The sequence below is a fragment of the Convolutriloba macropyga genome, chromosome 1 (genome assembly GCF_964194025.1).
Source record: "Convolutriloba macropyga chromosome 1, txConMacr16.3, whole genome shotgun sequence".
Lineage (NCBI taxonomy): Eukaryota > Metazoa > Xenacoelomorpha > Acoela > Convolutidae > Convolutriloba > Convolutriloba macropyga.
Window position 1 is genome coordinate 19,338,085 of NC_134468.1, and position 72,089 is coordinate 19,410,173.

Consider the following 72,089-nt stretch of genomic DNA (forward strand, 5'->3'; position numbering starts at 1 on the left):
GGAATTTTCTTAAAAGAAAATTGATTCAACAAACAATAAGCAAGTAAAAAATATAATTTTTAATTTGCTAAAATGCAAACAACTTCGCAAATAAAGTTAGCTATAATTTTATGAAGAATATTCAAAACCAATTTTTATGTTGTGCTACAAAGCAACACACAAAACTTAGAAGTTCAAACACCTATAGATGTTCCGACCCTCCAAATTTATATGGGGTCGGAAAACTTTTTACCAGCCCAAATCTCTTTATTATCTCAGTTCTGACCAATCAATATCTTTTGCTTAGAGGAGATACTAAAAATGTTTGATCAACCAGCTCGCCGAAAGACTGATTCAATCCTTGAAGAAACTTTCAGTTTTTTGTTCTTCTCACCTAATTTTTTTCACAATTTCAAAACTATTTTCAAACGCGAATTTTGCTTCTCAAAATGTATATAAGATGCAGATGATTCACTTGAATATATAACACAATTAAATAATCAAAAAAATTTCTAATCAGCTTGGTTTTCCACCAATTTCCACCGCTGTGAATTTTTGCATCTGTGTTTCAGGGATCTTATCAACCTACTGTCTGTTTGAATTGAAGGAATTACAGTTCTGATGAAATTATTCCAAACAGTAGGAAAAAATTATTAGCGGAGTTTGCTTTTTCAATTTTTCTACTCTGAGATAATTTTTAGCTCCAAGTTCTTAATTAAAGTTTTGCTCCAAGCTTTTAATTAAAGTTTTATCAGTTTTGAAACATTTTTTTCATGAAAATAGAAAAAATACGTTTTGGTAAGTATTAAACTAATTGAGTGAAATTTTAGAAACGATCTGTTCATAATTCTTTTTTCTCACATTAAGTACAAGATGCAGCTGATTATGATTATAATTCGTAGAGAAACTGGGGCTAAAAAATATATTTTGGTGCCAGAAGTTTTCTTAAAGGAAAATTGATTCAACAAACAATAAGCAACTAAAAATATAATTTTTATTTTGCTAAAATGCAAACAATTTCGCAAATTAAGTTAGCTTTAATTTTATGAAGAATATTCAAAACCAATTTTTATGTTGTGCTACAAAGCAACACACAAAACTTAGAAGTTCAAACACCTATAGATGTTCCGACCCTCCAAATTTATAGGGGGTCGGAAAACTTTTTACCAGCCCAAATCTCTTTATTATCTCAGTTCTGACCAATCAATATCTTTTGCTTAGAGGAGATACTAATAATGTTTGATCAACCAGCTCGCCGAAAAACTGATTCAATCCTTGAAGAAACTTTCAGTTTTTTGTTCTTCTAACCTAAGATTTTTTCACAATTTCAAAATTATTTTCAAACGCGAATTTTGCTTCTCAAAATATATATAAGAAAATTTTAAATGCTTTTAGAAACAGTAAAATTTACTTTGAGAAAATTTAATGCAACAGCAAAAAAAATTCTTCAAATTAAAGATCTAATTGCTCTTCAATGGCATGCTTTTATATAACCAATTGTGCGTAAACAGGGCTAAAAATTTTGGGCTAAATAACATGCTTTATTCATAGTCAAGGCGCTCATGAAACAATTGAATACTTTAATTGCGAGTAAAAATTGTTTGATCTGAATCCAACATGTTGACAATAATGAAACGCTTGAAAACAATTCTTTTTAGGTAATTTGGGTTGTCAATTAATATAACTAACTTTTACTGGTATTCAAAAAATCAAAAAGGTAATCAAATTTAATCTTCCTAAGAATAGGTAATCTGCCATAAGCAAATTTAATCTTCCTAAGAATTCACAAAAATATCTTTCTCGATTTTTTTTATAATCGTTAGAAATCACCGTGCGAATTTTTTAAATTTACGTTGACTAAAAAAGCTGTAGAATAAGCTCTGACACGAGGGTTAATTTTAGGTTTGCTCTTAGAAAAACGGAGCTAAAATTGATTAAAGGCGTTTATGAATGGATGAAAAGGCAGAATATATTTACAGCAACAAATTAGAGTGAAGCAGAATGGTCAAAAATAACCCAGAGCAGCTGAAATATGGACTGTTATACCGTTTCCATTTTGAATTTTAATAATAAGAACAGAGATAATAGTATAAGAAAGACGATTGAAATAGTATTAGTGGTAACAATAATAATGGTACCAATAATAATAATAATATTAATGCTTCTTCAGTGAGTATATAATACGGGCTACTACTGTTACTTTTCAAGAGGAGGAAGGCATAAATCAGATAAAGCGAAGAAGTGAAAGAACATTCTATTCTCTCTTTGTGATTCTTTTTTCCAATACAAAAAGGAACGTTTCCCAACAATAATAAAAACAACAACATACGTACATCCGTGTTGAAACATGCGCATATTATTGTAACTACATGGTTGTAAAGTAATACGCTTTAATAATAATAACCTGTTTAGTTATTGAACCACCACTACCACCACATAACCCCCCACTGTAGCCGCCAGACTCCTATAAGACAAATTTATAATTGTATAAAAAATATGAAAAGTGAAAAGGTATGTAACAACATAGCTGTTTAAAATTGCACACAGTAAAAGTGTGTCGTCTCCTTTTTCGCTGGGGGTTCAAAACAATGTTGCGAAAATTGAGGCAATTTACATTTTTCACTTTTGAAGCGACAATGCCCCCCGAATTCCTTTCCTCATTTTATCTTGGAGCGGCCCATGGGTTCAAAGGGCAATGAAGGATCCTAACTAATGGCATACAAATATGCGAATGGGCCCTCGTATCGATTTTGTACAAATTAGACGATCGGAGAAAAAGTATTTGTTCTATTTCAGACCTTCAAGCGGAGCGAAAGCCTCACATCATAAAGCTATTTGATCACGTGGGGTATAATTTATCTTACCCCTCCCCATTTTTATCTTATTCATGCACGGTTGTGCGTGTGTGATGGAGCAGAATAGTGACTGGATGAATTTTTTATTTGAAAGTATAATGTCAAAAAAGTGTCATTTCCGCTGAGAGTGGTTGAAGAACAAACAACACAGGAGGGATTGTGGGATAAGAATACTACAATACAATAGCGGTACAGCATCTGAGGGGATAGTGTGTGTTTGTGTCACTCTTATACATTCACAGGTACACTCGCACACGCAAATACACACACACACAACACACACATGCACACCACACACACACACACACACACACACAAACACACACACACACACACACACACACACACACACACACACACACACACACACACACACACACACACACACACACACACACACACACACACACACACACACACACACACACACACACACACACACACACACACACACACACACACACACACACACACACACACACACACACACACACACACACACACACACACACACATACATACATACACGGCGCACATTTGGTATCGTCCTTCCACCTATTGAATGAAGTGTAAGTAAGGGGGAGGGATAACTAAAGGGGAGCTGGATTTGGGCCCGGGATTTTAAAAAAAACTTAATCAAAGTGTATAGAGTTGGATTGATAGATAGGTAGGTATATGTTAGGAGGTTGTTCAGGGGTAGGTATGACTGGGTGGGGGTTCCTGTTTGAATGTAATCAATATACACTTCAACTATATTGCTTATTTAGTTCATCCCAATGCCCTCAGTCCCTCCTCTCTCGCCTCTATTTCATACTAATATACGTATCAAGTGACTTTGTAAAATGCGCGCTCTCTTCAAAAATTCCCGTTACCTCAAAGCTCATAAAAGTGCTTTCTATCCTTTAATTAGCTACTCTAGACGCATCCCATGTGGTTGGGAGAGACGGCGAAAACTTAAAACCGCTAATATTAGAATCCAAGGCACTTCAAACAGAACTATACTCCTTCAAAGCTTGCACGATGAAACCTCAATTAAATCTTTGCTACAAGCTCATTATTTGCTACAACCTCAGCTCAAGTTGTTTCTCATGTCGAATAGTAAATTGTCTCCTTTTTTCTAAATTGGTACAGATCAATCGACTGTTAGAGCTTTTCAATGAGTTCACCCTCATCTATGAAATTTATCTATCCGTGATAGTAGAAAAGGAATAGCAAATTGGAGTATTCAACAAGGAAAACGTTTGGACGCATAATGTATTGCAAGAAATATTTTCAAAAATGAATTCAAAATGGTTCCTGAAAACATAAGAAGATGAAATGGGCTGCTGATTTTTTGGAGCCATAAATAGAAAAAAAAAGCAGTGTTATCTGTCGTTGTCAATTACAAGTAACAAGAGAGTGCTCATCGCATATTCACTCACTGGACTTAAATTTTCAAGAGCTTTTGGCAGAGGCAAGCAAATTTTTCGCCTCTCGGACTAGAAAGTCAGAAATTACCGGGTTTAAATTCTAAATGTTTTTTGTGTAGCGCGGTTTTATTTGAAAAAAAATATGCTCATTAATCTACGTGAGATTCTTACCTTGCAATCTGAGGAACAAAATGCTTACGTAAAGATCTTACCACTACAGCACTTAGAAACTAACAGGCGCTTCAATTGAATTAGCATAAAAATTATCGAATTGAGCATTGTCCGTTATTGAAAAAGTTTCTGCTCAATTACAGGTGTCGCCGAGTGGAAACTTCAGGTTGACATAATTTTACCCGATGAAAAATCAATTGCGTTATCAATTATTTCGTAATATAAAACAGAGTTTTGTCTTTTTGACTAGAAGATAACTCTATTCCACGTTTCCTATACTCACGGAATTTTGATTTTTGCACAGTTCACAGAAAAGCAAACAAGGATTTTTCTTTCTCTTTAATGTTTATGTCACAGATCAAAGAAAAATTTGGAAACTTTTATATAAAGAACGTCAATTGGGAAGAGCAGAGGAGTGTGAAAACACAACTTTTTCTTCAATTTTTAACAAATTATTTTTCGTTGTTCTTACAACGTTTCCAAGGTGATCTACCACTCTAGTTCAACTAACACTCAAATGAAACGGTTATTTTTATGGAAAACATGGTTTTTGTAATCAGTTTGCGAAAATTTTTTCACTTCAATGAAACAATTTACTTTTTGTTATTATTTGAAAAATTTTTTCCTATAGTTTCGGTGTACATCAAGAGTCTGACCGTTGTTAAATTGGATTCAATTCTCATGAATTCAAGAGCAGATTGGGTTCACGTCGTCATCATAGATTGTAGGTTGCTCACGGCTTGCGTTGTGCCGACGATTTACGAGAAGCTTCACAGCAGGGCTATCTGGTTACGGGTAAGTCACAAAATGGTCTACTCTTTACAATAAAGCATCCAGAGCTCCATTCCCATGATAATTTAAGTCTTCAACATCGCCAGTCGGTGGCGCTTGCCAGGATAAATTCTGATTATTTCTCTGTTCTCGTCCTGTAACCAAATTGAACAGGCTTTCTTTTAAAAACAAAAGACTCCAGGGACTTTAGCAACTCATGGCGTGCTTTTAACACTCCAGGTGCTCAAACTAAGTATCTCGATGAGCGTTGGCCTCACCTAAATTAGGAGTGTCGTCATTTTCCACTCCCATATCAAAAACAGCATTGAAATTTCGTTCGGATAACTGAGATTTGGCGCTCCTCGTTCAAATCAATTTCTTTCCAGAAAACAAATAAGTTCATCAAATATACAGCAGAGGGAGCCCTATTAGCGTAGCAGGGTTTGCATGGTTTGGTGTTCTCCAGAATTGGCCCTTAGCCTGGCGTAATTTGATGGTATTCACTAAACACAATAGACATGTTCAATTACGTCTTTTTTCAACACCAATGGGACCTTTCAAAATGTCATAAAAGAAAAAAATGACCAAAAGGATCAATTATCCAAAAACTGCAAAAGTTTTATGTAAATAATGGTATCAAAGCCATTAACTTTCAGCTGAAAAAGAATGGACTGTGCCTGATTGCATTGCAGCTACCCCGGGTTGAACTTTTCCGCCCAAAATGACGCAAGAGTTGGACTGAAATCGGAGGATTTTTTAGGAAAAAGCAGCCCAAAAAGATGTAAGAGTTTTGAGCTTCATTTTCCTACAAAATCCTCCCATTGCAGCCCCACTCTTACATCATTTTTTTCAGCCCCCATACCCTTAACCTCTGTACCCTCAGCTGCGTCGCCTTAACCTCCAGACCATCAATGCTTGTCCAACTCTTGACGGTCTATATATATGAATAAAACTTACCCCCTCACTCTTACATCGTTTTACCCCCTCAGAAAAAATTACCCCCTCACTCTTACATCAATTTACACCCCATAGACAAAAATACACCCCCCCACTCTTACAACAAAATGGGAGGATTTTAGGGAGGACATTCGACCCGGGACCAGATGATTTTTATGCGCCATCCACAACATTGAATAGCCGTTCACTCTTTGGCAGTTCTGGCTGACCATCGCAAGACGCAAGAATACCTAATTGTTTCGTCCAAGCTCGTCATAGTTTCAATGAGTTGATGGAGGCTTCAGCCAATTTATTCACAATTGAAGCACATCCAGGCAGTGCTCAAGGATATTTTACTCCAACAAAGAGCAGGCTCACTTTTGAGGGGAGCATCTGAGTTCGAGGTAGTGAATGTTTTAAGGAACTGTATTTAAAAAAACTGTATTATTCAAAGTCTCATTTAAAAAACCTGCCTGTTTCACGTTCAGTAGAAAATCACTGTTTTTACCAGGCCAAACGGTTCAGCTGAGCTTGGTTCACCTCGTGGATTCCGGTTTCGGAAAAAAACAGTTGAAGCCAGATCGCCTGATCTCCATTAATCTGTGGTCATTTCATTTTTTGGTAAATTGCAACATGATTAATTAATTAGAAAAAAATATATTAATTCAACTTCTTCAAAATAAAAAATATATACATAAAATATACAGATATAATGAAATACACGCGAGCCATGGCCAAGCCTTCTTTGCGGCCCGTGAGACTTGATATAAAACTCAAAACCGAAAAAATTATAAAGACCAAAATTTAAATTGGGGGTTTATTTCCGTGGGGTTTTTTACTAGACCCTGTGGATTCACCCGACGATGCTGTTGACTCACAAAGAAATCAGCTGCAAGCATCAAATTTTTACCTCCTCATTGTGCGGATTTGGTTTCAAACAGGCTTTTCAAACCAGAAGGTCTTTCGGTTTTCTGAAATTTCATCTCAAATCAAATCCACATTATGAGAGGGAAACGAAACCACATGTAGGCACGCCTCCCTTTCAAGTGTGCTGTAAATGTGTCTCTGCGATAAAGTTTCAAAGTAAGTGTCTCAAAGTCAGTCAGAGGGCTTAAAACCTGGGCTCTTAAGCGTCTATAAGGTGTTCACTCCCAACAGACACGTTCACATGGTCAAATAAGTTTTGTATGCGAGATAAGTTTTTTCGCAATCAGATATATCAACGAGGAGGCTCGGTAATGTGCGTTTGCACATAATTTTCCGAGCCCGCTCAACCCAATTTTGGCATAACTGTCAATCAAATGAGGAAGACATAAGAAACTTTTAAAGTGTATGATTTAAAATTGCTATGCAATCAAAGCACTAAATGAAATAAAAAATCCCACATTAGAGGGTAGAAGACAAGAGAACGAGCAAAACAAAAGAACAAAAACTATCAATAACGGGCAAAACTCCATAACTATTTCTTCTCGAAAAAACAATTAGCGTTAAAGCCAGCAGAATAATATCAGATAACACCGACAGTAAAAAGTCTAGTGTGTACTCCACTACGAAGCAGTTGGAACCTGTCCTTAATGAGATTAGGTAAACAGTCAACAAAAAAGAAAAACAAAGGCGGCAAAGTTCAAAATCCGTTGAACGAATCTGCCGACTTTCAAATAAAGAAAACTGGACAACATCGCATGTAGCTCCCCGAGAATTAGAAGCCAATGGGTAATTCTTTGACCTGCATGTAACTCCTTGAGTTGCCATTAGTGAGACTAACTCATAAGACAACAAAAAAAAACAAATAAATTCAGGGCAACACTCGAAAATTCACAAATAATATACAGAAACCAAACGCGTTGAACCCACTAAAGTCATGAGTGACTGCCTGAAAAAACTATTTATGTTCACTGAGGACTGATTTGAAAAACAATAAGGCCAGTTTTTAAATGGGCAATCTGAAAAGACAACAGAAAACAACAAATATTGACCATTACCAATTTTTCTGGAAACTCATATTCATACATATAAAAAATCATCGCTTAAAACCCTTGAAAATTATTACTTATTCTACAAGGTAACTGATAGGACGTGAATGAGACAAAATTACAAGTGAACAGAAAAGTGTAAAGGTCTTAATCACATTAATACTTTTGAAAAGAGTTAGAAGTCCTTACAACTGATAGCTATCAATTGCAGACAATAAAAATGCTCATGTTCGTCTTATGAGACCTGTCATTTTTCAGAAATTGACATACCACTAGAGAAGATCGGCAAAAATTAATTTTAATTTAATTTAAATTTCGGAGAAAAGTGTCCAAACCATTGAAACCTTTTTAAACAAAGCAAAGAGTGTGATACTATGACAAGAAGCTAAATAAAAACCAAATTTCAGGCCAATATCTAAAGATCGGAAAATTATAAAAGGAAATTCACAATATTAAAATTTTTAAGCAATGTTTTGAAATAGGAAACCAATGGAGAGAATTATATTTTCTTTATTGCTTTACCGGGAGTTTTATTGGAAATGCCACTAAAAGGATCAAATTGCAAGTTGGCAGAAAGAGGAAGAAGGCAAAAAATTTTGTTTTGTTTTGAAAACATATATTTTCAAAGTATCTAAAACCGTGAGCTATCAGCCAAATTCAATAAATAAATCTAAATAAACTTCAAAGTAAGGTGCCATTAAAAGATGTCATTTTTTAGAATATGGCATACGACTACTAAAAAACATATACAGGAAATGTTTTTATAAAATTCATTAGTACTTGATGGAAAACCATGTCCAAGCCGTTAAAACCACAACGTTTTTCTATAAAAAATCTTTGTATTTCTGCAATTGGTTCTTCTTTCAACTCCAATGATACTTGTGATCAACGGGAAAATGTGATCAGACACTAGAAACGAACCTCAAAAATGAGCAAAATATGTATCAAAACAAAAGCAATCAACAGTTGAAAAATAAAGCCATTAAATAGAAAAACTTCATTTTACTCGAAAGAAAATTGAACATCGTCATTGTTAAAGATAAATCTCAAATTGATCGAAATGAAAATGACTGATATCTTTAAAAAGGAAAATATTCGAAGTCTTAAGAACCATTAGATGACCAGTCGTTGATGAGACGGAGCCACAAGTTGACAGAATTAACTTTTAAAATGCGGCAAAGTTCAAAAATTCTCCCATATTTTTTGAAATAAATATCTTCAAAGACATTATTGCTATCGAGCATCCCCTGAATGCAACTGTAATTTTTTAGGTTGCTGATTGTACTGATTGATGAGACAAAAGAACAGGACTTCAAAACGTACAAAAAATGATGCAAAATTCATGAAATCATTTAAACTTTGCATAAACACCTTTTCAGCGCTATAAAAACCACAAAACTTTCTCCGAAGAATTAGAGTATGTTCACTGGGCCTCACTTGCACGCGATTTGGATCTCTTATGCATAAAACCTCTAAAAGAAAAAGACTTGCATGTAAATGACATGAAAAAATAGGGGAAACATTTTGAAAAAATCAGCCCCCCCTTAAAGAATATGGATAATTTTTTGTTGTAAAAATCCGAAGTGATACCAAAATTGGCTGTGCTATAGTTTTGCGTCTACCAAAAAGACTCAAATATTGTTCATATTGTTTGCGTACTGTTTACTTTAACAGGACAAATTTTTATTATAGCAATGAAAAAAGATTCATTTTGGTTATTTATCGATTTATATTAGCGAAAAGCCAGCAAACGTTAGATTCCAGGAGGACAGTTTTTTAAGAAGTGCTGGTAACTAGCTCTAATCTGAGACAGCAAAAATGATGTCAGCAGTTTTTGGGTCTTTGTTTGCGGTAAATTTGGACAAAAATGGCAATATAAGCATATTTGCTGTCATTTTCCTTGAAAAAAACTGATTGTTCGAAAACTTCTCTAAAGCTTTAGCGAAAAATGTCGGATCAAACATTTCAGCAACACCTCTTTGTCTTTGAAGGTAAAATCAATAGTATTATCGCTAACAATTTTAATATTTTGACAGCAAAGATAACGAAAACTTGAGCAAAAAACCGTAAATGGGAACCGAAACAACTTCTTTGATAAAACAAATTTTTTTTTTACTAATTGTTCTCCTCTGGACTGGCTTTCTAATGATAACACTCACAACTCTCTACGATGATAATATTGATCGACCAAAATTGACTGATCAAAAACATCCATTTGAGCATTTAGTTCATTCCCCACTAAGGTGGATCGGAACAATGAAAATTTGAAGTGTTTTGTTTCTGGTACAATTTACCAAACATACATACATTTTTAATGGCTTTTACCCTAACTTTTTCTTTCAAGGATATTATGTAAATACAGAAGCACATTAAAACATACACTTGATGAGTTCAGAAGTATTCATTCATATTGATTTGATAATTTTGTCTTTTCTATTTCTAATAACGTTAAATGAGATATCTTTGAGGGTATGTTTGAAGATTAATGAAACAAATCTCCTCTGCAAGACTAAGTGCACGCCTCAAATTTTGCATTTAGTTCTGGCCGAGACGTCTCCTTTATTATCAGATAGTCAATATTAACTATTTATTTCTACACATTTGCAATCACCTCACAAAAATGAGATCTTTATTTGATTAGCTTTAAGCTCTGTCATGAAGAAGTTTGCTTCGTACAACTATATTCGGTTATTACACTGTCAATCTGAAGATACAAACTGAAACTCTAATGAAACAATAGATTCAAGAACTTGATCAATAAGTTTAAGTAAGGTTGTTCTATTCCTAATAGTGCAAATTATTCAATCTTCCCAGGTTTATACCTCGACTTATGAAAAACGTGTTAAAAGTCGAGAAGGGGAGGGGGAGGGAGGGGAGGGGGCGAATAACAAATACACGGTACAGCACAAAGCAATAGTCGAGGTAAAGTTTTTCTCATGGTTCGAGCTAAAGTTCAGCAGAAAACTCGTCGGTCGCTAAAGTCGAGATGACCACTAAAATCGAATTAAAGTCTTTTCATGGACTATTTGAGTCGTGTACGGTCTTCTTATATCCATTTTGGATCGAGCTTGGCATTTTCATAAACCGAGGCCTAAACCTAGGTTATGTCGTTTACATCAATGATGATGCTAAAAACTTTGCCAAGTAGAGTTTTGATCGGAATTTATATCCTACAATGGTGCTGTCTGATGATGGTATCTGGACACGACCTGGCGCCAGTACTGACATATGAGGTGACTGTGATGCAAAATGGAATTCCAGAGGACAACTATAACTACAGGATTCCCATCAATGCCATTGGTCCTCAGAATGGCACATTGTTTGTGGTAGCTGAGCAGAGAATTGGAGGCAATGGTGATTACGACCCCAAGAATATTGTGTACAAGTACTCCGAAGATAATGGAATCACATGGTAGGTTTACAGGGATCAAGTGACCAATCTCAAATATTATAATGAGGTGTTATGTAGTTATAACAATTGATAGTTCACTTCCATCAGATTTGATCAGATTCTCAAGAAAGCGTAAATCGGCCACTTGGAATTGCAGACTTAGGACTACAGGAGGAAGTTTTCCTATGGGGGCCCCCAAGGTCATAGTTATCAGAAATTGCAGCCGTTCAATTGGCTGACATATAGATTAACCGACACGCCTTTTGGCCGTCAATTAAACAAATACTAATAGAGAAACACATTTCATAATTACTCGCGCACTAAGCGGGTAAAAGAGCGTCCTTTAGTTTTAAAACAAATATTAATTTGTTATAACTCAGTGGCATGTGGGACTTGATATCACAACCGAAGAAATTATCACGGCCGAACCTAATTAAATCGAAGGTCTAATAGCATTATTTGAATTATCCAATTCAGATTGACGATTTATGGCATTTTCACTTTGTGCTAGCTTTTGAAATCTGTCGGCCAATAGGCGTCTCCTCTAATTTGCGCTGTCTTTCATCAGAGCTGCTACAGTAATGAATCCGAGATTTTGAATCAGTGACATAACCGACCCTCACGCTCTGAACTGAACGAAGGGGAAGCAACACCAAGACTCGACAAAATTTCTTGCCACAATCAGCTTAGTAGCTACATTATCAGTTTTCGAAATGGAACCTAAATGCTGATAGTAGTTTCTGTCCTGGAGAAATCTCAGTCCAATAATGCAGACCGCAGATAATAGCGTCTTGATCTCCGATCGCCTTAAGCGGAATTTGTTTGATCCGGCGCTTACCTTTTCAAACAAACAAATTCAAAGCATCTGATGTTCTATATATACGGGAACAAGTTCTCTAGTCAAAGGATTATATTCAGTAAAGGTTTTTGTTACAGTTTTTTGGTGGTTACATATTTGCGGGTAACCGTTTTCAACTTGTTCAAGGAGTTGAGTCAAGTTTTCATGCGCTTGACCTGATTGTCACACAACAAGCTCCAAGAAGAACAAGAGGCCAGCAACACTTGGAGAGGTCGTTGAAGATAGGGTAATGCACAGGGGGCCAGCAACACTTGAAGAGGTCGTCGAAGAGAGGGTAACCCAAGTTGCCTAGAAACCGTTACGTAAAAAATGTTATAAAAAAAGTGGCTAATCAGCCAAAACGCGTGCGGAAACGGGGCGATCGAACGTACCGTGAGCCGTTTTTACCTTCACCACACAGTGTTGTCCATCTCGTCCAGGGTACACCTCCAACACACGCCTGAGAAGCCAAATTCCACGGGGAGTCATATCTTTCAGGATCCAGACAACGTCGTCAACTTTAAGTGCCGACTGGTTTTTCTCATTCCATTTGAATCTCTTAAGCAGTGTCGGCAGTTATTCTTTGACAAATCGCTTCCAGAAGTGGTTCGTCATCTGTTGCAGATTTCTCCATGTCCTGAAGCTGGCTGGAATCTGGCCGTCAATTTGTCCTGGTGGCAGAGAGTTGAATGGACGACTGATCAGGAAGTGGTTAGGTGTGAGAGGCATCTCGTTGTCGGGAAGATGAGCGACATTTGTGAGAGGTCTTGAATTCAAGATGGCTTCGCTCTCTACAAGTATTGTTTGGAATACGTCCAGTGAGAGTCTTTTTGAGCCTAGAATGATAAGCAGCGTTCTTTTCGCTGTCTGTATCAAGCGCTAGCCAAACACCGCCAAAATGGGGGCCATAGGGCGGATTGAAATTCCAAGTCGTGTTTGTAGCTGCAAGAGCTTTGTAAATTTTGTGGTTGCCCAGGCTCTTTACACTTTCCTTGAGCTCTTCTGACGCTCCGATGAATGTCTTTCCATTATCACTGTACAGCAGTTCTGGTTGACATCATCTACTAGTGAAACGTCGAAATGCATTTAGGTAAGTACTGGTATTGAGATTTGGGCAGCTATCAAGGTTGACTGATCTCGTGATCCAGCAAGATCAAACTATAGTGCTTTTCAAGATTTCGTTTTGTGTCCTCTAAAAAAATGGTCCAAAAAAGTCAACACCACTATTGGAAAACGGGAATTGTGTTGCGGCTGATGGGAAACGGAAAGCAGGAAGAGGCACCCTGATCGGTTGTATGTTCTCTGCATTATATCTTCTGCATAAAAAAGCAAAATTTTATGCTAAGTAGACGCTTTTGAAAGCAAAATACGTGGGATCGTTGCTGAAAAAACGCTCTGACAGGTTCTGTTTACTGATGAATGCATACACAATGAGCATGTTTTAGGTATAAACGTGTGATTGTGTCCTTCGTATGCTGAATAATTGGGCATTTTTCTATTTCAAGTTCATCAAGAGCAAATTGACGTCTTCCACTTGAACGGAAGATACCGTTTTGGTCGCGGATTGGGTTCAATGACCGTAGTTTGCATTTAGGGTGGGGTTTGAAGCCCCTTTTTAATGAAAAAACTGTCGAGTGAAATGAGTTCTCTTGAGAACGTCTTATCAAGTGCTTCCGCGATAGATCAATGTCATCGGTCGTGTACTGTTGTTCGTTGCCACGAAGTTTCTTTGCTCTGAACAGAAAGTTAAAGACAGTGGCTAAAGTGAGTAGCATTTTCCTCCAAGACAAAAAACTTGCTGGGTCTATGATTGGCTCTGGAACATTTGAAGCTGTAGGTGCTGTTGGTGCTACGACAGCTGGTTTCAAAGATACAGGCTGGTTATTGATTGGCAATCCTGATTTCAAATCAGGAAACAACTTTCTGTTACCTCTGAATGGTTTTGTGTTATTCGCAGGTACGCCAAAGCTGCCATCGCAGCTGCTGAGGCATCAACTATTAGGTCTAATTCTGCACAGCTTTCACAGTATTGAAGACTTGTTAGTGTTCTGGTAAGAAGTACTTCAGGCATTTCGAAGTATGAATCAACTATTTTTTGAAGTCTCCTGCTTATTTGTACGGATACTGGTCCATCCCACTTTTTCCCAAGTTTCCAAATTTTTGGAGAAGCATTGTGACGGACTGTCAAAGATGACAGTATGACAAGAGGGTCAAATATTGAGCATACAAGGCTAAAAATTTTCCTCTGAGAATACTCAATTTCGTCCATTGAAAAATCTGTTAGGGGTTTCATAATTAAGGCGTCATTTTTCAGATTCCACTTCTGTCCAAAGACTCTGACAATGTCACTATTTTCTTCAATGTCCTGTGTTGGTTTTATAGAGCATCGGGTTCATTAGAAACAAAATTTGTGAGGCGGAAATCGCCTTCCTGAAGACTCATAATGTTTTCCTGAAATACCTTTGAGGCTTTCGTTACCGTATCATGGGACTGGATGTGATCATCTATATAAAACTAATTTTTGACGGCTCTGACTGCTTCGGGATATTTATCTCCGTTTTTGTCAACGCAATGATTCAACACATAGATTGCGCAGCATGCGGAGCAGGTAGCGCCAAAAATTAGTCTTGTAAACTGCTACTGTTGGATTTCATTGTCGTTTATTCACAGGAAACGAAGGTCTGACTGGTCGGTTTGTTTGAATTAGGTTGGGGCTTGAAGCCCCTTTTTAATGAGAAAACTGTCCAGTGAAATGAGTTCTTTTGAGAACTTCTTATCAAGTGCTTCCGAGATAGATCATTGTCATCGGTCGTGTACTGTTGTTTGTTGCCACGAAGTTTATTTGCTCTGAACAGAAAGGTAAAGATAGTGGCTAAGGTGAGTAGCATTTTCCTCCAAGACGAAAAACTTGCTGGGTCTATGATTGGCTCTGGAACATTTGAAGATGTATGTGCTGTTGTTGCTACGACAGCTGGTTTCAAAGATACAGGCTGGTCATTGATTGGCTCTGACGATGACAGAAACTGTGGACGTTGCAACCACTTGAGGGATACTTCAAGTAGATCTAGGCCACGAGTGCTATGGTTGGCTGGATTGTTCAATGTGAAAATATGTCTCCATTATTTTGCTTGGGTTGTTGCTGAAGTTTCTCTGAGTCGGTTTGCAACATAAACAGGTTGTTTTTTGGAAAACGCAATCCAATCAAGGACTGCCTGACTATCACTCCAAAATACAGTTTTGTCCATTGCGAAAGAGGACTCTTTCACGATTGTAGATTGTAGCCTAACTCGAATTACTGCAGCTTTGAGTTCAACTTGGGTACGCTTGTTTGCTTCATTGGAGCAACCTTAAATTTTCCAGTCAGGAAACAACTTTCTTTTACCTCTGACTCGTTTTGTGTTATTCGCAGGTACGCCACAGCTGCCATCAAAGCTGTTGAGACATCAACAAATACGTGTAATTGTGCACTGCTTTCAGAGTATTGCAGACTTGTTAGTGCTCTGGTAAGATATACTTCAGGCATTTCGAAGTATGAATCATGTATTTTTGAAGTCTTCTGCTTATTTGTAAGGATACTGGTCCATCCCACTTTTTCCCAAGTTTCCAAATTTCGGGGAGAAGCACTGTCACGGATTGTCAAAGGTGACAGTATGCCAAAAGGGTCAGATATTGAGTATACGAGGCTGAAAATTTTTCGCTGAATATACTCAATTGCGTCCGTTGAAAAATCTGTTAGGGGTTTCATAATTAAGCTGTCATTTTTCAGATTCCACTTCTGTCCAAGGTATGTTTTCCAGAGCATCGGTTTCATTAGAAACAAATTTTGTGAGGCAGAAACCGTCTTCCTGAAGACTCTGAATGTTTTCCTGAAATGCCTTTGAGGCATTCGTTACCTTATCATGGGACTGGATGTAATCATCCATTTAAAATTGATTTTTGACGGCTCTGACTGCTTCGGGATATTTATCTCCGTTTTTATCAACGCAATGATTCAACACATAGATCGCGCATTATGGGGAGCAGGTAGCGCCAAAAATTAGTCTTGTAAACTGATACTGTTGGATTTCATTGTCGTTTATTCACAGGAAACGAAGGTCTGACTGGTCAGTTTGGCTGATAACAATTTGCATGAATATGCCTTCGATGTCCGCGAGGACAGCAATTGGATTTTCAAGAAAGCGGAAGTTCACGGAAAGAATTTTCACATTAGAACTCCAAGCAGGCTATTAAGCAGGTCAGGAACTGTTAACAAGTTAGTGTTTGAGGGATATTTCAAGTGGATCTAGGCCACGAGTGCTATGGTTGGCTGGGTTGTTCAATGTGAAAATGTCTCCAATATTTTGCTTGGGTTGCTGCTGAAGTTCCTCTGAGTCGGTTTGCAACATAAACAGGTTGGTTTTTGGAAGACGCAATCCAATCAAGGACTGCCTGACTATCACTGCATAAAACAGTTTTGTCGATTGCGAAAGAGGACTCTTTCACGATTGTAGATTGTAGCCTAACTCGAATTACTGCAGCTTGGAGTTCAAGTTTGGGTACGCTTGTTTGCTTCATTGGAGCAACCTTACATTTTCCAATCCGGAAACAACTTTCTTTTACCTCTGACTAGTTTTGTGTTATTCGCAGGTACGCCACAGCTGCCATCAAAGCTGTTGAGGCATCAACGAATACGTGTAATTGTGCACTGCCTTCAGAGTAATGAAGACTTGTTAGTGTTCTGGTAAGATATACTTCAGGCATTTCGATGTATGAATCATGTGTTTTTGAAGTCTTGTGCTTATTTGTACGGATACTGGTCCATCTCAATTTTTCCCAAATTTCCAAATTTCTTGGAGAAGCACTGTCACGGATTGTCAAAGGTGACAGTATGCCAGAAGGGTCAAATATTGAGTATACGAGGCTAAAAATTTTCCGCTGAGTATACTCAATTGCGTCCGATGAAAAATCTGTTAGGGTATTCATAATTAAGCTGTCATTTTTCAGATTCCACTTCTGTCCAAGGTATGTTTTCCAGAGCATCGGTTTCATTAGAAACAAATTTTGTGAGGCGGAAACCGTCTTCCTGAAGACTCTGAATGTTTTCCTGAAATGCTTTTGAGGCATTCGTTACCGTATCATGGGACTGGATGTAATCATCCATTTAAAATTGATTTTTGACGGCTCTGACTGCTTCGGGATATTTATCTCCGTTTTTATCAACGCAATGATTCAACACATAGATCGCGCATTATGGGGAGCAGGTAGCGCCAAAAATTAGTCTTGTAAACTGATACTGTTGGATTTCATTGTCGTTTATTTACAAGAAACGAAGGTCTGACAGGTCAGTTTGGCTGATAACAATTTGCATGAATATGCCTTCGTTATCTGCGAGGACTGCAATTGGATTTTCACGAAAGCGGAAGTTCACGGAAAGAATTTTCACATTAGAACTCCAAGCAGGCTATTAAGCAGGTCAGGACCTGTTAACAAGTTAGTGTTTAGTGATTGTCCGCGGAATTTAGAGGCGGGGTTTGTGAGGCGCCGTACATTGCCGGGCTTGTTAGGATTCTCAACTGGTTGATGTGGTAGATACCGTATTCGATATGGCGGTGTATCTTGCATCTCAACTTGTTTCACGTACTTTTTTTCCAAATCAGTTTGCAGAGTCCTGCTATAGTTATCACGAAGTTGAAGATTACATTCGAGTAGCTTATTCGAGCTTCTGACTTGACTGAGTGCGGAAGAGTATTTTTTTCTAACTTGGAGTTTTCCGTCCAAAGGCAGTTTAATTTCAAATCTTTCTCCATTGAAATTAATTGAGTCTTTCATTATCTGAAGGAATCTTTGATCAAGAGGAGATGAAGGCTTGCTGTCTGGTTGAATTCCTTCCTATTCAATTCTCTAGAACTGTTGAACTAGTTCGTCTAGCTCGGGTTCGTCCGTTCGATTTCTTGAAACTTGAAAGACGAAGGCTTTCTTCGGCAGATTGGAGGATTTCAGATGGTTGTTTTGCAAAAATTTCCATTTTCACCGGCTATTGTCCAACCTAACTTAGTTTTGACATCGACGGGTTGATTTTGATTTTCTTGAATAGCATGACTGGGATAGGTGAATACAAAGGCGTTAACACCAAGGAGGGCGCCAATTTTGCTATCGGCAATATAAGGAAAGAATTTGGCGTAGGTTGTTAAAAGCATCGCAAATTTGATTCAATTAGAAAAAATTTGCGGCACTGACATTTAAGGATGGTGTATTGCATGCTCGGGAGAGTTCAAAAGAAATCTTTGTTGATTTGTTAGGAGTAATGGTGACTGGTTCGTTTATTTTAGAGAGAGTCATGATATTTTCAGTGTTAAGGAACTGAAGAGGAACTGATTGATGAGATTCGCAAGGAAGCTCCAGACATTCAGAAATTGCATCCCGAAAAAAACTGCTTTGACCGCCAGGATCAATTAAGGCATGTGTGTCGAACGCTTTATTTCCTTTTTGAAATGAAACGGGGATGAGTTGAAGTTGCTCATACCAGTTTTTTGGTGCATCGGGACTCTGGTTGATTTTAAAAGACTGGTTGTTACTGCTTCAATTTAGATTTCGTTTTTGAAGGTTGGCTTGGCTTTGACCGTTGAAAGATTTCCTGAGCGGCTGTTTGAATTCTTATTCTGCTGGCCTTTTTGCCTGACAATTGCTGATTGTATTTTCAACCGCTGTCTTGTCATTTGTCGAAACAGTAGGCTGATGTTTTTGTTTCCTGTTAAAAGATTATGCTGCTGGACGTTTGATTTGTTTCGCTGGTCCATGCAATGTTGTATGAAGGAAAACACTGCATACTTGGCATCGTTTAGTTGACGGACATGTATGTTTGTGGTTTTCATTACTAAGACAATTTGTACACAAAGAGTTTTTTGCTAACAATGCTGTATCTCTCACTAGGAGGACAAAGCTGGCATTCAGGGCAAGTTGCAATGCTGTGACATCTCTTGTCTTTTTGCAAGATCTTTTCGTGTTGAAACTGTTCGGAGAAGAATTTGTTGACCTCGGCTGAAGATTTTGTTGCAATTGATGCTTTTTGGTTTCTTTCCTTATTAACAACTAGAGTTTAGAGGTTGTAGTGCGTAGCTTCTGTAAGCTGTTTTAGCGTTGCAGTTTGAGTTTTCAAACTTTTTTGAATTGGTGATTGTGTTTCTCATGGGATTTTCCCGGTTAACTTTATCATAAACTTGAGATTGAAGCTCTAACCACTGTTGGACTTCCGAAGAGATGGCTTTGAGTTAAGCTCAGTGAGACAGTACTCGGTACACCTCAGGATGAGGTTGTCTGGAACCTTTTCTTTGGCTTTTTCAATAGCGTTGTTGATTGAGGGTCTGCTATAAAACCAAGGTAAAGAAATGCTTGAACAAGTATTTTCAAGAAATACAAAAAGGCAAAAAATTTTGGTTGTTCTGATAATTGACTTGCCAGTTTTGAAATTGGTTGATAAAGGCATTAACAACGATGGTTCGGTCACCGACGTGATTTATTAGCTCGTTTAAGGCTGTATGGTAATACGACGGGTCGCAAGAATACGCGTGTATCAATTCCTTTGCTTTCCTGATACAGAGTTCTGCAGATATGTTATTCGGTGTGATCTGTGATTGCTGTTTTATGGTGAATCCTACTTTACAAGTTGTTGAACCATTCATGGAAATGAAGAGGATCTCCTTTAAAGTTTTGTAACTTTAAGGGAGGTAATTTAATTGAATGTCTATTCGTCAATTGTATGTCTATTCGTTGAAAGTCAACATTCGTCAATTGTGGAGCCGGGTTGAAATTGGCGTTTGATACATTGGCTTGTGGGCTGTTATCAATAAAATTGCTTGGCCCATTGTTTGGCTGACAAAACCGGGTTTGTTTTGCGCTGCTTTGTGTCTTTGGGTCAACAAAAACTGGTACATTTGCATCGAAGGGCATTAAAAATGCTGGAAAGTCAGAGGCAGATTGATTTTAATGATTTTGCAGATTGTTAAGCAAAACTGTTGGTTGCGAGCGAATTTGAGCTACAGGTTGTTTGTTCGTTAGTTTATCGGTGTAAATCTGAGGGGGAAGTGATGAAAATTGCAAAGCAGATTTAGTAGGAAACTGATTGTGGTTTTGTGGAAACAAACTGTTATTAAACTGGTGAAACAGCTGAGGATTCTGTTGTTCATAAGGAAAACAAAAGTTTTCAGTTGGGTTACTCGCTCAGCATGTGTTGTATGTGTACTGCGGATTTTGTAATTGAATGTTTTCCGCAACAACACTTGAATGGTTTTTTGTTGGCTGCGGGCAACTATTCGCATTTGTTGGAAATTGAGTGGGGTCTGACTTCCGATTTCTTGGCAGGTTTAGCAATTGGTTTTTGTTTGCTTCACTGTTGTTGAGTGATCGGGGCTAACTAAGACAATTTTACAATATTACTAAGACAATTTGTACACAAAGTGTTTTTTGCTAACAATGCTGTATCTCTCACTAGGAGGACAAAGCTGGCATTCAGGGCAAGTTGCAATGCTGTGACATCTTTTGTCTTTTTGCAAGATCTTTTCGTGTTGAAACTGTTCGGAGAAGAATTTGTTGACCTCGGCTGAAGATTTTGTTGCAATTGATGCTTTTTGGTTTCTTTTCTTATTAACAACTAGAGTTTAGAGGTTGTAGTGGGTAGTTTCTGTAAGCTGTTTTAGCGTTGCAGTTTGAGTTTTCAAACTTTTGTGAATTGGTGATTGTGTTTCTTATGGGATTTTCCCGGTTAACTTTATCAAAAACTTGAGATTGAAGCTCTAACCACTGTTGGACTTCCGAAGAGATGGCTTTGAGTTAAGCTCAGTGAGACAGTACTCGGTACACCTCAGGATGAGGTTGTCTGGAACCTTTTCTTTGGCTTTTTCAATAGCGTTGTTGATTGAGGGTCTGCTATAAAACCAAGGTAAAGAAATGCCTGAACAAGTATTTTCAAGAAATACAAAAAGGCAAAAAAATTTTGCTTGTTCTGATAATTGACTTGCCAGTTTTGAAATTGGTTGATAAAGGCATTAACAACGATGGTTCGGTCACCGACGTGATTTATAAGCTCGTTTAAGGCTGTCTGGTAATACGACGGGTCGCAAGAATACGCGTGTATCAATTCCTTTGCTTTCCTGATACAGAGTTCTGTAGATATGTTATTCGGTGTGATCTGTGATTGCTGTTTTATGGTGAATCCTACTTTACAAGTTGTTGAACCATTCATGGAAATGAAGAGGATCTCCTTTAAAGTTTTGTAACTTTAAGGGAGGTAATTTAATTGAATGTCTATTCGTCAATTGTATGTCTATTCGTTGAAAGTCAACATTCGTCAATTGTGGAGCCGGGTTGAAATTGGCGTTTGATACATTGGCTTGTGGGCTGTTATCAATAAAATTGCTTGGCCCATTGTTTGGCTGACAAAACCGGGTTTGTTTTGCGCTGCTTTGTGTCTGTGGGTCAACAAAAACTGGTACATTTGCATCGAAGGGCATTAAAAATGCTGGAAAGTCAGAGGCAGATTGATTTTAATGATTTTGCAGATTGTTAAGCAAAACTGTTGGTTGCGAGCGAATTTGAGCTACAGGTTGTTTGTTCGTTAGTTTCTCGGTGTAAATCTGAGGGGGAAGTGATGAAAATTGCAAAGCAGATTTAGTAGGAAACTGATTGTGGTTTTGTGGAAACAAACTGTTATTAAACTGGTGAAACAGCTGAGGATTCTGTTGTTCATAAGAAAAACAAAAATTTTCAGTTGGGTTACTCGCTCAGCATGTGTTGTATGTGTACTGCGGATTTTGTAATTGAATGTTTTCCGCAACAACACTTGAATGATTTTTTGTTGGCTGCGTGCAACTATTCGCATTTGTTGGAAATTGAGTGGGGTCTGACTTCCGATTTCTTGGCAGGTTTAGCAATTGGTTTTTGTTTGCTTCACTGTTGTTGAGTGATCGGGGCTAACTAAGACAATTTTACAATATTACTAAGACAATTTGTACACAAAGTGTTTTTTGCTAACAATGCTGTATCTCTCACTAGGAGGACAAAGCTGGCATTCAGGGCAAGTTGCAATGCTGTGACATCTTTTGTCTTTTTGCAAGATCTTTTCGTGTTGAAACTGTTCGGAGAAGAATTTGTTGACCTCGGCTGAAGATTTTGTTGCAATTGATGCTTTTTGGTTTCTTTCCTTATTAACAACTAGAGTTTAGAGGTTGTAGTGGGTAGTTTCTGTAAGCTGTTTTAGCGTTGCAGTTTGAGTTTTCAAATTTTTGAATTGGTGATTGTGTTTCTTATGGGATTTTCCCGGTTAACTTTATCATAAACTTGAGATTGAAGCTCTAACCACTGTTGGACTTCTGAAGAGATGGCTTTGAGTTAAGCTCAGTGAGACAGTACTCGGTACACCTCAGGATGAGGTTGTCTGGAACCTTTTCTTTGGCTTTTTCAATAGCGTTGTTGATTGAGGGTCTGCTATAAAACCAAGGTAAAGAAATGCTTGACTAAGTCTTTTCAAGAAATACAAAAAGGCAAAAAAATTTTGCTTGTTCTGATGATTGACTTGCCAGTTTTGAAATTGGTTGATAAAGGCATTAACAACGATGGTTCGGTCACCGACGTGATTTATTAGCTCGTTTAAGGCTGTCTGGTAATACGACGGGTCGCAAGAATACGCGTGTATCAATTCCTTTGCTTTCCTGATACAGAGTTCTGTAGATATGTTATTCGGTGTGATCTGTGATTGATGTTTTATGGTGAATCCTACTTTACAAGTTGTTGATCCATTCATGGAAGTGAAGAGGATCTCCTTTAAAGTTTTGTAACTTTAAGGGAGGTAATTTAATTGAATGTCTATTCGTCAATTGTATGTCTATTCGTTGAAAGTCAACATTCGTCAATTGTGGAGCCGGGTTGAAAGTGGCGTTTGATACATTGGCTCGTGGGCTGTTATCAATGAAATTGCTTGGCCCATTGCTTGGCTGACAAAACCGGGTTTGTTTTGCGCTGCTTTGTGTCTGTGGGTCAACAAAAACTGGTACATTTGCATCGAAGGGCATTAAAGATGCTAGAAAGTCAGAGGCAGATTGATTTTAATGATTTTGCAGATTGTTAAGCAAAACTGTTGGTTGCGAGCGAATTTGAGCAACAGGTTGTTTGTTCGTTAGTTTCTCGGTGTAAATCTGAGGGGGAAGTGATGAAAAATGCAAAGCAGATTTAGTAGGAAACTGATTGTGGTTTTGTGGAAACAAACTGTTATTAAACTGGTGAAACAGCTGAGGATTCTGTTGTTCAGAAGGAAAACAAAAATTTTCAGTTGGGTTACTCGCTCAGCATGTGTTGTATGTGTACTGCGGATTTTGTAATTGAATGTTTTCCGCAACAACACTTGAATGATTTTTTGTTGGCTGCGGGCAACTATTCGCATTTGTTGGAAATTGAGTGGGGTCTGACTTCCGATTTCTTGGCAGGTTTAGCAATTGGTTTTCGTTTGCTTCACTGTTGTTGAGTGATCGGGGCTGTCTGCAGGCTGCAGGGTGGCAAGCTTGGCTGAATTTTAGAGTTGATAGTGGCATTTTGAGCGTCATCAGTTGCACTGTTAAAGACAAGTGTATCATGGGCTTGTGTGAAAGGATTGCAAACGTGGTTATCAGTTCCTGCAAGAATCCGTTTTTGTTGACTGATTTCCCGGTTTTGCCTTTCTGTTTGTCTTTGGTTAGCGTCTAGAATGCGTTCAAAGTTTGTTTATGGAGCAAATTTTGAAGAAAGAGTGTTGGTCTTCCTGGTCGAGGCGGGATAGCAGGAGGCTGATTTGGGTGGGCTGCGCTTCTTTTCTGTTGTTCCAGGTTACTTCGGAGCTGGTTGTCTTCTGTGTTGTCTATTGAGACAGGCGTAGATCGGTAAGATCGGTTTCCTCTACTTGAGATCATGCTGACATCATCTCTGATCCGGTCTGAGGAATGGCTCATAATCAGCCAAAAGATCAAATTGCAACTGTAGTTCGTTAAGGCGGTTGATCAGTTTGGTTTGTCGCTTAGAATTGATTTTGCTGTGTTCTGGCTGCTGCTTCATCACGTTCTCCGACAGCTCGTTGAGTCAATTTTTGTGCCCTGGTTCGTTTAATCAGCAGAGAACAGGATCGAAAACTCTTTCTTTGCTGAAAGGTCGAGCTGGTTTCTCGTGGCCATTTCTGTCGCTTTAAACATGTTGATGGCAAACTAGCATTCAGCAAGGATCTGCTTAGACATCTTGCTGCTTATTGTGCTCTGTGGTCTGCTTGTTGCTGTTGTAGACGTTGAAGTTCTTTATTGAAGGTAACAAACGGCTTAAAGTACCGGAGCGAAGCAAATTTTGATGTAAAAAAGATGTCTAAGGTTTGAATGCTAATGATCCTAGTTTTTTGCTGATTAAAAGAAAAGCAACCTAACTTTTCTCAAAACTGATGTCCTAGGATGTTTTTGTTTGCTAGATCAAGCTTTTTGGCACTGAAAAAGCTTTTCGAACGTTCGCGCGCTTTAATCGGCTTTTGTTCAACAGACATAATTAATTGCTTGTTTTCTGTTGGATAAACACAAGTTTTGCTTAAATAGCTGGGTTTGACTGTTTTAATTAGTGTGTTAGGCAACTTTGATTGACAGGAAACTTATGCTTTTCTACAATTATGCAGTTGAACCAATATTAGACCAGAACACAATTAATTGTTACATTAAAACTCCTTTTTCTTGTAAAACTTTAAAACCTGTTAAATCTTGTCAAACAATAGTTAATGATCTACCACCAGAACGAAAGACTACTCTCTGACTTTTCTAAACCTAACCTCACAACCTTAGCGATTAAAATCTGACAGAACTTTCCGTAAAATTGTAAGAAACAAATGTTTTTGTTTTCTTTTTCAGGAGTTCCCTTTTTGTGGGCTAAAAACCTAAGAACTTAATTTAAATGCGATGAGTGTAGGTAACAGGGGCTACGAGAAGATCACAAAGGGACGAAAAAATTTTTAAAAACCACAAGAAGCTTGAAGACTTTGTAGAAATTGCTACTTTCTTCTTTTATGAAAACTTTTTCTTCTCCAACCCTTTGTCAATCTGAGTGATGTTGTGGTGCTTCTAGTGCCCTCAAAAACCATTAAATGAGACCAATTTTTTTGCAACTGAATTTCTCAAGGAATTGATTGAGATGACGTCTGAGGTATCTTTGAGAAAAGGAATCCGCTGCGATGATGAAAAAAATTCAAATGTCGGTAACTTCTGAAACCTTGCAACTTCTTGTTTTATTCGTCAAATTTTTTCCTCTCAGTAAGGTAAAGTCTAACACCAAAGGGCTAAGAGACTTCGCAGACGGCAACGTCTGAGACCGAGGACTTCTGCAAAAAAAGTATATGGCAAAAAAATTGTGCTCTTTTTGTTTGTGTTTTGGTGGGCATGGCTTGATTTTTACAGTTATTGGCAAATAAAGTTTTTTCAGCTAAATTCTCTTAACAAAACTTACAAGAAACTACTTCAGAGACGTGTTTGGATCATGATAATTTCTTTCCATATTAACAGTAAGCTGAAAATTCAAAAACGTTTTTTGATTTCATCTGGTCAAAAACGTTTTCTTTTCGTCAATTTTCGTTTTTGAAAAACTAAATGATGTTATCCAAGTAATGACCTTCTTGGTTCGCTTACAATTGGTTCAATAGTAGGGTTTAACTATTAAAATTAGATTTTATAAGATTATCAGGCCAAGAAATTGAAGGATTTTAAATTTCTGTTCTCAAAAACGTTTTTTTGTCGATTTTATTTTCTGAATAGCTAATAGAATTTATCCAGATAATGACTTTTTTGGCTTTTTGGCTAACTGGCAACTAGATCAAAAGTGAGGTTTAGCTATGAAAAGTAGATTCCATGATAATAACAGGCCAAGAATTTGAAAGTTTTTTGAATTTCTGTTTTCAAAAACGTTTTCAATTTTCGTTTCTGAATAACTAATTGAATTTATCCACTTAATGGCCTTTTTGGCTGACTAACAATAAGTTCAAAAACGGGGTTGAACTATTAAAAGTAGATTCGATGGGAATTTCAGGCCAAAATTTTAAGGAACGTTTCTTGAATTTGTTTTTTTGTCGATTTTGCTCATTAGGAACATTTTCTTGCCAGAAGTTTTCATTGCGTTAAATTAATTTCGACAAGTATAAGTCAAAGAAATTTTGTCTAAAAAAGCAAGGAAATTTTGATAAAAGAGGACAAATTTCAGGTTTTGTCTTTTTTTTTCTCTTTTGACCTGTAGAAAAATACTGATTTCTGGATTGATCTCACCGGGGAACTGGACTTCTTGAGGTGACGTCTGAAACCTCGGGCAATCAGCGACGGTGACGTCCGAAACCGTAGTAGAAAAAATCCTCCGGGAGTAACGTCTGACACCCCCAAAAGAATCGTCCTGTGTAACGTCTGTAACCCAAAAATTTGTCTCCAAAAGTTTCTTTGTCTTTAGCGCCTTTTTCTTTAGTCTTTTGGCATTTTCTGTTCTGTATTTTGAGCGTCGCACAGTCTGTGGGTCTCACGTCCTTGCCGTGACAGTTGTTGTGTGATGCTTTTGTCTTGTGCCATGCACAGAATGTGGAACTGTGGGGAGACTCAAGTCCGGCATTTATGGCCGTAAAAGAAGGTTCTGTTCGAGGAGGGCTCATCGATTACTTTTTCTATGTATAGGGGAACAAGTTCTCTGGTCAAAGGATTATATGCAGTAAAGGTTTTTGTTACAGTTTTTTGATTACTACAATTTTGCGTGTAACCGTTTTCAACTTGTTCAAACGACTTGAGTCAAGATTTCATGCGCTTGACTTGATTTTTACGCAACATCTGACTTTCTTTGATTAATTACGAAATTAAGTGGATCTTTTCCGAATTCAACTCAGCTATTCACATCTGATCCAAGAACCTACATATTTTTATTTTAATTTTTTTTTAGTTCCAACCCATTTTATTTTAAAATTTGATAGTCAACGTAGAAACTGTAATTTCGTACATTTAACCACTATATACATCTATGTATAATAAGGTAGTCTCCAATTAATTTTGCAAAAGATATAGTTGCTGCTTGATTACGCTTAAATTAAGCAAAAGTTAAAACCCATCTTTTCAGCTGGTATTGAAATTTGAACTTGAAAAATGTACGCATGCAACTTTATTATAGTTTCAAATTCATTAAATTTGTTCGCTGTTTTTACAAACCATTTTAGGTACCAGTTAGTCCCTTTTAAATCAAATTATTGTATCTAACTGCCTCATTTGATAAATTTTGAAATCAAGCGGAGATCTTACATTGTTGGTAAATTGACTACAAATATATTATTTCTGCATTTTGTAGATTATAAAATCCAGAAATAAATTGTAGTCAATTCAGCAACAGTGTAAGATCTCCAATTTATTACAAAAATTAGCAAATAACGCAGTTAGATACAATAATTCGATTTAAAAGGGACCAACTGGTACGTAAAAAGGGGCGCAAAAGCAGCAAACACATTTAATCCAGCTGAAAAGATGGTGTTTAATTTTAGCTGTACAGTCGTCGAGCAATCAAATTCTGTTTTCATAGAAAATTTCAACTATTAAAGCGATATATATTTATTTGCCTTTTTGATTTAAAATGTGAATTCATTTTCTTTGAATTTTGAAAGTTAGCTAAGCCAACTAGTTTCCGAATAAAGTTTCCTCTAACGCAACAACTACAAATGTTGGTACGGTCCGAGAATATGTAAGAATAAGAGCGTCAACCAACTACTCAAGGAAATTCTATTCTGGAATAATCTGGAATCTGACATAGAATTAGGAAAGTTAAAAAGAAGCAGTTACTTCTACCTTATTTTAACTTCTCATAAACATCCAAAGTGGAGCACAAAAAATACCCAAATTCTAATTTAACAAACATTAGCCAAATTTTCTACGAGAAAAAAAATTGGTTTTATTAGATTTATTTTAGTTCGACTTATCGAAATGTCATTACTGTCCTTTACATTTTTTCTCTGACAACTTTTAACAACTTTCTAACACAATTGATAATACTGATATGTTTACACTGTAAATTGTGTAAAATTTGAAGATTTTTAATCGCTCTAGCGCCATAAGGAAACGAGTATAAAAAATGTAAACTTTCAATTGACCCTAACAAAAAGACCTTTCAAATTTCGATTCCTTTTCTCAAGCGCTTTTCGTTGGTACCTCTTTACCCCTTTTGATCTCTTCAGAGAAGATATCGATCGGCCAAAATTGCAATAACAAAAACCATCAGGATAGCATAAAAATTCTTGCCCAAAATTTAATTTAGCGGGTTGGAGCAATTACTCCTTCAACTAGTGATCTCATAAAAAATGATGGTAGTTAATGAAATATTGATAAAAGCCTACCAATTATTACTAAGTAAAGTATCTGAAACGCCTTTTTGAAACTTGAAAATGAGACAAAAGTGAAAATATTGTCGTACTGATTTGGTACTCAATATTTTTCCAATATTTTATCAAAAACCTGAAAGTGTATTTTCAACAATCGATTCAAATTTTCTAAGGCTTTGTAAGAGTACCATTTTCTGCAAAAAATATCCCTTGACTAAAATTGGCTCACAAAAATGTAGGGCTGGTATAATTTTCCAAGCTTCAAAATAAATTCGGAGGGTTGCAACAATTATGTGATCTCCGCTTCCCAAAACTTTGATTTTGTGCTACAAAAACCTTATATGTATGTATAAAACAATCTATATTAAACTAGCTTTGCCAGATATTTATCGTTGAAAAACAAAAATTCAAGTGATAGCGTTTGCGAAAACCAACATTACGAGACCAGTGTTCGAAAGAGCATATTTCACACAAGTTGGCGTTTTGTGGAAACGAGTGACGATTGGTGGTCACTATTTTTTAGTTAGCGAAACCATTATTCAAGGGTAAACGCGACTCAAATGAACAATTTAAGGCTTTAATTAGTCTCAAACAAGTTTGAGTTCCAGACCCTAATTGAGCTGTGATCAGACTATCCAGACTAAAATGACCTCTTATCAGACTTTCCAGACCAAAATTATCTTTGATCAAATTTTCCTCACAAAGGACCTCTGGTCAGACTTTCCACGTCACGATTATTTCTGATCAGACGGTACCCAGACTATGGTTCAGACTATAGTGCGCTCGCTTATGATCAGACTCAAATTCGGACCATTGTCCAGACTATAAACAGACTATGAGCAGACCTTTCAATGCGAATTGATGTCTGATCGGAACCTCCAGACAAAAGTGACCTCTGATCAGAGACTATAATTAAACACTCACCGATGTCTCCAGCAAAAAATTCAATGAAGTCAATTAAAAATCGAGGTTTTGCGAAATAAAAGCTTTACAGGAATTTTTAAATTCAAAATTTTAAATTCAAAATTTTTAAATTCGAAATTTTTAAATCCAAATTCTCATGCAATTGCTTAAGTTCGCCGGCACCATAGATGAAGTTTGACAGTTATTTATAAGAAATCTCTGAATCTACAGTTGCTATTCCTTTTTTATTTACCCTACTTGTTAGCGGTTGGACTCTTTTGCCCTGATCGTTTTGATTGGAGGCAAGTGACTCCAAATGAGTCTCTAGTAAGAACAAATATCTAATATCTTTATTGGCTCGTGGCAGAGCCATTACCACCTACTCATTATAAAAAAAATTGCTCAGACTCAAGTGCGCTTGACATGGCCTCTGATAAGATTCAAGTGCGCTCGATACGGCAGCTGATCAGACTCAAGTGCGCTTGATACGGCCTCTGATCAGACTCAAGTGCGCTCTAATCCACCTCTGATCAGATCTTTCAGACCAAAGTGACCTATGATCAGTCCTTCCAGACGGAATTGACCTCTGATCAGACTTGAATCAGACCATGGCCCAGACTATGTTGCGCTCGAACTGCTGTCCAGACCCTGTAATTTTGGTCTGGGAACATACGGTTGTGCGTTTGAGTGGATCTGATCATAGCTCAGTTTGGGTTTGGACCTCAACCTGGGATTGCCCGAATTTTATTTGTCAACAAACCGCATAAATATAGAAATATCAAACCGCATAAAAAGGCTCCTTATATAATAAAGACACTAATATGAAGTCGCCAGGGTCATTCGCATTATCAGACAGTTGTACATAATTTCATGGCTTGAATAAAGTATTTGTTCAAGGTCAGACTATGGGATCATTTTCACGTCTCCTGAGAGTGGCAACATTTTCCTCGGGAACGTGGTTATAGACTATCAGACCAATACCATGTTCACCATCTTCACTGCCTGTGCACATCCATGTGTGGGTAACTACTGGGCCAACTACATCTCAGAGTCAGTGGACGATGGACGCACATGGTCCACACCAGTCAATATCTCATCCCAAATAGGCAAGATTAAACTAGTTACAGTAAATCCAAAAAGTATTGACTAATGAATTGTAACTGTATAAGTTTTAATTTAACCGAAGCAACGTATCATGTGGTGTAGATTTTATTACACAATTATAATTCTTGAAGAAATTAATATCTTTGACTCTAAGTTTCATCAAGTTGCTCCGTTCAAAGAAAATCATGAAAGACCCAATAGACCCCAAACTTAGTGCACAGTGAAATAAAGAAAGTTGAAAGAAACACCATAACTTAATAAGATCTGGTAAGATTCTTGGGAAGAGGACGTCAAAAACAAACGTACATTCAAAATCTTTGCAAAATTAAACAAGAGCCTGACAAGATAAACAAGCAAGACTTTCCAAGACCTCAGCGAGATTTCATAAGTATTAGGATTTCAAAACAAAAATTAATATGATTATACAAGAGCAAAAGTAACGCTTAAAGAACACAATTTATGCTGCATGTAGCTTTTTGGTACCATAGTGCATAGCTCGCGAGCCCAAGCAATGTTCGAATCAAAAATGTGTGTGTAAAACTCAAATCACGTTTCACAATAGTAATTAATTTAGTTCTCTACTCAAATGCTTCATAAAAATTACAAGAGGAAATTGAAACTGTTATGTAACGTTTTGAAAAGTTATATGGGTTCTTTCCCATTAGAAACTCCCATAAGAACACAGTTCTTATTTTGGCATAGTTACCACTATCGTAGGGGGTTTTGGTTTGCAACCAGTTGACCTGGGAAGGGGTTAGTAAAACGGCAGATATGTTTTTCAGGATCCTTCCAGTACTGTGGTGGTCCATCTCTCGGGGTGCAGAAGCAGTATCCTCCTCACGTGGGCAGACTCATTGTGTGTGGACATACAGAACCCCTCTCAGTGGATGGTCTCTTCTGCATATACAGTGACAATCACGGTAAAAACTGGACACTCGCTGATCCCGTCTACGGCATCCCGTACAATCAGGTTAACAACACAACTTCTCCACGCTCAAATTTTGAAACAATAAAACTAGAACTTGTTTGGTAGCAAAAAATTATAACGGTTGCACTCTTTTTAAAATATCACCGAAAGCATTTAAAATGAAAGAAAAAATGTAACCTTATATCTTATAATGGCTTAGAGTATAGGTTATATTACATCTTATCTATTTATTGAGGTTTTATATGATTCACACAAGTAGGTTTTGCAACCGCCGTTGTTAAGTAGGCATCGCGGGAGGGGAGGCGGGACAGTAAGGGAAAAGGTCCGATTATTGAGTTTTATATCGGAAATTGAAGTTCGTAAATCCATGAACAGTCAAATGAGCATAGTACAACTATTTTAAAACACCTGCAGTGTTATAATATGCGGTTCATGTTAGGACAAAGTGACAGGAGACTATTTGCCAGACGAGGCTGCCCTAGTAGAGTTGCCTGGTGGGGATATAATGGTGAATGCCAGGAACCAGTACCATTTCCATTGTCCATGCAGAATGACACTAGTATCACACGACGGAGCACAGACATTCCCTGTCACAGGTAACGCATAACAATACATACTAATAAGGGCACAGATTTAGGTTACCTCATTAAAAAAATATTGAGTGAGCCAATACAATCGTGTATTATCATATAATTTTTCGGAAAAAAACGCACGAGAAAATGCTTAATTACACGAAAATTGGTGTATTTGTACACCCGGGTGGAATTTTTACCCCAAAAAGTTGTAAGATTAGGGGGATAATCGAAGTAATTTTTAGCCAAATCCCCTCAAAACTCTTACATTGTCACCCAATGAGCAGGGAAAGTCAATAATTGTTAGTTTTTGACGTCTCATCAATTATACGGGGAACTCAAAATTTAGTGTCTTATCGCATTGATAGTAAATAGTGTCGGAAAATTTCGGGAGCGAAAACAGGAAAAATTACCGCAAATGACTTTTCCAAGAAGATAGCGAGTGTGGTTCCGTTGATGATTGGAACTGAACTGATTAAAAAAATGATCGTTTGTGAATCAAAATTTTAAAATTACATCCATCAAAATTTAGTTGTTCCATATTTAGTAACATCTATTCCTGTAAACCTTTCCGGGGGGTACAAAACAAACTTACCCCCCCCCCATTGCTGTTATTACTCATCTTATCTTACATCGTTTTACCCCATAAAATTAGCCACTACTCTTGCATCATTTTTGGGGGTAATTTGTTTGGGGGGGGGAATACCTCTTTACCCCCATCACCCCCATAATCTTACATCGTTTTACCCCCCTTAAAATTACCCCCAAAATTTTACATTGATTTAACCCCCTAAAATTACCAAAGTAATCTTACATCATTTTGGGGGGTAAAATCTAAAAACCCCCATTACCCCACATTACTACCTAATCCTACATCTTTCTACCCCCTAAAATCAACCCCATAATCTTACATCGTTTTACCCCCAAAATCCTACATTGAATTAACCCCCTAAAATTACCACCCTAATCCTACATCATTTTGGGGGTAAAATCGAAAAACCCCCCATTACCCCACATTACTACCTAATCCTACATCTTTCTACACCCCTAAAATTAAACCCATAATATTACGTCGTTTTACCCCCTTCATCTTACATCTTTTTAAGGGGTTATTTTTGCGGGGTAAAATCTGAGAATCCCCGCCCCCCCTAATCTTACATCGTTTTAGCCCTAAAATTACCCCCTAATCTTAGATCTTTTTGCGGGTGGTAAAATCTAAATATTTCCCCATTACCCCACTAATCTTACATCGTTTTACCCCCCATAGACAGTTACCCCCTTCTGTTACATCAGTTGGGGGCGTAACAGTGGGTAATTTTGATACGGGCATCATTTTTTCGGCTAAATCTCATGGTTATTCTTGTGACACAAAAACTCAAGAAAAAAGCAAATTAGCTATTAATCCAAATATGCATACTATGAAATTGTTTTTTTTTTCTAAAAGAATCGCGAATTTCTCTAAATCAAAAAACCAAGGAAAATCTTAGAACACACGCCAATTTTTCAATATTCGGACATTGCAAGAAGGATAAGCGTGCTATCTGTCAATCCTGACAATCTGTCAAGCGACATTATCGGCTCAGCCAATAACATTATAGCAAGATTAGTTGACATCAGCGAATCATTTCAACGGCAAATGTTACGAACAACTTCATATGTTAACAACTTAAATCTCAACTTTTGATGCCTCTAAAACCCCGGTGCACTGCTCGTCAAAAAAGCGGCATACCAAATTTACAGATCTGTCCTAGAAAAAAGTAAACACATTACCCTCCTTTTCGTTTATTGAATTTTGTCTTCTTCAATTCGTAAAGTATGTACTGGACAATTTGATTGACAACTTCATTGACATCTTGATTCAACCATACAAACGTTTTAAAGAGTTTTGTATCCCAACCAGCGTGATTTGATTGTTAGACAAGCTCATTCCTAACTTACGTGTATCAGAACTAAAGAAATACCCTGTAAGTTTTTCATTTCCCGTTTTTAATTCATCATTCAGATTGAAATACTTTAAAATCTTTTGCAAAACATAAACCGATTAACATCGGACAAATTGCACTCGAACGACAGGCGGGCAGTTTAATTCAGGGGCTGTAGCCTAAATAAATTTTTGTTAATGGGTGCAAAAACTTCCGAGCAGGTAAGATTTTGCTCTCGCGACATTCGGAGTTCTCGGCTGAAGCATCCACCACTCGGCTATCGTTCCCGCATAATTCCTTACGCTAAAAGTGCTCTTACTTTAGTAACAAATTTTACTTCAGAATGAGAGCTATTGAAGTCACTCTAAATAGAAGAGAATCGTGAAAAAATCATATGAAAAGAAGAGAAAAAGCAAACAAAAGCGCAAAAAAGGTCAAGCGAAATTTTGGTTCCTTTATAAAAGACCAACACGTTTACAATAATTCCAAACTTCGTTCGAGATCAATTAAACAGAGTTCAACTTATTTTCACTGTGATATGAATAAACCTATCATTCAAATTTGAATCCTTAAAACCTGGGGTCATTTATCACCGCAAACTGTTTAACCCAATGCAAGTTCACGGCGACTTTTGTTTATTTCAACATCTACATGAAGTGGAGAACACGTGTTTGCAGAAGTTGTACTTAATTTAGAATTAGGTGGATTTTCCATAACAACCAATGTCAATTTGACTATTCTGGGTCATGAGCAGCAGTTTTGCGCTCTTCCTCGAATGATTTTGTTCTGATTTTTTTCTTTGTTTAATTGCGTTTGAAAGGGAGAACATAAATCGAGTGTTTTAAATACTTTTCCGATTTTTTTTCAAGGGCGTTATTGCATAGTGATGCTTGCACAAAGTTTGAGGTTGCGATGCTTGCACAAAGTTTGAACCTCAAACTGTGTGCAAGCATCACTATGCAATAATGCTCTTGAAAAAAAAACTCGGAAAAGTATTCAAAACACTTAATTTATGTTCTCCCTTTCAAACTCAAACAAAGAAAAATCAGAAAATTATTCGAGGAAGAACGCAAAACTGCTTCGCATGACCCAGAACAGTCAAATTGACATTGGTTGTTAAGGAAAATCCACCTAAATCTAAATTTCACAATTTAGCAAAATCTTATTTGATTGTCCAGGCAATCAAAAAATTTTTTACAGCGAAGCATTCTTGAATATGCGTCCCATTTCTGCAAATGCGGTTGCGGAGCAACTAAGTATTTGATAATTGTAACAATTACCTGCTGTAGTGATAATTTTGGAGTTAAATTGGTAATTCATAGTCATCCACTTTGAAGAAATGATTTTTCCATTTTGAAGAAATGGTAAACTCAAAATTGACCGATATCATCCTGAATTCAAGGAAAACTATCACAGAGCGTTTTGCTTCTATGTGAAACTGAATCTAGCACTCTAAATTGTCCCATCAGGTACAGCTATCGGGTCAACAAATATTAGCGTGAAAATATACGTTTTATAATTCGCGCGTCTCATTCCCTAATCCAAATTTTCATTAATTCAAAAACCTTGAATCTTAATTATCCTCAGTTGAGATAAAACATTTAGTCACTGTGAAGTATCAGAGATTGAAATATTGATGTGTTAGTTGATACAGGCGCAACAAATCGGTGTTCGATGCTGGGTGGTTCAATTAATAGGGGTAAAAATATATCCAACACCCATACTTCTCGATAGTTATCAGATATTTTGAGAGTTGTTTCCCAAAACGGAGAAGAACAATACCATCTTTGATATGCAAATTTTCAGAAGTCCGTGTGAACGAGGACTTACCTGATGAGGCGTGCGCAGCTGGATTTGCCATCTTTGACAACAAGACTCTCCTATTCACAAACCCTGACAGCCCCACCGATAGGTGACCGCACCATTTACTATCAGAATTGATATCTTATGAATCTTCAAAAGTTAGAATTCTACTATCAAATTACTACTGTCAGTATAGAGATTCGATTTTTGTTGAAATCTTCAATTGATGATTAACTTTTGCCAATATTTAAACAAAGCACACGAAGTTACCGGTTAGTTCATTTACAAATAGCATTTTTTTAAACAATGCACTCAAAGTTCTGCATTTGACCCATTATTGATTATTGCGGCTTGGTGATATATGTAGCTCTCAATATTCACGGGTAAGCGCTAATTTGCGACGCCAAAAAGAGCCTCAAAAAGTTGTAATCATTTCATTAAAGCTCTTCCATTGTTCGTGGTATTCGGTCCTGGAGTCAATAGGAGTAAAATAATTTTACTATTTTGTTTTATTTTAGTAGTATATGCTAGCTGTAATGTCACATGGTGAAATCCCGGGTACTGACACAAATTATTTAAGCATATGGTTTAATCTTTTTGTCAGTATTGTTGTGTATATAGCTGCATATACCAACATTGCTCAAAATACGCAGAACATGACATTGTGCCTGAATCAATATATGTTTTGAGCAGTCAACTATACTCGCCTTGTAACGGCCACATACGTCTATAAGTTTATGATCTATTTCTGAATAATTCTTTATATATAACGAGAGATCGTAAGACAATTGAGGTGATCGAGCATAAGTACCGCTGCCGGATCCCAACGGCCAGGGGTCTAGCAGGCACACCCCGGCTTCGGGAATTTTCGGATATTGTAAAAATCCGCAATCTTTCCAAAAGTTTACAATCCGTACAATTAATCGCCGAAACTCTAAGAAATGCGCTTAATTTATTTAAGTTCAGCGCAATTCTCACTGAATTTCAATCCATTTGTAACATGGACCCGGATAGCTTAAAGTCGAGAAATTTGCCGAGTGAAGATGTAGATCCAATGATGGTTTAGAGTGAACATGACATTAAAGTGGTCAACCAACTTTGGTCATAATTGGAAGCGGTCTCTTCTCATATTCCCTGGATACTCCGGGTACTCATCTATTGCCACTCCTTACGTCACCAACCTGCTCTACCCAATGAGGTCTGAGAGCCACGTGTACATGGTGTACGAGCGACGAGTGGGAGATGTCTGGACTATTCAACTGGCTGTTGTTGATATGCATGGCAACTTAAACCAACTCTGACTCTCTTAATAATCACACTCATACTTTTTGCATTTAAAGTTTCGAAAAAATCGATGTTGTACTGAATTTATATTCTCATGAACCTAGTTTACTTACTCCGTCTGATTCAAAAAGTAGCGTATTAAAACTCATGTTTTCCTATGTTAAAAACTTTGGTAATTCGTTTCCTGAACAAATAGCCTGTTATCGTGGTGCCCAATGAACCAGAAAACGGGGCTTCGTAATAAATTGACCTAACATTTCAAATTCTGATTTCAGCTGCAACTTTTTTTAAGCTATATTATCAGTTATAAAGTTAAATTTCGCAGTCTTTTAGAAGTGATTTGGTTGTCGTTTTCTCCGATAACACGTAAGAGATGGTTAAACGGCCTTGCAATTTAAATGTTTGCGAAAATGTTAAGCTAAGAAATGTCAGAATTTGACATTCATACTAAGATCATAAAAAATTGATTGATGTTTATTCAAATTGATTGTGTTTATTCAAAATCATACTAAAATTATTGTTCCGACCCTCTTGAGGGGGGAGGAACTATATACTCAAATGGGTTTTTTTTTGTTCCGTGAATTTTCGCCGATCGATATATTCATCGTAGAGAGTTGAGACTGGTATCATTAGAAAGCTCGTCCAGCGTAGAATATGGAAGTAAAAAGATTTTTTAAATTTTCGTTTTCTACAGGGAGTTATCGAGGTTTAAACTTATGAGAAAAGTAGAGTGAATTCACGTTGTTTTTATTCACTTTTTCCGGAATTTTCGCCTAAATTTTCGTCAATTTTGCTAAAATTTAATAAAATTTTTGAAAATATTGTCGTTGACTATATTTTCAAAGACAAACACGCATTGTTGATTGTTTTGATTTAATTTTTTGGTAAAAAATTCTGGATAAATAATACAAAATTCAGCCTTTTTCATCAAAAAACGGCACGAAATAAGCTACTTTAGTCCACTTTGATTAAATTTGCCTGCAGTACAGCCCCAGACAATACTCATACAGTCTTTGTAGACTCAGAAGGGGGCTATTCCTACTTCGGCGTCCTTTGAGGGTGCTCTGTAATTAAAACTTCGCCGTTTTTTGCTAACTTTACTCGTTGGTTTTCAGAAATGCAGAATTTATTTTTGAGTTTTCAACGAGCAAATTATCTATATCTACAACATTCGAAAAATCAATTGTTCCTAACGGACAATAGGCATTAGCAGGGCTAGTTTTGGGCCAATCTTGGACTGTTACTATCCAAAAAGAAGTCGGATTGCAATCAGTCGGTCTTTTTTTTTTTAAAAAAAGACGTTTTTTTAAATAAAAAGGAACAGAACATATCAAATCAAAGCGCAGGAGTGGTAGGTCTATTTGGCTTTTTAAGGAGCTCCAAGCTAATGCATTTAAATTTTTTCTTGAATGTTTATGGTGATTTCGACCTTTAAAAAAAATTGATTTTCAAATATATAATGGCTTAATTAACTTTTCCTCTATTTTTTTCTTAATTTGTTCAACTTCTAGCTTAGTGTCAGCAAAGAAAGAATACTTCTTCATTCTACTGATTTGAAGTTTAGTCTCGGTTGTGGTTCTAAGCCTGAAGTTTTCTTTTCTGCCTTTGATACTACTAGATTTCAGTTTTTTTGTTTTAAGATATTTGCCAGTTTTTCACGTTTTCTAGTTTTGTCACCTTATCACATTATTGACAATTCTCATATCACATTATAAGCGTTCAAAATATATCATAATTGCGCTTATTAAAATCCTGAACAACATAGATTACCGTTTTGACAGCACCGACACCTCTTTCTTGAAGAAATTAATTGAAATTTTGTCTTTAACTGTCATTTTTACTTTGTCGTTTGGGTCCTATGAAATTTTCTGTAAATGGATAGGTTTCATCGGTTTTTCATGGACATATTGATGAGCAGATCTTCTGATGTTATTACGTAGCTGATGGCTTCCATGACTTTGAAAAAATTGTTTAACAAAACTAAAAAAAAACTTTTTAACTTAGCAGTTTTGTTCTTTTTAAATTTCTATTTGTTACCTGATCTTGTTAGTTAAATACAGGTCAAATATGACATTATGGGTGACAAGGGAAGGTGTCAAAGGGGATTGATGTCCCAAAATCTATTTTTTTCGTATTCGTTATGACCTTACTGTCTTCGATACCGGTTTTTCACAAAAAAATTAAATTAATTGTGTTTATGTCATACTTGACGTTGTTTTTGTACAAGCACGAAAAAATCTGGATATTTGCAGGTCTCATGGCTTCCTGTGGATGAATAACTGACCCTATTTAAATAGTTCTTTTTGTAATTAATGTCTTTCATGACTTTGGATGTAATTTTGCTTCGAAAAAAAAATCAAATCATTACATACTTTTACGTTTCGCTTTTTTGTCAACTTGTTACCTAGTCTTACTAATGAATGGCCATATACTACTTTGTCGCTGTTTGAAAAGGGCGCAATCGATAAATTTTTGAGGGCCAAAATATGGCTTGACGGTTTGGACAGCGTTTTCTGTTAAGGTTCAATTGAATTTTTGTTTGTTGTTCTTTTTGGCCGCTGAAAAAAATGAATGAGGACAGTTCCTAATGCCCTTCTATAGTAGAATTGGTAATCGTAAACCTTTGGGATATTTTGTTTTGTTTCTAATGTTTTTTTATTAATTTGACTTTGTTTTAAAAAAAGCGAATTTTTTAGCTTTTTTGTTTTTGTTCTTTTTTGTCTAATTGTTACCAAAACTTTTTATGGACTGGTCACATTTTTTCTGGTGATTTATAAGTTATTTTGTTTAGTTTTTGTTTTATCTGATGGTATGTTAACTTTTTTATTAAATTTCTTTTTTTCAAAACGGACATAAATTTTTTGATATAATTAATGTTTGTTGTTGTTGTTGTTTGATTTTGCTGTTCAACTTGACTCGCTTTCTTAATATTGGCATATCACAGCAATCAATTGCATCAATTTTTGCTCCTCTGAGTTGTTTGCTTTGGCGGCTATCTTATCGTTCATACACACTTTTTTTTGAATAATACTTGTGCTTTTTTGAGTTTTTTGGGATTCCCAAAAAAATAATTTTTGTGTTTTTCCATCTGTTCCTCATTTGGTAGACAATTATGCCAAAATTGTGGATGGGCGGGGTCGGAACCTTATGTGCCATCGCACATTACCGAGCCGCCTTGTTAATGATTTCCTATCAAAACATACTAAGATCATATGATTTCTTAGTACTCATAGAAAAATCATATATGTTTATTCGATGTTTAACCGAATGTCACTGTTTATGAATTCTTGGTTTTAATACAAAGATCATCTATGATTTCTTAAAAATCATAATCATATATGAAGAAATAGAAATCTTATTAGAATCATATTAAGATATAGTCTGTGATTTGTATGGTATCTTCTATATCTTAGTATGATTACTAATGAGCGTATGATTACAGAGTCTGATGAAATTGGCATCACAGGCAGGTTTAATGATACTAACACGGGTAATTTGATTTCACGGTCTTTTTTGATAGCTTCATAGCAGATACGGCAAGCCACTAAAGCAAAGCAAATGTGGTTACTAAGTTTAAACTATACTGCAACTTAAGAATAATTACAAATAGTCTTAGTTTTAAGTACAGGGTAAGATAGTATAATCGGTATATTTTGAGTATCCATAAGCATATTGGGTCTTTTCGATTTAAAATTTCCCCTGAAACCTCTTGGAAATGGTAATACGTTTCATACATGAATTCTATTTTATCTGCTCTTAAAAAATTTTCCGCTTCTTTACTGAAAATTTTTCTTAACCGATGGTTAAAATTTTACTATACGTTTGAAGATTCGAAAAGACAGCAAAGTTCATCGAGAGAACCATCACTGGCCAGGTCTCGATTAAATTTCTGTAGTTGAAAAACTTCTAATCAAGTTTTTGAGAATTAGAGAAGTTTTACCTCTGCCTGAAGAACATAACACACAACAAAATCTGCTTGTAAACTAATTAACAGACACAGCAGAGTAGACTTAAGTTACTCATTTATTAATTAGATTTTGTTTTTGAGTTACTTAGTTTTTGAGCAACTAAAAAGCATTAAGAACGCAATTATCTGAAGTACAATCCGATGAAGATTCGGAAAATATTTGTGCTGCAACTCTTGAAATAACGATAACAATACGCAGTTGTTAAAGCTGTGAAAATAGACGTCTGTTTGTTTTTGTGGGAAACATTAAACAATTCCTACAACATCGGATACCAGAAAACAAGGAGGCCGATCATCAAGACAACAAATCAAATGGAAAACACTGAACTCTGGTTCAACTGGACGACCATTTCATTAATAAATACTCCATAAACATTGCTGCTTCATTATTATTTACCGAAAATGTAGTCACAGTAATCTACTTTGACTAGAAGAAATTAGAGATAACCAAGTCAACAACACGCAAAAACTTGCGGACTACTGTCATGCCTCTCACGCACTGTGGGGCGTAATCCTGAAACAACTGGCCGGTTATCGCAGTGATGCCGCGATGCGTCCCCAACGGCCCGTCAACAGGGACTAAATCATCAGGGAATATTGTTTGCATGTATTATTTTTGCCGTCAAATTGCTGAAAAAATTTTGGTAGCGTCTATTTGAAACGTCGCCCTGTTGAAATATGCCACTGTGAACTTCCACTACTTCACAATTTAGATCACACAAAAGTCAAGAAATTAAGCGTGTTAAAAATCACTCAACCAGTTGCAAGATCCAGCTAAATTTTTCATACAAACAATTACTTCACTTTGTTCCGGAGCAGTTAAAAATGAACGATAAATCATACCCGGCAGATTGCCTGAAAATAGCCGCCGTTGATTCCCATAACCAAGATTGGGATTGAAAGAAGAGAAAAAAACTGAAGAAAAAATGATTTTTGTGCAAACAATTTTAAAGTTCAAATTATTTTGATGTCATTTTGGAGCTGAACAATCTCCTATTTCCTAGAGAGTCCACACAGGGGCTAATGTCAATACCAATAAGCTTTAGAGATGGTAACTAAGAACAAAGTTCGAGTAACGGGCATCTAAAATCGGGCTTTATCAGGTTTTATGGGTTTATGGGCTAATCAACTGCTGTCTAAAAAAACTTTTAGCAGAATGAGAGAACAGTGAAAGTAACCTAGAGAAGTCAAAAAGATTTCACGCAAAATGTCTAAAAGGCGGCAAAATGAGGTAAAGCGAAAAATTTTTATTGAACGAAGTAAAAAACATAGGACAAGTCCTGACGTACAATTGAAAGAATTTTCATTGACTAAACAAGCAACTAGACCTACAACAGACTATGGGTGAATTTGGAAAAAAAGTTCTAAAAAAAATCAGATAAAACAGAAAATCAATGTCAAAATGCCACAGGCGAACCAAAAACCACTAGCGAGAAATGGAAATTTGGTTCAAATAAAATAGGCCTAGAATGAGCCATGAATAGCTGGGAAATCCATTTAGAAAAAAAATTCGATCAAAGAAATCGAAAAAACAGTAAAAATCAAAATGAAATTGGGGCATGTGAACAAAAAACAATAGCGACAAAGCGAATTTTTCATCGAACACCGTTTTCTCATTCTACTTTACAACTTCACGGACTGACCAAAATCACTACTCCAATATGACTTCAAAATTCATGAAAATGTGTGAACAGATCTTAAATACATAGCAGGAAGAATTCCAGAAGCAACTCGAAGCATCACAACTTCAAAAAACCGTAATTGCAGGTGAAGCCGTTACGTTTTGTATTTAACCATTCACTCATTAATTCTCCAGGTCTGATCTAAAAATTGGTGAAATTTGAACAACTATCACCGAGAGAAACAAAATGCAGCAAAATTTTATATTATTGAAAACGTTTGGTAACGTTAAAAAGTCCGAAATAAGGATGGCCAAAATACTGATAGGCTGAAAAAGCTGACCGGGTTATCAAATGCTCTCAAATAAATCATTATTATTATTAATATTATTATTGGTTTAAGCACCATTTAAAATCTCAACAGTGCAGGAAAATTAAAACAGATAAGTTTTGAGTTTCCGCCTGAAAAAAACTTCAGATGGTATAAGACTCAGCTCAAAAGAGAGTTTATTCCACTTAACAGCGACGGCATGTGAGAACGAACGTCTTCCAAAATTAGAGCGAAATTTGGGAACATGTAAATTGTAAAAATATTGAGACCTTATAGCCATCGTGTTTCGTTTCATTAAATCCGATAAATATAGTGGCAGTTTGCAAGGCTGATGTACAAAGCGATGCGAATACAATAGGATTTTGAAGATAATGCGTTGCTTAATTGGCAACCAGTGTAGCAGCTTCAGGTATGACGAGGTTGGTGTCGAAGGTGACAATCGAAAAATCAAAAGCGCGGCAGAGTTCATTATTCGCTGAAGTTTTGCTAATAAAAAGTTTGGCAGACCATAATAAAGCGAATTACAGTAGTCAACACGTGATAACACTAAAACTCTAATTACCTTAATTATGACTGATATTTTAACTTGATCTCGAATTGACCATACTTTACGGAGATAAAACGAATTGGAACAAACAAAGTTAATCTGTCGTTGCAGAGTAAGTTGACAATCAATATAACAACCAAGAACTTTTACCAGTTAAGTGTAGTTAACATCTTCTGGCAGACGTAATAGACCAAGTTTAACAATTTTACATTTCCGAATAATCATATACTCACTCTTATCCGCATTCAATTTCAATTTTGCATTGCTGAACCAACAGTGAATCGAGGTCAAAATATTATCAAACAAGCATTGACTGAGGGTCGAACCGCATAAAAATAAAGAACGGTATCATCTTCGTAGAAATGGTAGTTTACTTCTAATTCTTTCAGCTTATCTTCTGAAGGCAACATGTAACAAGAAAAAAGTAAAGGACCATGAACTGACCCTTGTGGCAAACCCCTCTTAACTTTAACATGACCAGAACGACATCCATTTATGATAACTTGTTGCGAGCTATTCGAAAGATAATTTTTAATAAACAGTTACTCAACAGATTGCAAACCAACCCTTTTCGCTAATATCTCAAATAAAAACTGATGATCAATTATATCAAACGCTGCGGACAAGTCTAACCCAATATACATCACGGAAGGCGACTCGACCAAATAACAAAGAAGATCATTGAAGACTTTCAGTAAAGCCCTTTCCGTTGAATGCGAGCAACGAAAAGCATTCTGATACTTGCTCCTGAGATTATTAGATTCCAGATACAAATTAATTTGTTCAAAAACAACTCTTTCAACAACTTTTGACATGAATCTTAGATTTGTCACAGGGCGATAACTCGACAAAAACTCAGGATCAAGGTTAGACTTCTTTAGGAGCGGCCTCACGACGCCTTGTTTGAACTGATTTGGAAAGTACCCTTTCTGTAGAGTTAAATTAATTAATGCAATGAAGTCCGGAGAATTATTCAAAACAATTTTGCATGAGCTAGTTGGTATTACATCATTCTGAGCCGTACTGTTCGAAATTTTTGGTAGACGTACTTTCAATTCGCTGTGTAAAAATCTAAAAAGCGTCCAGGGTAGTTGTATGTGAATTATTCAATTCTAAACCATTTGTTAGAGGTATTGAAACTAACACGGTTTCTATATTCTTAACAACGAAAGCATTAAACTTCTTTGCTAGGCATTCAGGCTCCCCTAGTGACTGCGGCAGGACAACATTATTTTTTCCTAAGAGTTGCTGAAGCATCGAATACCTAACACGCTTATTTTCACTAGCGACACATTTGTCAAGGTATTCACTTTTTTTTGGTAAACAGCTCAAAATACTCCAAAACTGAATAAACCGGCTTTTGTCTTCGGAATTTCCATTCTTTCGATAAGCTTTCTCAAACGTTCTTCTCGATCTTTTCATGGTTCTTAGCACGTATGATTTCGAACAAATTTAGTTTTCAGAGGATGGTTCTTAATGACATAATTTACTTCGTTCATTAAAACACTAATCCAAACATTTTCAGGATTATCTCTGTCGATCGGAGCAACAATAATTTCTGCAAAAGCTTCCACGTCAAAATTTTGCCAATTTCTGCACGAGGACTTCTTTATAGCTAAATTCTCTTGCTTTTGCAGAAGGTCAAAGTGCACAACTCCATGATCAGAGCTTGTAATGAAATTTACAAGAGGTTCTGATACTTCAATCTCCTCGGATGTTATAACCTGGTCTAAAAATCCACCAGTTTTGTGAGTAGGCACAGTAACTTGCTGTTGCAAACCAAATTCATCCAAAAAAGAAATCCAATTTCTTGACGCATCATTTGATAGCAGCATAGAAATATTGATATCAACAATAAGTAATTTACTGAACAACAGCTTTCTCCTCAAAAAATGGTATACACCAAAAGTCTGTATATACAAACCAAAAGACACACCGAATTGCCAAGCGTTAACTCAAGAGAAGCCAGCTCCGCGTTTGTTAAACACTTGTTTGCAAAATTATCGACACGTACAGTTCCATCATAGAACACCCCTAATCCTCCGCCATTTCTTTCTTTTCTGTTTGCACTCAAGTAATAATAACCATTTGGGCAAAACTGGTGGAGAAAAAACTCATCATTTGAGTTATCTTTGATCCAAAATTCTTAAAACTATAAGGTTAAAATCATTAGCTTCAATAAGACTTCTTATTTGCGAGGTCTTGTTGCGAACCGATCTTGCATTATGTAAACAAACTTTTACGTGGTAACTGACCGATTTAACAATAGATAGTCATGTATCAAAGGAGGCCAGCCACTCCCTCGCTTTCTGATTCAAATAAAATCTTGAAAATGAAGCATTTTCGGGCCAGAAATAGGGAGATTCAATTTGATCATTATCAAATTTGAAAACGCAGTGGAAAGATTTCAGACGAGATTCGTCTCTGGATATTTCACGAATACACAGTATATCAACTCCCTTCTTCTTGCAATATTCTGTTATCATCCGTAGAGACAGAGTTGCTTAAACGACCAATAAAGATGCTGTCTTTTCGGTGGCCTTTTAATTGAGCTGACTGTTTGTGACTCTTTGTCAGCAAACAAATTTTCATTGCCTTCAGCTTTCTGTTTTTTTGAATTACGATCGCTAGCAGTGCTGTCAGTCCGATTTCTGAAAGCAGCTCTAACATACGGGTAATCCAATCTCCAGCTTCAGTGATTGAATTTCAGAAATCAGCAAATCTACTTTTTCAATTTAACTTTAAGAGCAGAAATTCGATCAAGGGCTGATAACTCTGTTGTAAACGTTGGCAATCAACTCGTACAAGACCAAAATATCATTCCAATGAAAATTGTCTGAGCAATTCAAAGGCAAGATTCATGAACACATTTAGATTTACATCGAACACAGATAACGCGTTCTTGGTCTGTACAAGAACCCATGCACACAGTGCATGCGGATCGGATGGGGGAGGCGGCGGGGATAAAGCCGTCATTGTTTGGGATAAATAAATTCAGTCCGAAGACTGCAGTAAGCGCTGATTAGGTCCTAATTAAACTAATAATCTAAACTCTAAATAAATAACTACAAGAAAAATAAGTCAGATAAGTCAGATACCAGTGAAACCTATCTGAGGCTTCGTATGGTTTGACAAGTAATAAAAAAACTCTCGCGCCAAATGTTGACTAAGAAAAATAACTTATTGTTACAAAAGCTCAAACAATTGCGAAAACTTTTGCGCCAAAAGTTTGATCTCGGAAATCTGGACTTCAGTGTTCGTTCAAATACTACACCGTTTGCAGTATTCGAATATGAAGCATACAGGTTTCTTCCGCCGGAATCTGAAATCCCCGGTAACTGGGGCTACCTAAAGAATGTCCGGCCTCTGATACAACAATAAATAATTACAATCAGGAGCTGAAACAATTAAATAGCCTCCCGGGTGAACGTGGAGACTATTTAATAAGTTTATCACAACAATTAGGCTAAAATCATGCTTCTCATTCCAAGGTCGCGAAAGCAAAGGGCAGATAAGAAAATTAGAAACTAAGTTAAATTTTTTCAAAAAAAGAATGCTCAAATTTAAGAATCAGAAAACCACTGCAATTAGATTTCTAATCACTATAAATAAAACAAAAACAATACATACTTCCTGCTTGATGTATATATTCCAGACAACATGATTTTAAACTAATTCAAAAATAAACTGAACAATAGAACAGACAAGCAACAGAATAATAATCAAAGGCAAAAAATCGTTAAAAAAATACCAAGGACTGAAGCAATAAGTAGTAAAAGTGGAAATTTTGGAGTAGGTTTTCTAGCAAACTCTCAGGACTAAATTATGATGAAATCAATCGCAAACAAAAAATGACGAAAATCTAAGAAAAAGCTGAAATCATTCAACTGAAAAAACCAATATAACAAATAAAAATGTAGGTCCCAGGACAAAGCTAGAATGATACAAACTAGAATGGGAAGAATATGGACACAATGTAAGGAACGCCGTAATGAAAAGACCAATTCTTGATTTTTGTAAGTTAAAAAATCAAATTTAAAAAATCCAGAAAAACCAATACATTTCATTGTTCAGCATGCGAGACATAGAAAAGACAACGAGTAATCCGAGACAAATATCCATGCTCCTGAACGGAACAAAACAGAGAAAAAGCACAAATCAAACAAACAAAACATTTTGCGAAAGAATGTTCAATTAACTTTTGAGGCCGCATTTATGAAAATTTCAATGAAAAAAAAATTTATAAAACAACACCAAAAAAAGATTTAATTTTTATTGAAACGAAATCATGTTGCACAAAAAGACCAGTTCTAGTAAATCAAACCAAAATAAACAAAAAACAGAACAATTGGAAAAAAACTACCAAAATCGGATTAGCACGCGTACAATTTTATTAAAAAAATTACATCGAGATAGAAAGCTGCGTTGAGTACATGAATTATCAAATAAAAGTTGCTATATTAACTGATTGTCGACAAAAAGACGAAAATGAAGAAAAAGCTAGAAAAAAGTCAAAAATTAACTAACCAATCAAGAAACATTTGCCAAATTTGAACTCCAAACGCATTTTCAGGCTCTGCAAAACACTGTGGTATCAATTTCCGAGGTTTACATTTCAATATAGAATCGAATAAAAATTATTTCTAAAAAAACCAAAGTACAAGCAAAAAAATTGGGCCACTTTGAGGAAAAAAACAGCTAAAAACGGTTATCTATATGTGCCATTCAGTCAAAAACTACTTTTCAAAGTCAAAAACTCATTCACTAAACGCAGCGCATGATCAAAAAACTTCTCTCGCTCAGAAAAAAATTAGTTCACACGGCAATTTTACTCACTTTCGCTTTTAGGTCAAAACATCGTCTGAACGAATAGTACTTCCGGTAAAAAAAAACCTTAAGAAAACCAATATTCCTCTTCTGGTCGTAAAAAAAGACAGCGCCCCAATACATTTCAAATACTTTGAATTGTAAAAAAAACTAGGAGCGCTATTATAGCCGACTGAGAAGCTGAGGCGGCTATTAATAAAGATTTGAGGGTTACTACAAATCTACACAAAAAACTTTCGATTTTTTTCAATTCATCAAAGCCTTCCTACAAATAACGCTCAACAACCATGAGTAGAAATCGGATCCCACGTTTCTACGTGTATCACAGGCCACTATTTAAAGATGTTCGAGATGACCATGACCTCTTTGATTAACAATAGTCTCATCGAAACCTATGATAACTCTCTTCTTATTGTTTGCTTCTTCCTTTTTTATCTTTTTAGAAGCAGCTATGTAGGTGCTAGTGCCAAGTACTATATTGTATGAAGACAGAGTTATCGTTGCAATATCCTTTCTAATAAAGGCTTTTAATTGCAAGTTTTTGCTAAGTGCTATTCGAAGCGCGGGTTCGGTAAAAACGCTCTTTTTCTGCTACAAGTTTTTCAATTCAAGTAATATGGAAAGCAACTGAACTGTACTGAGCACAATCGTCTGTCTGAATTTCAAGATAATAAAATGCGTGCTGTATGAATTTATAAAAGTCTTTTTCAACCAATCAAAATTTAGCATCGTCATATTACGGCTCTTTAGAAAAAGCGGAGGCGATGGGTTTCGAACCTTTAATCTTATGATTATAAACAGGGTTGCCTAGTGTGCTGTGCCAAGTGGGTCTTGATTAGTGGTATTGTCAAAGTCAAGGGATTTACTGGGCTTATTAAGTATAAATGGAAAGCAACATCAATAGTGGTTTGTTCTAAGTTTTTATTGAGTATTCCAGATCAAAATGCTGAAAGTTTACTGTCTGTTTGCTCTTTTGTGGCCTCTTGTTTTGTCGTCTGATGTATGCGAAGAAATTGAGCTGGGGAACGCGACCGCTGTATGTTGTGAAAAGAATACTACATTCTGCGTTGGCCAAGTGGATGTGAGTTTCGTGCCATATCGGAGCCATATGTGTCCAGTTGGTGATGGCGGGATTGAAGATTTGTGTCCTCGATTCTTGCCAAGTGTTTCAATGATGTTCGTGTTGGTCGTGGCAGGCGTAGTAAGCATGCAGTAGAAAAATAGAGACGTGCAGTGTTGTATAAAAATAGATTAAAAATGTCGGATGACGTAGTGATGAGGCTCGATTCGTAAATTAAGGGCCTCCTGACCGCCCACAACTCTCCTTAAATGAGGCATAAGGCTGCTTCGTCTAGGAATGAGGGCTGTTTTTCTGAGTACGTCCAGGTTCGTGGGCTCGCCCTGCCACACGTAGGTAATTTGCACGTAAGTGCGGTAAATGGGCGTCTGTGGTATGCCCATTTTTATAAGCAGGGCGAGCCTCCCGTCGAAGGAGAAGAGTTGTGGGGGGTCAGGCTGATAGTTCATTTTCTCTGCTACTGTTTTCTTCGCTGTTAACAATGAAAGTGGGACTGAATAGATAAAGTGATGAATAGTTTCTTTTTTTTTCTGAGTAAGGTTAGAGTGGGAGGCCGTTCATTAGATTTTGTATCAGTATGACAGTTGTTTGATAATCTCTTCGGGTTTATTTGCATTTTTCCCAGGAAGATTAATGTAGTAGTGATCTGTCCACGTTGTGAGGGGAGTAAAGTAATGAACTAAATCCCTCCGCATGGCAGTAAATGACAGTCACTAATGGAGTTTTCGGAAGTAATTTCCTCGGTATGGCAGTAATTGACAGTCACTAATGGAAGTTTTGGAGGAAAGTAAATTGAGAACAGTGTGATTGACTGCTCTATTGATCAAGTTATTCAGAATACGTTTACTGCGGAGAGGTCAAACTTTAATAGCGGCGTTACTCATCGACTATTGGATCTTTTATCGAAGCTTTGCAAAAACGATTGTAATAACGAAGAAACGGAATATTCTATTTTATCAAAGTATGGACACTAAAAGGTTCGTTAATTACTTATAACATTTCAGGATTTCATAGGCTAGCATTAATATTTTTTTTTAAACAAAATTATCGTGTTTAGAACGACACGAGGCAGACAAGATTTGCTAATCGAAATGAACGAGTTCAAACATCAGTACTACGATCGGAAAAAATTAATAAGTCTCGGATGGAAAGAAGTGGAAACAGTCGATGGGCGGGGTATAAATAGTTGGAACTCCTTAAAGAATAAATTAACTATAGAAGGTAAAGGGGGACTGGTTGGAGAGAATGGTTGGCCAAAGGTACCATTGGCAATAAATAATGAAGAAATTGTGGGATTGCAAGAAAGTTTAGTGGAAGGGTTCCGGGGCTGTAGAAATCAGGGCGATGTGTATAATTATGTTAGTAAATTAAAGTTGGAGAGTGGTGATAGCAGGTTGTATCAAGAAGTTGGGTCGTATGCTGGTTTGTGTAATTCAATAGGTTGGACGTTTTGTGTGGATGGTTTGATGAGTGGTGTTTTGCCTGATGGTTTTACTGGTGTAAGGAGAGATGCCATGGTACAATGGAATGAGTGGTGGACGGCGGCACATGTTGAAATTGGGGGTAATGATAGTGTTTCGAAAACGCCGTGTGGTGAGAAATTGTTTCTGATTTGTGGAAGTTATCAGACATCAAGGGATTTTAATAATGTTATGGGTACTCCGCAATATTTTATGGATTTAATTAAGAGGGGTCCTTCTGCAAGGGGTTTGGGAAAGGATGTTTGGTTTTTCATTCCGACGAAAGATAATGTGTTGTGCCAGCCTTCGTTGTGTGCGCATGCTGTTTTAACTTTTACAAGAGGTTTGTCGTTGGTGACTGGCTGGGAGGCGCGTGATCAATCGAATCAAGTTGTTGTTGATCGGACTTTGGGATCGTTTGCTTATGGTGTACGTAAAGGTGTGGTAAAAAGAATTGTAATATCAAATAAAAATAAAAAGGCAGTGTTAGACTGGGCGAAAGAAAGAGAAGTATCAACTGGTGGTGCTAGTGATGTGACTGAGCATGTGCAAAGTTTTGCTAATAGTGGTCTAATTTTAAAAACAAATAACAAACGAGGTAATCGAAAAAAATGGGGTGGGGAAACGGGAAACGAAAACGCAATCGAACGAGAACGAGAATTTTGTGTATTCGTTTCTTCCTCCAAAGGATCCTTCAATGGAATAAGTGAGTTGTTCGACTTTAATTTACATTTTTTTTAGGGTTGGAACTATACTGCCAGGTTTTTTTTAACTTTTTTTTTGAGGTTTTATTATTTCAAGCCCGTGCCCTTTCAACGTATTTTGAAAGGATTATTTTTGTTGATACTGGGCAATCGGTAAGGGTCCTGTCTGTGTTAGTTTGGTGTTGTTTTGAAAAAAAATGATGTTTCGTGAGTTTTTTGCGTCGTTATTTTGCACAGTCGTATGTACTGTAAGCAATTAATATTTTGACTTTCAATCGCGTGCCCTTCGAAGTGATAGCAAGGTGGGATGTTAATTTTTGTTGATAATGGTTGGGAATAGAATGGTGAATAATAGTTTGCTATGTTAGGGATGCTTGCTCATTGTGCTCACGAGTTATGACTCACGAGTAATTTTTTTTTGGTCAGAAGTAAAAAAAATAAATTGGTAAGAAATTAAAAATAAGAAGAGGAGGCGTTACATTTGAATAATTTGCGGTGTTTATAAAATAAGTACTACATTAAATTAATTGCGACTCATGAAAAAATATTTTAAAAGAGTATTTCGGATAAAAATTAGAGAAAATTATGCAAGTCTAAGTGAGTACACGGATGCCAACAGGGTCGAACTCAATGGGGTCGTCATTGTCCATTTGAATAAAATCCCAGAATTGGTGGGCTAGTTGGGTACCTTGGGATGAAGTAATGAAATGGTAAACGTAGGTGTAATATTCCCAGGTTGTGTAGAAAAAACATTTTTTCGTGAGAAGGCCTGTATGGGAGTGTGCCCAGATCACGATGGTTCCATTTTGTAATATTGCGTATTCGTTGAAAAAACATTCCCTATATTGGATTCCGACTTTTCCGCAAACGTTGATGTTGTGGCTGGTGTGTAATTTTGGGGCGATGTCTTCTGGGCCGACGTAATTTCGGATTTGGTCCCAAATGCTTGTCATGATTTTTAAGAAAATTCAAAATTGTTGAGGTGCTAGGTTTTGAGATTTGTAAATATCAGGGAAAGAATAAGTAAATATGGTTTTTTTTAAAAAAAAAATTACAGGTCAAATTCGCCTTCTAAAAATTCTTCTTCGGTGTTCTGTAAGAAATTCAAAAAGTAAGAAAATTTGGATGATCTGGTTCCAAAGTGATTTTTTTGTATTGATTATTGTCCAAGAAGTTAATCCAGAAGCATAAGGTATTGCAGGGGAATATGAAGTATTCAGAAAAGACTGCAAGTTTTATATCAAAATCAGTGAGAAAGTATGCATAAAGTGGAAATTGGGTTGGAATTGGAGAGATGTAAGGAATGTTGTCTTCTGATTGGTCAATTGTGGTGAAAGTTGGGGTTGGTGGATAAGACATAAGATTTTTAATGGAATATAAATGCAAATGTTTGAGGAAATTTACATGGAGTCATCTGAGAATGGAATGGGTGATGGGGGAGAAATTGGAATATAATTTAATTCAGTTGAATTGTGGTCTGATGTAGGGTCAGGGCTTTCGGGACTTTCAGAAATGGTTGGTTGCGATGGTTCTACTGCAACTGGTTCTCCTTCTGAGTTAAGGTAGAAATTCACATTAATATAATTATTTCCCGATTGTATACATTGTAGAATTGTTTGCCATACGGCTGATGTCTCATTCACTGTAAGGGGGATAAAAGAAATTGAGTAAATATTGTTGACAATATTGTCTTGTTGCATGTTAATACTGATTAGTGCTTCACGATCTGTAAAAAAGGCAATGCTGTATTCAGTAATATAAGCTGGCTGGCCGTTGAATGTAGTGTTGATGCGCAGCTCAACTTTAATTCTGAAGTGATATACTGGATTCATTATAAAATGTTTGAAATAATGCAAAAGGTAAAATTTTAGTTGTAGGAAAATTGTTTAAGTTGTTTGAAATAATTTCCAAGTTTCTATCCGCGAAGAAATTGTTATAGGTTGAGAGAATGAACAGTTAGCAATAAAGAGTGTTGCTGGTAGTTAGCAGGCAGAAAGTAGTTTGAATGATTGATAGTGTTGCGGGGAAGTGGGGGAAATTTGACATTTCGATTAATTGGGATTGTGGGGAATTATCCCTGATTGGGTTGATGAGTGTTCCATTATAGGCTGTCATTGTGATTGATGGACAGTTCGCCTTCCGGGTTAATGGATTTCCTTCTTTTTCTCGGTTTGACAGATAATTCATAAGTTTCCTTCGGGAGTTGCATCTTATTACTCCGTTGTTTAGTGCGTCAGTATAAATTCTTTATAAAAATAAATTCGTCGGTGGATAAAAAGGTAGGGAGCAAATCCCCGCCTTTAACAATGGAGGTTTAAGGGGAATTGCTCGGTAATTTTTCCTTGTTGATTTTTCTCAAAGATTAATTGCAAGTAATGAAAATTTCGGTTTAATACTCGAGTAATATCAAAATTTTGAACTAAATTTTCGCAAATATAATGGTAGGTACTTTCCAGATGGAGGATGGGTCTCTCTGGTTTATTTAGGGCTATTATAAATGTTGTGAATTAATAATTTTTTTAAAAAATTTTTATTTTTAAGTTTTGTTTTCCTTGCTCACTGCTAACACAAAATTTTTAATTTGCGGCAGAGTAGAAGTGAGTGTAATTGATAACTTTTAACAAGTGACTTAGTTCAGTGGTTAGTATCTCTGGCCGTTGAGCTGGGGTTCCGGGTTCGAATCCCGGCGGGTTCCCGGTGCTTCCATAATGTGGGAAAATCTGGGAAAGGGCAAAGGGGTGTAAGGGTAAGCTAGGGTAAGGGTAAGGGGGTAGAGAAGAGGGGAAGGGTAAAAAAATTTAACATTTTTTTTTCCTTTTTTTTGATTTATAAGCTGTTTTTACGGACCACGCGGCCGTCCCACTTAGCGCAGTTGGTAGCGCGCTGCACTCTCATGCTGAAGTTGAGGGTTCGAGTCCCAGTCAGGTTTTTTTTTTTTTTTAAACGTTCCCTGTATTGATCGTTCTGAGAGGGTAAGCTCCGTAATGGGATATCGGTGGGTGTTCCGGTATATGTGTATAGATGGGTTGACTCGGTGCGGCAGGCCTGTTGACATGATCAATTTTGATAGTTGGTTCTTCGTTACGTTTTAGTCTCCTGATGTAGTCTCTTAGGAATGTGTAAGGAGTGCGAGGTTTATTTATGTTTTCTTCGTTTTGGTTTTCGAACTCAGTTTTAATTTCGAGTGGTAGTACTAATGAGCATTTGTGCAGGGGATGTTCTGGATGTTCTTGTAGGTATTCATAGTCATTTAATGCGACAACTTGTACTGGTTTTGTTTTTATTCGCCGTCCTTCGTGTGTTATTCGGAAAGGGAAACGTCGGTGAAGTTTTGCCCATTTGTGTAAAAGATGCGAATAAGTTAGATGTAGTAATACGCTAATCAAGAAGGATAAAAATCCGAAAAGAAGAGACATTTTCCATGGTATGTACTGTTCGAATCGGTGTTCGAGTTCGGGCTTGAATGCTCTTATTCTTTCTAAAATTGGTTCGGCCATTTGTTCTATTGATTTGCTGTTTGTTCGTCGTGTTTCCATTTGTTTAAACTCTGGTTGAATTTGCTGAAGAATTTGAATTTGTGCCTCAGATCTTGATGAGACGTTTGGTAGTTCATCCAATGGGGGCAGTAGTTTAAAGAGTGTACTTATTGGATCTGGCAATTGAAAATCTAACCGTGTTGCCGGTACTGTGTCACAAGCAGTGAGGTCTGAGCGAAGATGAACATTTGGTCCTCTAAGCTGTTTTCCACATCCCAGTGTGATGATACACACTCTGCACCCAGGATGCTCAATTCTTGCCAATGGATTGCTGCCATTACCAGCGCTTTCGATGAGTGTATAATCGTCTTTGGACGATGTTATTAACCAACGACCGAAGCCGAGATTGCGTGCTCTTTCAGTCAACGGCAATTCTACTACATCCAGTTGACAGCGTTGCAATGCAAGTAGCTCGTCATCGTGGTAAAGTAAAGTAGCCATACAGGACTGATAAGTCTGTTCTGTTGGAATGGCTTTGGTGCATATTGCGTATTTTTGGGATCCGATACAATTTGCGAGCTCGTCTTCATCGATAAACGCTAGTTCTTCTCCGTCGTCTGAGACGGCCATGTATTTGGCTTCAAGTCGCCAAACTAAAGCTTTACCCGTATCCCCGTCCGGCATTGGGATCGGAATGGCATGCAATACGTTTGAAAAAGACTTACAGCATACAGCACGCATTTTATTATCTTGAAATTCAGACAGACGATTGTGCTCAGTACAGTTCAGTTGCTTGTGAGTCTGCAATGCTCTCATCGTGATCAGTTTCTGTTGTATCAATAGTCAGATTTGGGTCTGGGATGTGGTCAAGTGGGAAGTAAGTTATGACTTTTACCTGTTCTTCCTTTGCTTTTTCTGATGGTTGTAAGAGGTTATATAGCGAGTTTTCTCGGGCCAATGCCAGATGATCATTTCTGCGAAGGTTGTATCGTCGATTTGAGCCAAAACGACTGTCGGACGGTAAGAAGTTTCAGTTGTTTGAGAAGACGTAGTCTCCTGTATCAATTGATTCTGGTGTTTCTTGCGTGTTTGCGCTTGGAACTGAGCCTTCCACGAAGAATGCATCTTGGTCAAACGTCGGTTCGTGTGTCATATCATGAAATTGTATTGGCGGGTCTTCAGAAGAAAAATTAGCTGTTTGGATCTTTGAGTTGAAAGAAACTGACTGGGCATCTGGTGTTGTTATGGGTAGCTGCATGTTGTCTTCGTTAATGGGGTGCCTGACTTGGTTGTCGAACAGCTGTGGTTCTCTCTCTTGTTCTGGTATGGTGGGATCTGCTTCAAAGTTTTCGGGGTCTACATGTTCGAGGTCTTCTACTTGATATTGAGGTTTCACAGGTCGAAGTCTCATTCGATGGATACATTGCGTGTAATTTGTGTTGGTTTTGCGTACAATGTAGTTTGCATTCGTGAGCACTTTTTCTACTCTGTATAATGGTATCCACCTGCTTTGCTGTTTATTCATCACTGCTACTTGTGTTGTGCTTTTTGGGTCAAGGATCAGGCAGTATGATTTGGGTTTTAGTGGTGTGGCGTTGGCTTTTCTGTCATAGTACTTTTTATATTTCAGATAAGACGAGATAAGGTTGTCTTTTACGCTGGAGAAAAGCTCCGTAGTTTTGTCTTGTAGCTCTTTAATGCAGTCGTATTTTGGGTGAGACTCCCATAATTTTGTATTCTGAAATCTGAGGTCCAAAGGATTTATCGGTGTTCTGCCGTGAAAGACGTCAGATGGCGTGCACCCAAGAGCTGGTGCAAATGTTGTGTTGTGTATGAATACTGCAATGTCAACGTATCTATGCCAGTCCGAGGAAGTTAGGTTTTCGTTAATTCGCAAGATTTGTTTGAGCGGTGCGTGGTTTCTTTCAAGTAAGCCAATGGTTTGCGCATGTTTCAGTGTGCAATGTTTGAGCTCTACCTCCAATAGGTTTGCTAGTTCGCTCATTAATTCGGATGTAAACGCAGTTCCAAGGTCACATATGATTCTTGAGGGAATGTAGGAGTGTCTCAGAAAAATTGAGAAAAGGGCTCGTGCTACGGTGTCTGCGTCGCCTTTCATAAGAGGTGTGGCGAAAAGGTACTTCGAGAACACGTCAATACCTGAGAGAATGTACGTGTAGGGAGAAGGGTGCATCTTTCCCACCAGATCTATTAGTAAAAGGTCTGCTGGGAAGTTTTGTAGAGACGAAAGTGGTTGTAATGGAGGTTTCAATGCAGATGTTGGTGCTGGTTTTGTTTGCAAGCATGTGAGACAGTTTCTGATATATTCTGTTAGGCGTTCAGTGAAGTTCGGGAAGTAAAATCGTTTTCTGAATTCTGCTATTGTCAGTGAGACTCCTTTGTGCCCACTCCAAACACTGTTATGAATTCTGTAGAGTACTTCCTTCTGTAAGTGCGACGGGACGCAATATTGTTTAATAAATTGGTTTCCAGTGTGGTTATAGAACTTGCGATGAAGGACGCCTTCTGTTATCGATAGTCTTGGGAACTGCTTGAGATACTTTTTTAGGTCACTGGATAGATATTGTCCTGTAGTCGGTGAACCTCTCTCAAACCAGAGCAGTACCCGTTTGATATCTTTGTCTTGTTGTTGTTCGGCACGCAGGTCTAAAAGTCCGTGCCCGTGAGTGACGAATTCATCCAATGGGTTTTGTTCATGCATGGCGTTTATTTGTTGCGTTGCAGGTGCAAGAATTTGCAGTTGAACGTCAGCTCGAACATTCATAGGATCTTCTCCGCTGGTTTGTTTTCTCTCAAGTAAGTATGTTTTCATAATTTTGGGGGTATCGTCATTTTCTGAGCTGTTCAGATAACTGATTGAATTGTCAGGTGTATCTGCTGCTGTGTTGATTTCGATTTCGTGCATCGGTATGCGTGAGTTGATGCGTAGCTCGAGCTTTTCTTTCGGGTTTATGTGTATTCTCGACAGATAGTCCGCTGCTAAATTGGCTTTTCCGGGTATGTGTCCCAGTATGATGTCGAAGCTGAGCACATGATCGAGAGCATTCCAAAGTGTTGGCGGTATGATTTTTGTTTGAAAGAACCGGGTTACTGATCTGTTGTCTGTCAAAATGAGAATTGGTTTTTTACATCCCCATATAATATTTGCAAAGGTGTCTAGGGCAAAGTGAACTGCGAGGAATTCTTTCGCATATATCGAAAGTTTGAGTTGGTTTGGGTGGAAAATTTTAGATCCAAAACTGACGGGTGCATAAATTTTCAGTTCCTGATTATCATCATTTGTTGTGTAGTCTTCTATCATTAGTACGTATCCGGCTGCGTAAAAGGATGCATCGGCCATTATTACATATTGCTGGTCAACTTTGGGTAATCTGAGTGAAAGGTCACAGGCTGTTCTTAGATCATTTGTGAGTTTTTCCAGCATAGTTTGGTGATCTTCTTCTATCACAAAATTGGTGTCTTTCTTAAGTAGACGATAGAACGGTAAAAGTTTTTCAGCGAGTTCAGGGATAAAGGCTTTGTAAAATTGAAAAAATCCGATCATTCGTTTGACTTGTTTTGGGTTTCGCGGCATTCTGAATGTTTTCAGAAAAGTTGTAATCTTCTGTGTAATTGGTGTGAGACCCTCAGAGGTTATCGTATTACCAAGGAATTGTATTTCTCTGAGTCCAAATGCGCATTTGTCTGTTGCGAGTTTCATTCCTGATTCTCGGATGCATGTAAAGACTGCTCGAAGTTTTTCCAACATGTCATTTGTGTCATGTGCTCCGATGCCAATGTCGTCGACGTACTGAAAGCATTTATCCGCTGTTATCACGGGGTCCAGGTTTCGACGCATGAATGAGCTAAAGGCGCTGACACTTCTGCTTAGTCCTTGGGCTAGTCTTTGAAAAGCATATGTTCTCGATGCGAAGTTGAAGGCCAGTAACTGTACTGATTGTTCATCTGCCATTGGTACAGAGAAGTAGCCGTGGCTGCCATCCATCTTGCAAAAGAGTTTCTTGCCGGCTAAGTGGGTGCCTGCATCTGCTAGTGTAGCTATCGGGAAGTTGTTATTGTTGTAGTCGTTTCTAATGAGATGGTTTATTTTTCTTAGATCTACTAATATTCTGAGCTTCCCGTTTGGCTTCCGTTTTGCAAATATTGGAGATGAGTAGCGGCTGAAGGGGAGCGTTGTTATGACTCCGTAGTACTGGAGAAGGGCTAGTTCAACAAGCAAATCGTCTTTGAGATGGATTGAAATTCTTTGAGTTTTTGAGTATACAGGTCTGTTTGTGTCTGGTGTCAATTTGACTGAGAATTTGTGAGTGTAGCCAATGTCAAGGCGGTGCCTTGTGAATATGTCATTGAATTCGACTAGAAGCTGTTCTGTTCTTTCTTTATCTTTGTCAGAGAGTACGCTGTCGCTCCATTTGAATGCGTTAAGAAAAGTTTTCCTGTCTTCGTTTCTCGAGAGTGGTTGAATTGCTTCAAGATTTTTAAATTTAACAAGTTCGTCATATATGCGTTTTTCAACTTCACTCATCTTGGATGTGTCGGGATTGGTTTCTGGGGTCGGAAACCAGAATCCGTTTTCGTGTTTTATTGTTATATGATTTATTTCGCCTTTTGCTGTTCTCTCTATAGATTTTTCTATTTGCTTTATTGTTTTCTTTGAGTCGCTTGATGGGAAAAGTTTTGGTTCAAGTGGTATCAGGTAGCGTGCTTGCTCTGGTGTGATGATTTCGAATGTTGTTACTGGAGAGTCTTGTCTAATGTGAAGTGGAACTTCTGTTGTATTGATTGCAAGTAGGGTGGTTGTTTTGTTTTTTGTAAGTTTGTCAAGCGTGCTTGTTAGACCAAGGCCCATTTTTTCAAATTTGACAGTAGGCTCTACGAGTCCAATTTGTTCTTGTGCATCAGTTTCCTCCGATGGGATTAGTTCCAGGGATTTTTGTTCCCCAGGTGAGAGCGTATAGGTTGTTTTGGTTTTGAGCATGATTTTTTTTCGGCTGTTGAGACGTTTTTGTTTGTTGTTACCTTTTATGTGCATTAAATTTAGCTGAAAAGTAAATTCTGGTTTTTGGAGTAGTCTGTTGTGGGCATCAATAATAATCTCATTTTTATCAAAGAAGGGAAAGCCAAGAAGGATAGCGGAAAGTGTTTCAAACACCATGAACTGTTCCTCAAATTGTAAGTGGCCAATTTTGAATGTCAGTTGGACTGTAAATAAAATAGGTGATTGGTGTAGGAAAGCTGTGGAAACGTTTATTTCAGGAGGATTTGTTTTTTCTGGTTTTTGGTAGAGGTTTCTGCTTATTTTATCAAAATGTTTCTTTGACATGGCGCTACTGAATGCTCCAGTGTCTGCTACTGCTTTCATTATTAATGTTTCGAACTGTAGAGGTATTATAAATACATTTTCGCTATAGTTTGTCATGCTATCTGGTATATGTTGTAGAAAAACATGCAAGTTATTTAGTTTTTTGATTGCTGATTGAATGGCATATTTCCATCGCGGTATGCTGGTTGACGTTCTGGACAATCTCGGGCAGTGTGCTCATTGCTAGCACATGTTCTGCAAAATGTCCTCATTGGTGTAGGAGATCTTTCGGTACGTCCATTACTTCGGTCGTTTTGTTGGAAGTTTGACCTTCCTCTCGAATAATTTCCTCGACCTCTCTGAAAGCTTCCACGGTTACGTCCTCTGCTGTTGTAGTTGTTACTGTATCCTCGGCCATTTTGGTTTCCATTGTACTGGTATGTTTGTCTGTTGTAGTTGTAGCCTCTGTAGTTATTTCCTCTTCTGTAGCTAGGGTACTGAGTACTCTCCACGCGTTGATGCGGTGGCTGTGCTACTTGCATCGATGCTATGCCTGCCGCCATTATGCTTTCTATGGCTTGGGCCACAGCAGGGTTTCCCGATGCGTTTAGTGTATTGAATGCCGTGGTGTATTGTGGTTCGGGGTTTATCTGATCAATTCTGACTCGTCGTTTGATGATAGCGCATAGTTCGTTTACAGTGATGTTGTCATTCTCTTTCAGCAACACTTTCTTGTACTTGAAGGGCATGCCTTGAATGAATTGTTCTCTTATTCGTCTTGTTCTTTCGTCAGTGCGGTCTATGTGAGCTGCAGGATCGTCCACAATTGCGAGGTTGGCGAGGCGTTGCAGATCTGTGAGGAAGTCATCTGGTTGTTCTTTCACTGGATCAAACTTTCTCGATTGCAGATCGAGCTCAAAGTTTCTTCTTTGGTCTGCTCCTGCATATCGGTTGCGTAGGTGTTCAAGCGAATCATCTAGATCGTTTCTTGTGTTTTCGGCGAGTCGAAGGTAATAGTTAAGTGCATTACCGGCTAAGTGTAGGTGAAGATATCTTGCACGTTGGTGGTTCGCTTCAGGAATTCTAGATACAGCAATGCTTGCTCTCAGTAGTCCTTCAAATTCAGGCCAGTTTTCGTTTGGTAATCCTGAGAACCTTTTCAGATGTACGTGAGGCGGACTTGGATCTGCCATTTTCTTTTAGTCAGTTTGTTGTTGAAGTGTTTCTGTGGAAAGAGCAATTTGTGCGCTTCTCCAATTTAGCTGTGTCACAGAGTTTGCAGTTTAGGCTATTTGGTTGGTCTTTTTTGTTCTTCGCTGCAAGTTTTTTACTTACTTTTCTGTCGATTGTTTTGTCGTTGAAGAATACGAACGGGTTTCTAGGATGATAGCCTTCCAATAGTGTCATAGAAGGACTGTTGTGGCTTGCGTTGTATTTTTTTCTTTGCTAGCAAAACAAAGAGGTTGATGCTCAAATAATTTTGAATGGGTAAAGTTGGTTTGTGCTTGTGGTTTGGTTAATTTCTCGAATTCGGTAGTTTTGAAAGAAATTGTAAAGTTCTGAGTTTTTTGTAATACGGATCCGTTTGATGTCGGTTTGATTGTCTTCTTGTGCGATAAAATAAAGGCTGATTCCAGTGTTTGTTTTTCTAATGATTCGAAGATTGTAAGTGGTTCCGTTAATGGCTATTTCCATGAGTTGCAAATTTTTCTTTCTTTTTAACAGAAGTAAGCGTTCAACATCTCTGTCGCCATATGATAACTCTCTTCTTATTGTTTGCTTCTTCCTTTTTTATCTTTTTAGAAGCAGCTATGTAGGTGCTAGTGTCAAGTACTATATTGTATGAAGACAGAGTTATCGTTGCAATATCCTTTCTAATAAAGGCTTTTAATTGCAAGTTTTTGCTAAGTGCTATTCGAAGCGCGGGTTCGGTAAAAACGCTCTTTTTCTGCTACAAGTTTTTCAATTCAAGTAATATGGAAAGCAACTAAACTGTACTGAGCACAATCGTCTGTCTGAATTTCAAGATAATAAAATGCGTGCTGTATGAATTTATAAAAGTCTTTTTCAACCAATCAAAATTTAGCATCGTCATAAAACCTAAATACGGTCCGGTAATTATAGACCATGGTTAGCGTTTAACGTGCCCGACGATTTGTTCATTTCCGATCAGTTCATATTTGATTAAGTTGATAAAACAGAAAAAAATGAAGTAATTTAAGAGCTTGATTTCTGCTAACTTTGTTGGAACACAACTTTTTGTTCATTAACGTAATTTAATTAAACCTTCAAATCAAACAAAATTGGTTTCGTTAAAAAGCGCGTAGATGCTCAGATGCGCGTTTACATTCTTTTGTAAAGCCTCAACATAAAACATTTTATAAAAACAGCAAAAAGTTGAAGTTTTAATAAAAATAACTATTTAATTTCAGTCGACTCAAATCAATTCTTCGAAAAACTTATTTTACTGATAATGCTTCACAAAATCAACACCATACACCATACTTTTTCAACCATTCAAAAAGATCAGTTAATGCAAAACAATTTGAACTTCTTTGCTTCTTGTCTCCTCATGTCTAAAAGTACCCAAAACTTTTTGTACCATTGAACAGAATAATATCACTTCTAAAATTCAAGCATCTGAAACAACTGATCAAGGTTTTGAAACAAGCACATTTTTAAAGGTTAACGTTTTCTAAAATTAGTCAGTATCTTATAATAGTTTTTCGAGAAGCAATGCCAATTTTCAGCTCGCGGTAAAAGAGGGTAAGAGAGAATCAGCCTTTTCATGACTTTATAGCTTCGCAGCAATTTCGGTAAACCTGGCAATTAATTAAACTAATAAAATCCTAAAAATTAGCCTCACCCCGATTAAATGATCTTAGGTTTTCCAGTTCATCGCCTTTTTGGGGCCAATAAGTTAATTCGATCAGACAAAACATGCAAAAAATACCACCATGGCATGACTTTTACGGACATATTTTGATAGCACTAAAAGTAGATGCTTTCTTAAATGTTCTGGAATTGGACAAACTGACCCAAAAAAATTGAATTTAATTTATGCCAACCAAAGGCAAACGAACCAGCCTTCTTCACCAGAAAGCTGAAAGAATCAGGCAAAACCAGTCAAAAAATTACCATGTACTATATAAATTACTTTCGATAATTGATTCATGCTAGCGTTTAAAATCTAGAGGCTATAATTATAAGCCGACTACTATCGGACGAATTGCTCTCGAAGAACATAAACCGACAAATGTCGGAAGATTTGCTCTTGAACGACAGGCGAGGCAATTTACTCTAGGGTCTGTAGCCCAAATCAATTTATCTTTATCGGTGCCAAAAACCTTGCCCCCAACGGGATTCGAACATCTGCCCTCCAGATCCACATCCACACGCCCTAACCACTGCGCTACTAATCACTTACCTCTGCTAATCTGCAACCGGTTTTATATTAGCAACACGTTTTACTTCGGAGCAATAGAGATCACTCAAAAATGAAGAACGAAAGCGTGAATAAGTCACTTGAGAAGTCAAAAGAATGTTCTAGAAGAAAAGCACAAAATTGTCAAGCAAAAATTTGCATAAAAAAGACACGTTTACAATAATTGCTATGAACTTCGTTCAAGCGCAACTAAACAGGTGAGGGGTTGAATTTGGTTGTAGATAACTTAAGCATAGAGAGGCTAACCTCAGATCACGAGGACAAAAGCAGGGGGTACAAAACTGCTCCTCAAACATGAATATCTGCCTCCTCAAGCGTTCCTGAGCAGCTTACCTGAACCGCACTTACAACTTAGTAAAGCTCTAAGAGCTGCTCAGAGACTTGATGCCCTCGCGCTTTACCAGATTCTCAAAAAGAAAACATACCCGGCAGATTGCCGGAAAATAGCCGCCGTTGATTCCAATAAGCATAATTGGGATCGAAAGAATAGAAGATATTGAAAAAACAATTTTTGTACAAAAACATTTTTAAGTCCGATTTATTTTGACGGCATTTCGTAGTTGAACATATTTCTGTTTCTTAGAGAGAGGCTACAGTGGCTACTATCAATGCCAATATGCATAAGAGATGGTAACTAAGATTTATAGGAACGACGTTCAAATAGCGGGCATCTAAAATTGGGCTTTATGGGTTTATCCCGTTTCCATTTCTGACTTCAATTTTTTATACCGACTCTGTTCATTTTGAATTGCTTTGCTTAGCAACTGATGTTCAAATTCACTTTTAGCAGAATGAGAGAAGAGAGAAACTAGCCTAGAGAAGTCAAAAAGATTTCACGCAAAATGTCGAAAAAGCGGCAAAATGGTAAAGCGAAAAAAAGTTTGACGAAGTAAAAAAAACATAGCAGGACAAGTCCTGACGTACAATTCAAAGAATTTTCATTGACTAAACAGAAAACTAGACCTAGAACGGACTATGAATGGATTGGAAAAATCATTTAGAAAAAAATCCTATCCAAAAAATCGAAAAAACAGTAAAAATCAAAGTGAAATTGCCGCATGTGAACAAAAAATCACTACCGATAAAGCGAATTTTTGTTCAAACACCATATTCTCACTCTACTTTAAAATTAGAGCGAAAAAATTTCACGCCGCAAAACCACTCGCTTTTTCGCTCCATTTCCTGTTTCGGCGTGACCAAAATCACTACTCCAATTTGACTTCAAAAATCATGAAAATGTGTGAGCAGATCTTAAAAAAAAGACAGCGCCCCAATACAATTCAAATTCTTTGAATTGTAATAAAAAAAGACAGCGCCCCAATACAATTCAAATTCTTTGAATTGTAAAAAAATACGAGCGCAATAATAGCCGGCTGAGAAGATGAGGGCGGCTATTAAAAATAAACGAAAAACTCACGCAAGATTCTAGAAGAAAACCGCCAAACAAAATTTTTGCATCAAAAAGATATGTTTACAGTACTTGGTTCAACTTCTTCGAGAGGAATTGTCTCATTAAATGTTAGAACGCAGGCTTGGCATCATTTAGTACTGATATGATTCTGTCATTTTGATATTTGCCATATTTTCAGTCTTCGCATTTGTGTTATATCATTACGCCAGATCCTGGCACTGGTAAATTTTGTGAGCTGCGTATGACAAATGTACCAAATGATTAAAAGAACAGATATACCCTTCAAACATTAAATGATAAACTAAGCTTGAACTCACTGAATTATTTGATTCTTCAATGATAAGAACACAATAATAATAATTTTTTACAGTTTTAAGCTTAATTTATAACATCAAAAATTTATAACTATTGACCGCCCCAAAACCAAAAACAGAAATTTATAATAACATCCATAAAACCACTCAGCATCATAACAGAAAGAAAAACGTCAACAACATTTATCGTTTCACATTTTCAGCATTATAATTTGAACATTGACTCATTTTCAACTTCTGTGCATCGACTGGGATCCACGCTGGAGATATTTTAAGAAAAACTAGGACCTTTTAAATGTCAATAGTTAGAAACAAATGTCAATATTCGATCAAAAAGTCAGCGTGCAATAGAAGCTGAAACTTTGCTATAGCTCTCGCACTTAATAAACAGATGGTAATCGATGCATAACCATTTAGCTTAATATAACTCATTTAATAACATCACATAGTACAAATCAACATAACATCACATTAAATGGTTGAAAAAGCGTTAGTAACTTGAACCTTGTACATACAGATAAAAATCTGCCTTATAGCCGCTGTACTAGTATACTCACTGAAAACATAGCAAATATTTGTACATAATAGATTTGATATTAGTCAATGTCGGCACAGTTTGTTAACATTGAAGCCTTGAAAAGGTTGATTACACTAGATCAAGGATTGGGTGCGTTTTTGTGGTTCAATTCTATTGCTACCATTTCTTTTTCTGTTCGTCCATGCTAACGCCTCCTGGGCCTAGGGCTACGACCATTAGGAGTCCACCAACGATAGAGAGGGTTTGGAAAAAGTCATACTTGAGGAAGTCGCGATACACACGACCGTAAGGAATGGACCAGAAGTTGTTAAACATGAAATTCATAAGGAACAACCAGAGGCAGAGAATCATTGCTGACAGTTTGGTCTTGTAACCTACAGCCACCAGGGTCATAAGAGCAGCTTCAAATATCATGACAAATAGTCGCACAAACTGCATGTCGAAGTGAAAGAGGCTGATGAACATTAGAATTAAGAGTATTCGGCCGCTGAGCTGGAAGTAGCTCTTCGGTTGGACAGAAGAGCTCATTGAGGGTACACCCGCAAACAGACTCTTGTTCTCATGCTTACACTCGGCTAGTAGAAGCAGGAGACCTCCAATTAAAGCTAAATTCCTAAAATAACATCACCAATAGACAAACATTTACATGAGGTATGGTATCATAAACAGACCATTAAGATACTGTACGTACCTCATTAGAAATCGAAGTTCGTATATGATACTGTATGCAAACGTCTGAAACAGAACAGCAACGCCTCAACTTCATTGTACATAGTCAATTAAAGGCAATTATCTTTCCATCGTTCAGAACTATGGGGTATTTTTTTCAGTCTCATATGACTTTTCTTCAAAACTTAACCTAGTGTTGGAGGGGAGTACCAATATATAATCCGCTTTCCTTCATCAATATCAATGATCGATCCTTCATCAAACCCTATCAATATATTTGTGATACGTTTCATTGAAAGCCTGTCGACTCTAGACCATTCCAATCTTTTCAGCAAGCTGCAACTCCAGCCCCTCAAAATACAAACAAGCCAAAATTTGAGACGTCCACAAAGTCATCATTTTAATCACCCTAAGCAGCTAATATTTTTTTGCAGTACTTTGCCCAAAACATTCACGCAGTGTACTGTTCAAATGCAAAAAAAACTTCTGCGCTCAAAAATTAACGTATCTTTTCTCGAAAAAATCTTAAATAAAGAAACAATTTCCTAACACTGTGTACACTATTTACGTGTACTTTTTTGTGTACCAGTCTATGTGTCCTATTTTTGAATAATCGCTGACTTTTAGTTCTATATTGAGAATCAAGGCTAAAAATAATCAGCATCAAAAGTTGGTGCCACGTTGGTTCGAAATGATGCCACGTTAGAGGGCCGATGAAACTTGTTGTTAATAGGACTACTAGAAAAAACTATCATAAAAACCAAATAACAAATATTAATTACAACTAAAACCCGATGTCTATATTTTAAAAAATCATAACAAAATCAAACTCGCATCAGATAAAACTTAAACAAAACAAATTGACCTATACTTCATAAGAATAGATATGGGACCTGTCCTCAATCGACTGTGTAACAGGTCGTCAAAAAAGAGCAAAAAGGTGCGAAGTTCAAAAACATTTTTTAAAAATAGAAACCTATTTTTGAACTTCGCACCTTTTTGCTCTTTTTGACGACCTGTTACCCAGTCGATTGAGGACAGGCCCCATATCTATTCTTATGAAGTATAGGTTAATTTGTTTTGTTTAAGTTTTATCTGATGCGAGTTTGATTTTGTTATGATTTTTTAAAATATGGACATCGGGTTTTGGTCGTAACTAATATTTGTTATTTGGTTTATCATTAGATATTAACTGAAATTAAAAAAAAATCATTTATATCTCCAGAGGAAGCAATAGAGACCTTTCATTGTTCAGTGTACGTCATTTGACTACAACAGCAAAAATAAAAAGTTCAATTCAACTTTTCGCGAAAATGGCAGTCAATCCGTTAAAACCGTAAACTTGTCACTAAGAGCATTAAAAATGTTCTATTGTGCAATATTTCAAAGCCAACAAGAGCTACCATTAAAAACATTACTTAAAAAAACAGAAATCCTTTAAAATGTACAAAAACAAAAAATCTCAAACAATTTTATGAAATCTCGTAGTAACAGTAGTAACAAAGCCGAGAAACAAATGGTTGAAACTAAGATTAAAATATAGCTCACTGGAAATGGGTTGTGGCTTGTCCTTACAGTGACTAAGCTACAAATCGACCAAAAAAGCGATCAAAAATAGCCGAATCTCAAAAATTCGAATGTTTTTGAAAACAAAATTTTTCAAAAGTTATAACAGACATAAGATTTCAACAAAAGGAGTTGTAAAACCTCGGGTAGCCAATTGGGCCTGTTATAAATGAGATTAAGTCACGAGACTACCGAATAACAAGAAATACAATCAGAAGCACAAACTTCACAATCAATTCTACGAGACCATAAAGTTCAAGGCACTATCATCATAAGATGTTACCTGCAAGAACTGTAAGACGTCAATTGCTTCTCACTAACACGTTTTTTTATAAAAAGGACTACGTAAAAATTACAACAGAACCCCAAAAATTGAGCAACAAAGAATTTTAAAAACTAAATTGTGGAATCCATCAGTCAACACATAAAATCAGAGAAAAAAAATCTTTGAATCAACAAAAAAGAATTGAGACTTCTTATCAGTGAGATTGAATTAGATGATGACAAAAATGAGAGCAAAAAGAAAACGAATGAAAAGCTGTTTTTTTAAAATTTAATTTGAAAGTCATCAAAACAAATAGCTATAAACTGATATCTTTGAAAATGTTCAGTTAAACGTCCTGGGGAAGCAATTGAGTCTTATCATTATCTAGTATATGTCGCACAACAAAAAGAAAGACAAACATAGGCAAACAAATCCAGTTAATTTTGCGATAGAACTGTGTCTCAGCCCAAATACATAAGCTATTCAACAGAAACAATTAGCATATTCAGAAAAGCCTTTTTTCAACGCTGTGCATTTTCCCAAATAAGCTGTCCTACAATTGGACCTGTCAAAAATGTAAGTTCGACACGGAATAAAAGGAACTCAGAAAATGTGCAATTAAGCTCAGAAATAATTTTAAAAAAGAAAACTCGTATCAAAACCAAGAAACCACAAGTTTACAAACGGCTTCAATCAGGCATCAATTTAACGAAAACAGTTAGTCAGAGCCATAACAACCATGAGTTTAATTCCGAAATCATCTGAAACCATAAAATATGGTTTTTGAGCCACATGTCTTGAGAAAAGTTTCTTTCAATAATTAAGAATTCATTTGAAATTCTTGTCAGTAATTTACATAAAAAACAACAAATGCGAGAAAACGTCGCGCCCCAAGAAAATCAAAAGATTTCGAATTTCGTTTTTTTTTTTACAGGGAGTTTTCCAGATATTAAGTTTTGTGAACATTCGGCCCAATTGCGTTGCTTTCGTTCAAAATTTCGGTAATTTTGGTCAAAATATGTTAATTTTTTTACCGTACAAATCCATGAATAGAACAAGATCAGCTCTGACACAGCTGCGCGGCTGTGACAGCACCCAAGTGCTCGGATGGATCAAGTCCAAAAACCGGCAAACAAGTATGACTCAAGAAAAGACTCAATTGTTCAAATGGTTGCGAAAAAGATCAATTTGCATATAAATTTTTTCAGAATACCACATATAAATAATGCATTTTGTATAATTATCGAGTTTAAATTTGCAAAAAAATGGCAAAATTATAAATCTAGACGACTCAGAGAGCCAGCGGCAGTAAAACTAGCACTCTTTTTGAGCCTGCCAAGAATATGGCCGCAGTTTTAAGGTGTCTTCTGGAAAATTTAAAGAAAGTGGGCTAAAAAGGCTCATTTGGTCTCAATTTTGACAATCCTGAATTTTGATAAATTCTAGCCAACATAGCAACAAAATTCAGCCAAAATTGACGAAAAAAAACCAATTAAGTATATAGTTCCTATCCCCCCCCCAATAAACTGGTTCGCAACAATTAAATGAGATTTTTTATTCGCGGTTCTGACAAAAATACCCAAAGTTGAACAACCTCCTTGTTGAAGTTACTGAGGCCTACAGTCAGGTGCGACGAAGAAATCGTGAAAGTTACCATAAAAAATTGTGTTAATTTACTTTTCGTTAATGGTTCAATTCACGCAACAGCTAGCTTCCTTGCCAGAAATGAACTTTTTGCGTAGCAGCCCGCGTCAATTTCATTTTTTAATACAAAATCCAAAAGTAAAAAAAATTAAATGAAACAACCTCAAAATACAAACAATGTTTTTAATTTTAAATTTTTTATACAATGATAGAAAAACAAATAGAAATGTGCACTTGATTGTACCAAGTAATTACTTTTGATGACGACTCAAATATTGAGAAAAACAGGGATCATTTTTGTTAAATCTGGAACAAAGATTAATTTTACATGTCAAAAATCACACAGTATTTTCCGAAACTATAACACCTAAACTGTTTTTTCAAAAGAACCTCACAAAAAATGCATTTCAATCCTGCTAATTGAATTCTATCAATGGCCATATCTGTCTATTCATGGAGCTTAATCCTCCTGTAACTATTTATTTAGATTAGCTGTTCGATGTTCGACACAATATTGAAAGTTTATTCAATTTTTGAATATAGTTCCGTAAATAAAACCGTTAGCTCATTTTGACTGATATTTAGAAAAGTCTATCGGGTAGGTTTGTTACAGTGAAGGGCATATTCTCGATTATTTTTGAAGATTTATTGGAAATTTTTGACAAATCTATTTTTGTAATTTGCAGTTCTCCGGGAAAAAATTCTCCCTAGAAGATCCTTGGCAGTATCGCGCTTTTTTAAAGAAAACAAACCTTTATGAGACATCACAACTGAGTTCAGAACGCTTCTGTTTTCAGAAGTAATAAATGACCAACTAATTATTAAGATCTGGTCGATAATGCCATTTTACTGATAACTTCGTTCGGTTGACTTATATGTTAAATATTTATCAAGAATTCAGCAAAAACAGTTGTTTTTATTTCAATTTGTTACAGACGGTGTTTTTTGAAATGGAAATTTTGGAAAGTGCATTATTATTTCTGTAAACAATAAGTAACTCTGACTTTCACATACTGAAGGTTAAGTTGTTTTGTTTCATATAGTGATCCGTCTTTAGCAAAGAGCTGCACCATCGTTCCGTTTACTCACCACAGAACAGCTCTATCCTTACAAGCTCACCTCAGCCTCGGTTCCACTGAAACTGCTGACAAAATATCAAAATTAATAGCCATGAAACAGCTTCATGGGGATTTATTACAAGCCACTCTGATTATGGAAACCTCTTCTGATCACAATGTTTTCTATCACAAGGAGCAGTTAATTTAATTAAATTCGTGCATACTCCATAAATAAACCTTATTTTCATGAAAATATCCAATGACAAAGTTGAACGCTTTTGTTCAGCATAAAAAGTGTTAAAGCAGCCATTTTCGTGAACGCAATGATTTATTATTTTATTAGAAGAAATGAAAGTATCAAAAAATTCTGTTAATGAGTCAGTGGGTTAGTTTTTCCGGCAGCAGTTGCTGAAAAACAGTTGGAGTGAGTGAAATGGGTCGAATTTTCTGGCATCTATCTCCTTTCTCACAAACAGGTGTAAAAAACCGTTTTTGAAAACTTTAGGAAAAGCTCGTGCCTATCATTCCAGGTACGAAGTTAATTTATGCTCCTTGAAAATTAACATAGCCAGCAGATTGCCGAAATAGCTTCGAAAGAATAGACTAGCGTGCTGTATAATAGAGATAGAAACAAATACAGATCTAAAATGAAAAAAA

The 72,089-nt window shown here is 36.8% G+C and overlaps 2 protein-coding genes across 2 annotated transcripts in view; one reads left to right on the forward strand and one right to left on the reverse strand.

Annotated features, from left to right (window-relative positions):
* Window positions 1-10,724: 10,724 nt before the first annotated feature.
* LOC142346615 (sialidase-1-like) lies at window positions 10,725-37,289 on the forward strand. Its single transcript, XM_075398877.1, has 7 exons — window positions 10,725-10,908; window positions 11,196-11,506; window positions 30,475-30,683; window positions 31,464-31,651; window positions 32,049-32,205; window positions 35,910-36,015; window positions 36,973-37,289. Exons 2-7 carry the CDS (start codon window positions 11,199-11,201, stop codon window positions 37,205-37,207), a joined length of 1,203 nt encoding a protein of 400 aa, XP_075254992.1. The 5' UTR covers window positions 10,725-10,908; window positions 11,196-11,198; the 3' UTR covers window positions 37,208-37,289.
* Window positions 37,290-65,724: 28,435 nt separating this feature from the next.
* LOC142336137 (surfeit locus protein 4-like) overlaps window positions 65,725-72,089 on the reverse strand; it is a 229,081-nt gene continuing 222,716 nt past the window's right edge. The window contains exons 4-5 of the mRNA XM_075384722.1: window positions 66,922-66,965; window positions 65,725-66,843 (exon numbers count right to left, since the gene is read on the reverse strand). Coding sequence (XP_075240837.1) covers window positions 66,387-66,843; window positions 66,922-66,965 — 501 coding nt within the window. The 3' untranslated portion in view covers window positions 65,725-66,386. The remainder of the gene's footprint in view (window positions 66,844-66,921; window positions 66,966-72,089) is intronic.

What these genes read in the sequence shown, in the direction of transcription:
- LOC142346615 (XM_075398877.1), top strand. Translation starts at nt 11,199, where the DNA reads ATGTCGTTTACATCAATGATGATGCTAAAAACTTTGCCAAGTAGAGTT. An exon ending in CAATATCTCATCCCAAATAG is followed by an intron (nt 30,684 to 31,463) that starts GCAAGATTAAAC and finishes TATGTTTTTCAG; the next exon opens with GATCCTTCCAGTACTGTGGT. An exon ending in CCTGACAGCCCCACCGATAG is followed by an intron (nt 36,016 to 36,972) that starts GTGACCGCACCA and finishes ATGATGGTTTAG; the next exon opens with AGTGAACATGACATTAAAGT.